We start from the raw sequence: 72,065 nt of genomic DNA on the forward strand, positions 1-72,065 counted from the left end.
ATTTTGAAAGTAATTATTTATTTCAGTACTGTTGTGAAGGATGGTTTTGAATAACTATTACCCCTAAATTGGATTCCCCCTGTGCAGACAGTGCTGGTGTCTTTGCCTGAAGTTTGAGTTTTATTAGTGACATGTTATCCATCTTCAAATCAAACCCGTCTTCCAGTATCTATGCAGTGGCATTGTAATGGCTGGAATGGAATAAATGGAACGGTATAAAACACATCAAACATATGGGAACCACATGTTTGACTCTGTTCCATTTATTCTATCCATTACAATGAGTTTGTACTCCTATAGCTCCTCCCACCAGCCTCCTCTGGTGTATTTATCTCTCCACAGAACAGTGATTTAGGAAGAGGTGAATGGCGTGTAGGGGACACAGTAATAGAGCACAGCTCCTTTGTGGTGTGTGTGGTGGCAGTAGGGTGATGATGCGTGTCAGGGTCTGGCTCAGGGAGGGATGTCATGAGGTTGGTGATCACGGTCAGGATGCAGCCCGGGGGCTTAGGAAGAGATGCATGATGGGTGGTGAAGGGCAGAAGAGCTGGAGCTGAAAGACAATGAAGATAAGAGTTGAGCACTCTCATTGCAGTACAAAATACAGGGAAAATTCTGTTGCTTTTTGTCAGCTAGCTAAGCATTTTTATTTTTTATTGTTTTACAAAGGATTAGTTAGTGATGTTGTCTGAAACTTTTTAATTGTGAGGTTGATTCACTTTTAAGATTACTTTATCGACTTTTTCCATTTAATTAATTGTGTCATTCACTTTTTGTCAGGTACTCACAGTGCTAGCAGATGGTATGCAAAGCCAATAAGACGACTTGATTTACTCAATGTTGGGACTTAGTGTCCATCAGAATATTTTCAAACTAAGAAAAGTTTCAGTTATATGTTTTGTATCATAGAACTATACTAACCTAAATACTGGTATGCAGACAAATATCTGGGTTTTAAGCTTAGAGTTGAAAAAAATAATATTTCATAGTATTGATTCTCTCAGGGGAAAACAACCCTGTTATTTTTGGCTTTTATTACTAAAATCTACACTTAATAGATTTTGGTCTTGCTTTCACTGAGAAGCTAAACTGCGGCATAAGTACCCCTGTGTGTAACGGCTTTCTTCCTGGGAAGGAGAGGCGGACCAAAACGCAGCGTTGTTAGGGTTAAACATCTTTAATAAAGAAGAATACCGAGAAAACACAACAAATATACAAAACAATAAATGTGAAACCAGTCCTGTGTGGTGAAACAAACACAGACACAGAAATAATCACCCACAAACCCCAACACAAAACAAGCTACCTAAATATGGTTCCCAATCAGAGACAATGACTAACACCTGCCTCTGATTGAGAACCATATCAGGCCAACCACAGAAACAGACAAACTAGACACACAACATAGAATGCCCATCCAGCTCACGTCCTGACGTCCTAAAACAAGGAAAACACACAAGAACTATGGTCAGAACGTGACACTGTGCTTATTCATACCAGTGATAAATACTTCTAGAATGAAAGAAAAAGGGGAGAATGTAAAAAGTAGAATAGGTCTCTCTCTCATACTGCAGCTGTTAGACCACTTCTGTCTCAAAGAAAAAACATTGTCAGATCTCTAGTTAGGGAGGCAGCCATGAGCCTGGAGGTAGAGAGAGACAGAGGCTAACTCACCATAGAGCTATCCTCTCTCCTTTCTCCATGCCTAAGGGTAGAGAGGCTAACTCACCATAGAGCTATCCTCTCTCCTTTCTCCATGCCTAAGGGTAGAGAGGCTAACACACCATAGAGCTATCCTCTCTCCTTTCTCCATGCCTAAGGGTAGAGAGGCTAACTCACCATAGAGCTATCCTCTCTCCTTTCTCCATGCCTAAGGGTAGAGAGGCTAACTCACCACAGAGCTATCCTCTCTCCTTTCTCCATGCATAAGGGTAGAGAGGCTAACACACCATAGAGCTATCCTCTCTCCTTTCTCCATGCCTAAGGGTAGAGAGGCTAACTCACCATAGAGCTATCCTCTCTCCTTTCTCCATGCCTAAGGGTAGAGAGGCTAACTCACCATAGAGCTATCCTCTCTCCTTTCTCCATGCCTAAGGGTAGAGAGGCTAACCCACCATAGAGCTATCCTCTCTCCTTTCTCCATGCCTAAGAGTAGAGAGGCTAACCTACCATAGAGCTATCCTCTCTCCTTTCTCCATGCCTAAGGGTAGAGAGGATAACCCACCATAGAGCTATCCTCTCTCCTCTTCCCCTCGGCTGGACAGCCCAGGTGGCCTTGAAGGGATTTTTGCTCTTATTAAATAAAGGCCTTGTGAATTTAGTGAAAGTTGTCCACTGCTGTTTAGATCACCAGGGACATGGAAGGACAAAGTGTGTGTACGCTAATGAATAACTCACATTGGTCTCTCCTTCCCAGGCAATAGCTTTTGGAAATGCACAAAACAAATCATTATCTATTTGGCATTGCATGCTAATTCATTATTAAGGAGGAAAACAGGATGTTTGGACACAAGGCTCTGTAAGAGTACTTTTGAAATAGTCACAAAACCTTGGAAAGCCATTGAAAGGGATTGGAAAGTTATTTTCAGGACATCATCCTCATGTCCTTCACTCTCAATGGACCAATATGCTCTACCATGTCTTTCTGCTAAGCACTCGTATGTGACTCAACTCGTCATAATCTTTTAAGGCGCTCCAAATTGCATTTTAACAAGGTCAAGAGAAAATTAATAAATAATAGGATTCTGATAATCATTTTTTCATCCCGCTCTGTTGTAACACAAAACAAATATATACTGTATTTGTTAATTTAGTTTTGATCAATCTCATTGGCTGGAGAAAAAATTGTTTTGGTCCCTAAACTCCCCACAGAAGGATTATCACTCCTGCGTTGTGCAAATATCAGATCAGAACCAAGTTGGAATGAGGCTGTGTGACCATCTCTTGTGAAGACCAGACGTACGGGAGAGAACAATGGCTAAACATGGCCTTAAACTTGCAATGCTTCACCCCCATGCCGCTTCACCCCCATGCCGCTTCACTCCCCCTTTTTTTTGACAGACCCCATTCAATTTGAACAAAACCTTACATACATATTTGTCCATTGTAGAAATGCTCAGAAAGGGACTTTTTAGACCTGAATGCCAAAACATTGAAAAGAGAAAGGTGCTCAGTGTTGACCTATTCTGCATTCTTCACCATACCTGAGACATCCATGTCGTCAATACTGGAAAACATTTAATGGTTGACATTTATATGGGGAGGCAGGGTAGCCTAGTGGTTAGAGCTTTGGACTAGTAACCGGAAGGTTGTGAGTTCAAACCCCTGAGCTGCCAAGGTACAAATCTGTCGTTCTACCCGTGAACAGGCAGTTAACCCACTGTTCCCAGGCCGTCATTGAAAATAAGGTTAAATAAAGGTAAAATTAAATTTTAAAATATCATTTAAAACCTACAAACAGGGTTGTCAAACTATTTTAGAATTTCTTGAAATAAATGTTTTTTTAGTAAAAATTGAAATATTTTAACCTTAACCTTTTTCATATTCTCATATGTTATAGCTTAGACCCTGTTCTTCTGAGGTTTTTGTGCTTTACCCGCCATCGGTTCAGACACAACATGCTCTTGAACATTACAACAAAATAAAAAACACCTTGGTACGTAATCTGTCCATGCGAACTACAAGGTTTAAATAGCTAGTTAACTTACACATGTAGGATCTTAATTTGATCCAGTTTGCTGCAGCAGGAAAATAATCCTGGTGCAACAGGAAATGTGAATTATTATGTGGATAATAACTCATTGACATTTTTATAGCCGTTGATACATTCAAGTCTGAAATTTCAAAGTGGAAATTACAAACTTCAGAAGCCTTTTTAAACATCAAATAGATTGACATTTCTTGCATCCTGCACCAAGGTGATCAAATTAAGATCCTACATCTGTACTTACCTAGCTAAAAAAAACTTTGGCTGACATACTAGGATAGTTGATCTACAGGAAATTGAATGACAGGTAATTAATAGCTCAAACTAAGGTGTTTCAGTGACTGACATAAGAAGAGGAAAACTGCACATGTACTACAAATGTAAAAATGTCAAATTGTGCAATCTACTATTATTTTCCCACCCACCCTATAGCCCAGTCGTTTTATTCATTGTGCAGAATAATAACCATTCTACCGAAGGTTTGTACACGTGATTTCAGCCTCTTGATAACAAATATTACAATATTGGAATCCTGCTAAGAGTTTCTCTTGTATAAAGTTTAATTATATTTAAAATGTTTCCTTCTCGTTGTCTCTTTGACAACGCTGAAGAACGCTCTGTAAACATGTAACAAGGTGAGCTTGTTCCCCCAGGAACAAAAGACACATAGTGACAGGAATTCTCTCAGATGAACTAAGGAATACAGCAGTTGTTATGGTTACAAGTTATAAATAGAGTGGCTGGGAGATGGTGCAGGGGGGACTGAGAGAGTTTCGGGATGAAAGGCTCTGCTCAGTTCCGTACCAGAATTCATTGCTGTAACTCACCAAACTTGATGGGAAGCATTCAGTCAGCCGTGGTTCTGACATCAGGCAAGTAAAATCACTCTCTTGCATTAATTAGATAGAATACTGTGTGTATAGTGGCCCACCTAGCAGCAGTCCTGAATATTAACTTGAATGGTCTGAAAAGCAATTTACGTAATCCAACCTTCAAGAATCTCCATGAGCTCTATAGCTATGAGATGCCCATTTTTTTTAATGAAGGTTGATCATGAGCACTAAAGATTATCTTGTGAATTTGATTGAAATGTAGCACTTTCTATATCTTCTGTGGTCACTGGTCGGTGTGCCCATCTTCATGGTGTTTGGCATTTGTGTCATGCACATTGTTCTCTACCCAGCCAGGCGCTTCCATCACACTGAGTAATTAGAAGCAGCTCGAGGATTTAATGAAGAGGCGCTCGCTTGATGGCAGCAGCGCTTGAGACATTGCCAGTGGCTCTGACTTCAAAGCGCAGGGAGATATGGCTCCAACAGCAAAGGCCGGGAAAAGCTGCAAGAAGATAACAAGTCGTGGCTTTTCTTTTGATTTGTGGCATGCCACGGCACTTACTGATACAGATGTAGGACCTTTATTTGACCTAGGTATATATATATATATATATATATAATATATAATATAATCCTGCAGCAACAGGATTTTAAGGTTTAGTCCATAACATAGTTTGATCGGTGGTTAGGCTATTATTAGCTAGCCAAAAGTTGGCTACATAAAAAGTGCAATTCTGTTATTTTTAACTGTGTGTTAGTGTAAGTTTTCAGTGAATTTATGTAAATCACGAAGCAACTACAGTGATCAAATTAAGATCCTGCATCTGGAGGTCCACAGGAAAGTAAAATCATGCCAGCCAGCAAGGGCATTCAAAAGGCTGATCAGTGTGGCATTGCGTTGCGCCCTTGGGTGGGTGTCATCAGAAATGGAGCCTCTGTAATGATGGTGAGGGTGGGTGGTGAGATAAGACGGGCCACATGATTTTCCAGTCAGAAGCCATACTACTCCCCTCACCCCTTCCTCCTCCGTTCTCTTGCTTTGAGTCTGCACTGCAGCCTTCCAGAAACAGGCTTGTTTGTGATCAGTGTGTTTCAAAGTGTTTTAGAAGTGTTTAAATCATGTATTAGATTGCTGTAAACCTGAAAACATGTCTTTACAGGATAAGTTATGCACTCCATATGCACCCATGCATAGAAGTCACATTTTACTTTTTTGTAGGTTACAATGTTCTTCCTTACATGCAGGTATGGACCATCACTAGAGTTGTTGGTTCTTAGAAGTACTTGTCTTGTGGGGTCACATAGAGGGGTCACTAACCCTAACCCTAACCCTAACCCTAACCCATAGCGATCAGTGTGCCAGGCTTTGCCCAGAGGTTATATGCTCCTTTGAGATAGCAAGCAATAATGTGTGCCTATGTGATGGTAGTGGAAATGTACCGTAAGCTCACACCACAGCTAGCTTGAAATGTCGCGGATGAAGCCATCCAATTGGTACCTTTTGGGTGGCTCAGCATGTTGGAACGTTGTCAAGGAGGGCGGTCAAATGTGTTGCAAAGCAGAGGATCACGGGTTCCAGCCTGGTATGGGTCAGTCGGACAGTGGAGGAAGCTTAGCTGTTAGCAGCACACTGATCACGTTACACCTATACACTGAATACCTGTCATGCAGAGTCACAGAGATAGCAATGTGCTGGGCTTTACTAAGAAGTTATCCTTTGTGAACTTGTCGTATGGGGCCATATACTGTATTGGATAGCGAGCTGAATGGAGTGTGTTGGGCTTTGATGATTAATGGGAAAGTCTGAGGTTTTCTGTTCTGTTCTGTGCTAGGCTGTAGTACTGAAGGGGTTCCACCCCCACACTCATTCCACATTAACTACATCTATATTCCTCTGGCTTTACCCCTGAGATAAGATTCTCCCTCTCTTCTGTTCACTTTGAGTTGCCCTCAAATTGTATTTAGCTGATATAATTAGTTGTATTACATAAGTTGTATAATAAGATCTCCTATCCGTGCTTGGGCTTTACTTTATGTAGTACTGCAGAATGGAAATAGTTATGTAGAAATATTGAGCTCATAAAACTGCATTTTTTTTATAACAAGATTTGGAAGACAATACTTTTTTTAACTGCATTGTTTAAAACAATATTTGGAAGACAATACTTTTTTTTTAGCTCTGTGGAAATGATCTATGAAACTAATTATAAGCCTTGTTTCTTAATCTGCAATTGAAAGCAGAAAGAAATGACAGTGTCTTATTCTCCTCTGAAGTATAGCTCAAGGAGTCCTGGAGATGCACTTTCAAGTTTCAAGTGATTCTTTTTCTCAGACCCTTATAACTGGGGACTAAAATGACCATTTTGTGTTTTCCACAAACTTTGAAGTATTTAGTTGTGTGAAATAGATTATACATTCTGAAAATCCTAATCGGCCTCGCAATATCTCCTAATAGGATTAGTTGAGGGATGTGAGGGATTCTCTCTCTCTCTCTGTGTTCTGCCCTGTTGTCACATCATATATTTTCCTTGGGTTTTATTATATCTACGAGAAGTGTAATTATTGTACTGTTACAATTCTGACCTTTTCTAAGCGAGTCACCTGTCAAATGACAAAACCTTCATCCATTCCTGACATTCAGAAGCACGCCACTGATCCTGTATAGAAAAAGTAGATGACATGGTACTACCAAGTGGGCAAAGCTGATGTCATGTAAAAAAAAAAACAGTTTAATACCGTTGTAATCAGATTATAATTACATAATTTCCACCAGTCTTGTCCACTGGGTAGCTACATGTATTCATGTGGCTTTTCCTAGTGATGTCACGTTGATGTAATTTACAATTCTGACTGTAGAAATAAGAGGCCCATAGAAAAGCGACAGTCTCAAACATCAGAGCCTGTGAATGGGTTATGAACGGGTTGTTAGCATCATAGGAGCAGCTAGCGATCGATCAGGGAATAAGGCTCACCTGGTAATGATGCCCTTCAGATGAAATAAACGGCACAGTTAGATCTGAGGCTTTAATATAGTACATTCTAAGAAATACACAGACCTAAGGATAAACTGATCATTATTTTAATATCATAGTGTTATTGGAGCACATTGTAGACACATTGTAGACACATTGTACACACATTGTAGGTATTTACTTCCACATAGCACAGCAGTAACTCCACAACCTGGTCACACACAGTATTTACAGCTGTGATTTACGGCTGTGATAGGCCTTTCTCTGCATTGAAGGCCCTATTAAAACCAAACTTGTTTTATGGCTGATACGTAGGGTTCTTTATTCACATGAATCTGCCTGTCTAACCTCGTTCTCTACATGTTCACCTTATGGTTATTTATGATCCAGCACCACTCTGCAGCCTTCGTGAGTAATCGTTCCAATTTCTTTGCTGTAAACAATACCTCTGATACTCTCAGCTCAACTTTTCAACCAATTGCTCTCAGTCATTAGAGTAAAAGGAGTGGGTGACCATCTTCCTTTATTTTAATCTTCTATCCTTTACTGGGTTTAATTGTTGTTTGTGTGAACATGAGGATGTCTGGTAAAGGGGCCCTTTAGAGTGAATATTTGTGTGAAATTAGAGGAGCAGGCCTGTGAAATACAGATGAAGGTGCTGGATGTCCTCCGGTTCACTAATTGGAATGATCTCCCTGTGTATTTGCAATGTTCATAAAACAATTGTGGGAGGGGGAGAGAAGGAACAAGAAAATGAGAGAGCGAGAGAGAGAGAGAGAGAGAGAGAGAGAGAGAGTGAGTGTGTGTGTGTGTGTGTGTGAGAGAGAGAGAGAGAGAGAGAGAGAGTGAGTGTGTGTGTGTGTGTGTGTGAGAGAGAGAGAGAGAGAGAGAGAGAGAGCGAGAGAGAGAGAGAGAGAGAGAGAGAGAGAGAGAGAGAGAAGAGAGAGAGAGAGAGAGAGAGAGAGAGAGAAAGAAACAACTATTCTAGAATAAATATGCACAATTTCCCACCAGTGTGTCTCCACCAAACGGACTTGTTGTGCATCTGTTGCAGATAAAAATCAGTGCGTGATAGTGCAGTGCACACTAAATGAACTTTTTCGCTTACAAGAGCATATTTCTTTCTGAGATTGCTGGTCTACATTTTTGGGGGGGGATTTAAAGCAATCGGTACTGAAACTTTCAGATGTTTGTGAGTTAATTAAACATGTTCAATAGCTTTCATGAGCTTATTTTCTCACTTCTATGAGTTTAAGACAAGGGTCTTGGAATCCAAAAAGAAATCCAATAACTTTATTTTCAAGAATGTAATTTCTTCTTTAACTATTTTCTTAGACAGAAACATAGGAAGAAACTTAAAGCTGCAATATGTTACTTTTTGGGCGACCCGACATAATTCACATAGAAATGTAGTTATAGACTAAGAAGCGGTATATCTGTTCTATGTGGGTAAATTCTATGCTTCCAGTGTTTAAGTTTAGTTTTTGTGTCTTTTACTTTCGGTTCTGTACACCAGCTGTACAGAAATTAGCCAAACTATTAGAATTTTAGCAACCAGGACATGGCGGAATGTATTGAGGAATAGCAACTTTTCGTAAGTTTCTTCTTAAGTATACAGTTAAGGAAAAAAGGGCACTTAAAATGAATTTCTTCTCAAGAAGGTTTTGTGAATCTGGGACCTGGAGTCCAGTCTGTCTGTCTGGCCCCCTGTGGGTTGGTCCATGGGGTAGATAGCAGACCAGACCAGTCTGCTGGAGATGCAAAGAGAAAGCCAAACTATTCAACTAGAGTAATCTGTTGGATGTTTCTGCTCCCAGACAAAGACAATGTTCCCCCTGCAGCCAAATACCAAGTGATAGAAGATGAGAGGCTCCTGAATTGGTAGTGCTGTAGCTACTTAGACTAACAACAAAATGTGTGATTTCTATAACTGTCACAAAACATAGGAAATAGCAGCAATCCTCTGTAATCGATTTAGATAAAATGACTCCATGCCAATAGAATTGTGGCTGACACAGTGGCAATGAAAGGCAATAGTGTACTGTCTTTATCTGCCTGAAGTATTAAATCTGAAGGTCTGTTGAAGGTGTGGTTGTTTGTAATGATAGATCTGTCTGAAGTATTAAATCTGAAGGTCTGTTGAAGGTGTGGTTGTTTGTAACGATAGATCTGTCTGAAGTATTAAATCTGAAGGTCTGTTGAAGGTGTGGTTGTTTGTAACGATAGATCTGCCTGAAGTATTAAATCTGAAGGTCTGTTGAAGGTGTGGTTGTTTGTAATGATAGATCTGTCTGAAGTATTAAATCTGAAGGTCGGTTGAAGGTGTGGTTGTTTGTAATGATAGATCTGTCTGAAGTATTAAATCTGAAGGTCGGTTGAAGGTGTGGTTGTTTGTAATGATAGATCTGTCTGAAGTATTAAATCTGAAGGTCTGTTGAAGGTGTGGTTGTTTGTAATGATAGATCTGTCTGAAGTATTAAATCTGAAGGTCGGTTGAAGGTGTGGTTGTTTGTAATGATAGATCTGTCTGAAGTATTAAATCTGAAGGTCGGTTGAAGGTGTGGTTGTTTGTAATGATAGATCTGTCTGAAGTATTAAATCTGAAGATCGGTTGAAGGTGTGGTTGTTTGTAATGATAGATCTGTCTGAAGTATTAAATCTGAAGGTCGGTTGAAGGTGTGGTTGTTTATAATGATAGATCTGTCTGAAGTATTAAATCTGAAGGTCAGTTGAAGGTGTGGTTGTTTGTAATGATAGATCTGTCTGAAGTATTAAATCTGAAGGTCGGTTGAAGGTGTGGTTGTTTGTAATGATAGATCTGTCTGAAGTATTAAATCTGAAGGTCGGTTGAAGGTGTGGGTGTTTGCAATGATAGATCTGTCTGAAGTATTAAATCTGAAGGTCGGTTGAAGGTGTGGGTGTTTGTAATGATAGATCTGTCTGAACACTCAGAATCCCTCCATCACAAGCGACCTCTGCTGAGAAGTAGTTGCATAATAATTGAAATGATTTAGCAGCTAAACTGAGTGGATTTAGCACAATCCATTTTTTTTAACTGACAAGGAATAAATCCAGATGAAATATGAGTGCTTGTCCCATAAACCAAATCCCCTCCGTAATAAACAGCTGTCCTGGGTTATGGATGTGGCTGTTGCTTAACCTGACGTTGCAAAGAGGGCTTTGATCAGGATTTCTGCTCTGTCCAGATTGCACTGACTATCCTGATCTTTTTCCAAACCATCTGCCATATTTGCACCACTTTGGCCGGGTTTTTCTTTTTTAATTACATGTGTGAGTCCAAACAGAGTATTAGAAAATGGACAAACATTTGGTCCCCTCATATTGCCTTTAGTCACTTTTCAGGGCATAAATTATACCCATTCTGGTCACCAGATGAGTAGATTAATTGGCTTAGCCTGTATTATATTCCTGGTACTTGTGATGCATACTAATGACTGTATGTGATTCAGAGTGTAATGGATGAAGGTCAAGGTCTTTTTGTAGCATTCCAATGAGTCACGCCATCACTAAAGACTTCAGAACAGCTTTGGAATGGATAGCGTTTACATTCTAGAATTGGAAGCATTCTTATACATGCAGTAGAGATTAATCAAACTTGACCAAAACAATGGAAACGCCATGGAAACGCCGCACATGCGTCCCCTTGTAGGGGATGGATAAAGAATCTCCTCATTGGGGTCAAAATCTGAGTATAATGCTGGTATGGATGTCAACCCCAATACATGTTCATATCATCGTCTTTTTCTATGCCCCCCATGGTCTCTTTAACACATGTAATGTAGTTTACGAAAGCTCAATTAGTAAGGCTGGTCTGAATGCTCACTTTAACTAAATAAAGGAATTCAATGTTCAAGTTGTGTGTCAGTGGACTACACACAATATCCCATCTTTTCAAAGGGTTTACATTTTTTTACAAATTAATAAAAAATGAAAAGCTGAAATGTCTTGAGTCAATCAATATTTAACCCCTTTGTTATGGGAAGCCTAAATACGTTCAGGAGTAAAAATGTGCTTAACAAGTCACATAATAAGTTGCATGGGCGCACTCTGTGTGCAATAATAGTGCTTAACATGATTTCTGAATGACTACCTCATCTGTGTACCCTACACATGTAATTATCTGTTAGGTCCCTCAGTCGAGCAGTAAATTTCAAACACAGATTCAACCACAAAGATCAGGGAGGTTTTCCAATGCACTGCAAAGAAGGGCACCTATTGGTAGATGGGTATAATAAAAAAAGAACGTGGTAAAGTTAATTACACTTTGGATGGTGTATCAACAACACTGTAGTTACTCCACAGCAATAAGCTAATTGCAAGAGTGAAAAGAAGGAAGCCTGTACAGAATATAAAATATTCCAAAACATGAATCCTGTTTGCAATAAGGCACTAGTGAAACTGCAAAAAATGTGGAAAATAAATCAACTTTATGTCCTGAATACAAAGCGTTACGTTTGGGGCAAATCCAAGACAAAACATCCCTGAGTACCACTGAATCAACCTTACCCGTGTTCTAAAAAGTTTCAGACAACTCAACCTCCCCACCAGCTATAATAACCTTATAAGGCCCGTAACTGGAACTCTTTTCTCCCAGCAGGAGGGTTTTGATGCCAGCCGCCCTGCATAGGGCTACCTGTCATCACACCATCTGGCTCAAAGGATCTTCCCTCGGAGACGAGGCCATTCCCCAAACTATTTCATAAAATGTCATATTGTATTCCGTCCCTGTGGTCCACTCATTGAATTGAGGATATTAGCTACTTAATTTAAATTGCGTCCCGTTAGGTTACTGAACCTGCTCTAGCAAGGTCAAATGTTTCATTATATTTGCGCCAACGGTATAGTTTGTTACATTCAGCAGGAAAGAATAACACATCATGGATAATACTGAAAGCCTGAATGAAATGACTGAAATGCTGAGAGAGAAATCAGAATAGGCCTATGTTGATATATCCCTATAAATCCTTGTTGTCTGTGTTGACTATACCCATCAATGAAAAGGTGTTATAATACTCTTAGCCACAAAACTGCGTCAGGATCTCCTCCTATAATTTTGTGCAGATTTTCTTAATTTTAGGCTCAAAAGAAGCGAGCTGTCCTTTTACATGCCAATGGCCCCTTTATATTCCGCTATGTTTCTTTTCCCGGCTTTTGTGTTTTGGAGTGTCGGTATCCCTGGTAATATTGTGCTGTCACAATGCATATAATGTATTCATTTGTGCATAGAGATACTATTAAATTAGTATTCCAATTCCTAATTCTATGCAGTTGTAGGCCAATTTGGAACCTGTAGAATCACTAAATTACCCATCATTCTGTTTGCTTCCATTTCATTATGTGATGTCATGTAAATGCCTCATAATGTATGCATCATAATGCTTTTGGTAAAAACCATAGAGATCCTATTAAATGACAAAATCTTAAGTCTATGCTAAAAACATTGATGACCAACGTGTATGGATCTGGAGGGGAAAGGTCTCCCCTCACATATGAACAACTACATATCTCATGGCCTGCTGGCCTGTTTTCCCCTACTTTTAAACCAACCCTCAAATCCTTTCAAATAAAGCAAGGTTCATAATGACTCAAATAAGCACTAGGTCTAAAACATAGGCAACAAATGTGAGCTGGTAGATTAGTCAACCCAGACTGGAGAGGATGAAATTGGATCTCAACAATTGAATTTCCAAGAGAATGCAAGTGCAATGATCCCACAGGAAATATGGAGTTAGCTGGCTGCTACACACTATAGTGGCCTGGCTCTCTGGGTGGATCCGTAAAAACAGGGGTGTTCAAGTACTATGATCAGTGACTGAACCAGGTAAGATTCCAGGTAATTTTCAAGACATATTTCCCAGAAACTTTCCAGGTAATTTACAAGGAATTTTTCTAATTGGCACAAATTAACTGCCAGATATCATACATTTAGTTCAAATAAAGTGGGAATTGAAGTGGGAATTGCATTGAATCAAATGATTAATTTACAATGATTTGCCACCCGTAAGGACAGGGTGCTGCTAGTAACTATTTGCTGTAGTGGAATTATATAAAGTCAATCCAAGCATCCTGGCACTCTCCTGCTAATGGCTTGGAGTGAAGATTGTCACTCTGAAATGGTACTGAAATGGCACTGTGAGTAGTCTCTTTACAAAATGACATCACTGCTGCCAAAACTATTGATCATGTTCAAGCAGCGGTCATTTTAAAGTGTTTATAACATTCTCACATTTATACACCTCATCCATCAAATGTTGAGTAGGGAGATGTTGATGTTTTACAAAAGGAACTGCACTGAATGTTAATTGATCCAGAATGAGCACAGGCAACACAGACAAATGATGACCCAGGATAAACAAAGTCAGTCGACGATCCTAGGGCTAGTTTCACGGACACAGATTAAGCCTAGTCCTGGACTGAGAATCTGCAATGAACATGCCTTTTAGTCAAAGGCTAAATATTTATCCAGGAAACTGGCCCTCAGTGTGCTACATTATGTACTGTAGCCTACAGTAGCGTTGCAGCTGTAGAGACCGCAGAGCAGGACAGTGCTGGTTTGGGCATTAATCAGCAGCAGTCTGTCTGATGCCAGATAGTTACCAAGACAGCCACTGTGCCCAGCCCCAGACTCTCCTAAGGAAGATGCAAGGTTATTTACGCTAGCTCCGAAGGTCCCCCTGCCTTCGACAAACCATGTTTATCTTGTCCAAGTCTCCAGAGCTAGCCCCCAGAGTGGGCATCCTGGCTCGCCTCGGCCTCTCACAGGAATATTAACAAGACGGAAACAAGCAGAACCGGCTCTGGGTGGAAAATCCATCTCCTAGCCTACCATCTGTGGAAGAGGGAGGAATTGGCACATGGTGTTTGTGCCAACAGTAGAGTGCCCTGGGGGCACCCCAGAGGACGGATGGAACGACATGGTTTAACTCAACGATGAACGTGTTGTTTAAAGCAAGGACAGCATTAAAGAAGAAGTTCACTGAATTTGGACCATATCTGTATTTTGGATGTAAACGGCATGTTATAGAAGAGTCCAGACACTTTTTTACTTGGTTTTGAGAAACTTACCCCAACCGATACACCTCCTCATGATCATTCTCCAGTGCCTGACCCATGTGTGTCTCAGTGCCAGGGCTCAGATAAAACATGAACTAAAGCTAGATAAAACACCAAAATACATCCTGTTAGAAATTGCAATGCTCTCAGTATAGTGATGCGGGTCTTTAGATGTTGTAAACATGAAATTGTGTCATTCTGAACTTTATCTGCAATGTTATATTCTATTTTGTGCGACTCGGGCCATACTTTTCTGTGTCTATGTACACATAGAAATATCACAGCTGGATAGGGGAAACCGCTCGAGTCGCACAAAATGGAATATAACACTGTTTTATCTAAGCCCTGGCACTGCAAAACGAGTATGGGGAAGTGTATTGCTGGTTGGGGTAAGTAATAAAAAAAGTGTCTTCTATCACATGCCATTTACATCCAAAATAAAGAAGTTCCCTTTATTTGAACCAAATCTGTGAGTTAAGTTTTGTTTTGTGAAGTTCAAGACTTTATTTTCCACCTCAGTCTTTTCCTTTGTGTGCATGTGTGTGTGTGAGCGTGTGTGTCTCTGTGAACATGCATGTACTGTATGTGTACATTTTGTGACATGTACATTGTGACAGGTGTGCATTATGGTGAACATGACCACAGGATGGCTGACACATGTATGTCTCAGTGGAACTATTCAAACAGCAGTAATAGGATGGATTCAGAGCGATATTAGTCTTCGCCAGAACAGCAATAGCTTTATTCATTACAAGAATGCAGTGAGAGGTTAAATGTAATAATTATTAGCCTCCTCGTCTGCATTAGGCATAACTAAATCAGGCAAACATCGCCTCAAATAGATCTCCTGCTGAGTTGCTTTAGTCAGAGCTTTCCTTTCAGTGTAATAAACTCGGAGTTTGCTAGTAAATGTTTTGACAAGTTTGCAAGCAGGTCGGGACTGCATTATGTTGATCAAACCAAGCGGAATGGCTCGAATCAGTGTTTTGGATCAGCCCTTTGATGTAGATGATAGGGTTCGTAGAGAACTTTAGTCTTATGATAAAACATGAGCATGGGCAATCACTCCAATAACACTAATGACTGTTGAACCTACCCTATTAGCTATGATTGTGTTTGTTTCTTTCACAAACATACTTGTTGAGTCTCATCAATTATGAATCATCTATGTCATTCTCTGTTGCCACTGTGAGGGGAGACAGCTATGGAGTTTTTCCCCATCGCCTTGGATACCGTTCATTCTGATGTTAATATAGAGCGGATAGAGCTGCAGAGCTGTTTGATCTGTCTCCTGGTATGATGATTAGAGGAACTTCTTAAAACAGCAGGTCTGGAAGAGGACAGAAGTGTTTGAACTGCTGTTTGGAAAACCATTTTGAGCTGACCAGCATTTGTCTGATCTCTGATGAGTTTTTGTTTGAAATGTCCGGATGCCGGCCAACTTTAGTTTGTGGTAAAAGTATTCTAGACACATTTTATTCTGATAAAAACACTGTGGGTTGATGCTAGTGAAGTTTGAGGCCAAATAAGGACCAGGCTATCTCATTGAAGGAGGCAGGTGTAGGCCTGATATTTATTTTATTTCACCTTTATTTAACCAGGTAGGCCAGTTGAGAACAGGTTCTCCTTTACGACTGCGACCTGGAAAAGAGAAAGCAAAGCAGTGAGACACAAACAACACAGAGTTACACATGGAATTAACAAACATTTATTTTATTTTTTTATTTCACCTTTATTTAACCAGGTAGGCAAGTTGAGAACAAGTTCTCATGTACAATTGCGACCTGGCCAAGATAAAGCAAAGCAGTTCGACACATACAACGACACAGAGTTACACATGGAGTAAAACAAACATACAGTCAATAATACAGTATAAACAAGTCTATAAACGATGTGAGCAAATGAGGTGAGATAAGGGAGGTAAAGGCAAAAAAAGGTCATGGTGGCAAAGTAAATACAATATAGCAAGTAAAACACTGGAATGGTAGATTTGCAATGGAAGAATGTGCAAAGTAGAAATAAAAATAATGGGGTGCAAAGGAGCAAAATTAATTAATTAATTAAATACAGTAGGGAAAGAGGTAGTTGTTTGGGCTAAATTATAGGTGGGCTATGTACAGGTACAGTAATCTGTGAGCTGCTCTGACAGTTGGTGCTTAAAGCTAGTGAGGGAGATAAGTGTTTCCAGTTTCAGAGATTTTTGTAGTTCGTTCCAGTCATTGGCAGCAGAGAACTGGAAGGAGAGGCGGCCAAAGAAAGAATTGGTTTTGGGGGTGACTAGAGAGATATACCTGCTGGAGCGTGTGCTACAGGTGGGAGATGCTATGGTGACCAGCGAGCTGAGATAAGGGGGGACTTTACCAAGCAGGGTCTTGTAGATGACATGGAGCCAGTGGGTTTGGCGACGAGTATGAAGCGAGGGCCAGCCAACGAGAGCGTACAGGTCACAATGGTGGGTAGTATATGGGGCTTTGGTGACAAAACGGATTGCACTGTGATAGACTGCATCCAATTTGTTGAGTAAGGTATTGGAGGCTATTTTGTAAATGACATCGCCAAAGTCGAGGATTGGTAGGATGGTCAGTTTTACAAGGGTATGTTTGGCAGCATGAGTGAAGGATGCTTTGTTGCGAAATAGGAAGCCAATTCTAGATTTAACTTTGGATTGGAGATGTTTGATATGGGTCTGGAAGGAGAGTTTGCAGTCTAACCAGACACCTAAGTATTTGTAGTTGTCCACGTATTCTAAGTCAGAGCCGTCCAGAGTAGTGATGTTGGACAGGCGGGCAGGTGCAGGTAGCGATCGGTTGAAGAGCATGCATTTAGTTTTACTTGTATTTAAGAGCAATTGGAGGCCACGGAAGGAGAGTTGTATGACATTGAAGCTTGCCTGGAGGGTTGTTAACACAGTGTCCAAAGAAGGGCCAGAAGTATGCAGAATGGTGTCGTCTGCGTAGAGGTGGATCAGAGACTCACCAGCAGCAAGAGCGACCTCATTGATGTATACAGAGAAGAGAGTCGGTCCAAGAATTGAACCCTGTGGCACCCCCATAGAGACTGCCAGAGGTCCGGACAGCAGACCCTCCGATTTGACACACTGAACTCTATCAGAGAAGTAGTTGGTGAACCAGGCGAGGCAATCATTTGAGAAACCAAGGCTGTCGAGTCTGCCGATGAAGATGTGGTGATTGACAGAGTCGAAAACCTTGGCCAGATCATACATCAGATCATCAACATACAGTCAATAACACAATAGAAAAGTCTATATACAGTGTGTGCAAAATATTTATATATATTATAGTAGTACAGTCAGAATTTATATAGTATAGTAAATATAAAACGGATAACAATTGTGTTCCATTTTGGGGTACAAATCATTATTCTCAAAACCCCCACTTATTTCTATCCTTTCTTCCACTGCATCTCCTTGAAAGCTTCTGATGCTGTGATCATCTGGAGATGTATTCACCTGAAGGTGTTGCAGCAGCCGCCACCCACTCAGCAGCATCTATATCCTGTTTCTCTCTCGCTGGCAGCTTTTTCTGTTTTAATTAAACTCATCTGTGTGGCTGAATTGTGTAAATAATCTGAGTTATGATAGCAGCGCCGCTCGCCACCCAACTCTCCGCATAATTGACTGCACCACATCTCCAGAGCGACGCCTCCCCTGGTTTGCTTTGGGAGGAGAGACTGAGTTTTCTGCCATTCTTATCTCTCATTTTTCCTTTCTCTCACTTTCTCCTCTCCCTCTCTCCTACTGTAGCTGTAGGCTGCTGGCTTTCTGTGTCACGCCCTGGCCATAGAGAGGCTTTTATTCTCTATTTTGGTTAGGCCAGGGTGTGATTAGGGTGGGCATTCTATGTTCATTTTAGATGTTTTGGATTTTTGTGTTGTTTGGCCGGGTGTGGTTCTCAATCAGAGGCAGCTGTCTATCGTTTTCTCTGATTGTGAACCATACTTAGGTAGCTTTTTCCCACCTGTGTGCTGTGGGTAGTTCATTTCTGTTTAGTGTGTTTTGCACCTGACGGAGCTGTTTCGGGTGTTTTTTTTTTGTTGTTGCTTGTTGTATAGTGTTCAGTTTAAATTTTTAAAAGATGAATACGTACCACGCTGCACCTTGGTCCTTACCTTCATCCACCAAAGGCCGTTACAGAACTACCCACCACCAAAGGACCAAGCAGCGTAGGTTAATGGACTCCTGGACATGGGAGGAGATCCAGGACGGGAAGGGACCCTGGAGGCAGGCTGGGGAGTATCGCCATCCACAGGAGGAACTGGAGGCAGCTAAGGCTGAGTGGCAACACTACAAGGAGTTGGCACAGCAGCGCAAGCACGAGAGGCAGCTGGGAGTGTGGCGGAGACCTGGGAGCACGGGGAGCGGTGACTGAGACACCCCCTATGCTACTTTGAGACCCCTCTTTTCAAAGTCACTGAGATGTCTTCTTCTAGCCATGTTAGCCAAACTACTGGGCATACTTATACATGACCCTAAGTATGATGGGATGTTTGTTCATGCTTAATTAACCACACCTCAAGAATCTGCTTTCAATATACTTTATATCCCTAATTTACTGAAGTGTTTCCTTTATTTTGGCAGTTACATTATCTGTAGTTGTTGGCTCAGGTTTAGTTACTGCCGAGACAATAGATTACCTGCTGTGAAAACGTTTACTCTTCTGTTTACATCAACTTGAATTTCAGCCAGTTGATTGGTGAATAATCACACTTTCAGTCTCAAGATAAAAACATAAATATAGATTGAGATTTTCAAGGTGGGAGGTTTGTGTTTTCATCTAATTTCTGAGAAGATCTTCTTCTTCTGTTCTGTATGTAAAGGGGTAGAGGATAATGTCCTACCAATGGGTTCATTGCTAAATCTGTAGTTGTGTGTGATCCTCACCTCAGTGCTTTTCTGTTGCAGCCTGTAACACTACTGCTACTCTCGTGGGGGAATGTGTCACACCTCCTACACCTGTATCTGTGGAACGTAAGGCACTTCTCCCTCACTACAGAATTGAATTTATGGTGAACATAATCTATAATTCATCTTTTACCACTTCAATGGGCCATTGGAAATGGTGATAGCTATGACCACTATTCCGTTTTGATGTCGCCTCGGCTTTCTTTACAAAGCGACATCCCAGCTAGTGTGTTTTATGTCTTTCTCCATTTTGTTTACTACAAGTTACAGCATTGCTTTCTTCTAGGACATCCTTCAAGCCACTGTAATGGTCCCAAGCCCTCAGGTTTTCAGTTCAAAGCTCTACAGTTCAACTGTATCATCAGAACATGCAGCTGGCAGTAGAGATAACATTTAGGATTCAGGGGAACTGGCACTGTATGCAGGGATCGGGGTGTCTTGACATTTTGGAGCCCAAGCTTTACTGTACTGTTTGTGCTACTGGCAGATCCAGTTCCTCTCTGCTGGTCCAGGACTGCTGGTCCAGGACTGCTACTGCTGGTGGTGAACAACATCAGTCTATTTTTGATTAAATGTTTTTCAGTAAATATGATGATTACAGTTTGGCCTGTAAACTGTTGTTGTAATGAGCTTCTCTTTATCTTCATTTAAGAAAAAAGTATGAGGGTAATTTTGCAATCTTGCACAAATGTGGTTCTATTTTATTATTTGACCCGCATGCCCACTGTCTTGATAATGATGATAAATGTTTTATATATTCAACGGAGGACACTACTCATCTCTGTACTATGGTCATCTAGGAGCTCCCAATGACAAGTCTATAGTGGATGATACATGGTGAATCAGCAATCACTGTATATGCTGTACCTCAGTTGTTTCCAACCAGGGGTACTAGGACCACAGGGGGTACTTGAAAGACTCATGAGACCATAGGCCTACTGGTAAAATGCACGAGGGGGTACTTCAGTGGTACTTCTGGCCCTTCTTTGGACTCTGTGTTAACAAACCTCCAGACGAGCTTCAATTCCATACAACACAGCTTTTAAATGCTAGTAAAACTAAATGCATGCTCTTCAACCGATTGCTGCCCGCACCCGCCCGCACCCGCCCGTGCTCGAGACCGCCAGTCTAGCATCACCACTCTGGATGGTTCTGACTTAATATGTGGACAACTACAAATACCTAGGTGTCTGGATAGACTGTAAACTCTCCTTCCAGACTCACATTAAGCATCTCCAATCCAAAATTAAAATCTAGAATCGGCTTCCGATTTCGCAACACAGCCTCCTTCACTTATGCTGCTAAACATACCCTCGTAAAACGGACAATTTTAACGATCCTTGACTTTGGCGGTGTCATTTACAAAATAGCCTCCAACACTACTCAGCAAATTGGATGTAGTCTATCACAGTGCCATCCATTTTGTCACCAAAGCCCCATATACTACCCACCACTGCCATCGCTTCATATTCGGCGCCAAACCCACTGACTCCAGGTCATCTATAAGTGCTTGCTAGGTAAAGCCCTGCCTTTTCTCAGCTCACTGGTCACCATAGCAACACCCACAAGTAGCACGCACTCCAGCAGGTATATTTCACTGGTCATCCCCAAAGCCAACTCCTCCTTTAGTTGCCTTTCCTTCTCTGCTGTCAATGACTGGAACGAATTGCAAAAATCACTGAAGCTAGAGACTTATATCTCCCTCACTAACTTTAAGCATCAGCTGTCAGAGCAGCTTACCGATCACTGCACCTGTCACAGCCCATCTGTAAATAGCCCACCCAACTACCTCATCCCCTTATTGTTATTTATTTTTTGCTCTTTTGCACCCCAGTATCTCTACTTGCACATCATCATCTGCACATCTATCACTCCAATGTTTAATTGTAATTATTTTGCCACTATGGCCTATTTATTGCCTTACTACCTCCCTAATGTTACTACATTTGCACACAATGTGTATAGATTGTTCTGTTGTGTTATTGACTGTACGCTTGTTTATGTGTAACTCTGTGTTGTTTTTGTTGCACTGCTTTGCTTTATCTTGGCCAGGTCGCAGTTGTAAATGAGAACTTGTTCTCAACTGGCCTACCTGGTTAAATGAAGGTGAAATAAAATAAATAAAGAGTAAAATTCAGTTGGTGGTACAGTAAAGGTTGGGATCCACTGCTCTACCCACAATCAGAATATTCTGGGGTTTTCATGTAGTTTAGCTACCTTTGGTATCAAGAAATACTCTCAGAGATCCATTGTTTCTCAGTTTTAGATTGGATACAGTACTGTACAGTCAAAGAGAGGCACACCTCCCCCTGCTGTCCATATTATAGTGGTGTCTTACTGTAGTTTTCCCCTGTTATTTTAGGAAACATGATGGATGCAGTGCTGTCCCTGATGTGATCTGCCCCTGGATTCAGTCATCATATAGCCCAACCCTAGAGTGTGATTGAAGCTGTAAGATATTTCATTATATATTTATTATGAGCTATTATTACATAAACACTATTAGTTTTATGTGACAAAGTGGCAGCTTTAATACCAGTTGAATGATGGGTCAACATTTAGATTTTTGCCAAAATAGACATACCCAAACATAATTATTTTACACGAGATGGCCATAAACAATAACTGGTAATGTTGCATAGTTTTAGAAATGTCTGGAACTCACCTTTATGGTAAAATAGTTGGCTGAGGTGTACTCACTTTTGAGAACATGAGCTCAAGTACAAATATTATGAAAATATGAAAATGTGATTTTATATTGAACAAAAATATAAACGCAACATGTAAGTGTTGGTCCAATATTTAATGAGCTGAAATAAAAGATCCCAGAAATGGCAGTTGTGGCATATGAAGAAGCTGATGAAACAGCATGATCATTACACAGATGCATTGGGAAAATAAAAGGCCACTCTACAATTTATAGTTCTGTCACACAACACGCAGGAATGCCCACCAGAGCTATTGCCAGATAATGTAATGTTAATTTCTTTATCATAAGCTACCTCCAACATAGTTTTAGAGAATTTGGTAATAAGTCCAACCGGCCTCAAAACCACAGACCACGTATAACCACACCAGCCCAGGACCTCCACATCCGGCTTCTTCACCTGCGGGATCATCTGTGACCAGTCACCCGGACAGCTGATGAAACTGTGGGTTTGCACATCCGAAGGATTTCTGCACAAATTGTCAGAAACCGTCTCAGGGAAGCTCATCTGCGTGCTCGCCGTCCTCACCAGGGTCTTGACCTGACTGCAGTTCGGCATCATAACCTACTGCAGTGGTTAAATGCTCACCTTCGATGGCCACTGGCACGATGGAGAAGTGTGCTCTTCATGGATGAATCTCAGTTTCAACTGTACCAGGCAGATGGCAGACAGCATGTATGGCATTGTGAGGGTGAGCGGTTTGCCGATGTCAACATTGTGAACAGTATCCCATCGTGGTGGTGGGGTTATGGCATGGGCAGGCGTAAGCTACAGACATCGAACACAATTGCATTTTATCAATGGCAATTTGAGTGCACAGAAATACCGTGACGAGATCCCGAGGCCAATTGTCGCGCCATCACCTCATGTTTCAGCATGATAATGTACAGCCCCATGTCGCAAGGATCTGTACACAATTCCTGGAAGCTGAAAATGTCCCAGTTCTTCCATGGCCTGCATTCTCACCAGACATGTCACCCATTGAGCATGTTTGGGATGCTCTGGATCAATGTGTACGACAGCGGGTTCCAGTTCCTGCCCATATCCAGCAACTTCGCACAGCCACTGAAGAGTGGGACAACATTCCACAGGCCACAATCAACAGCCTGACCAACTCTATGCGAAGGAGATGTGTCTCGCAGCATGAAGGAAATGTTGGTCCCACCAGATACTGACTGGTTTCTGATCCACGCTCCTACCTTTTTTAGGGTATCTGTGACCAACAGATACATATCTGTATTCCCAGTCATGTGAAATCCATATATTAGAGCCTGATTAATTAATTTAAATTGACTGATTTCCTTATATGAACAGTAGCTCTGTAAAATCTTTGAAATTGTTGGATGTTGTGTTTATATTTTTGTTCAGTGTATATGGTTTTATTTTTTTCCTATTTAACAAAAGTGGGGCAATAGGACTTGAAATTACTGAAATTATTTCTACATATGGTACCAATCAAAATATTTATTGGGTGAATACTAGATCCAGTCCAGGCTTTTTGGCATTATTTGTCAGTCGGAACTGGTCCAGAACCACTGAAAGACTAAACATCTAAGAGGGTATTAAAAAGACGATGGTGCTTGAAAGGGGAACTCTTGGAAAGCCTCTTTAACATACCCACTGGATTCTTCTTGAACGTTTGTCTTAGAGGTTGAAAGTTGAGCAGGTTTTAAATTTTGATACACAGAAGATGGATCCTTTAGAGTCTTATATCACTGAGTGGCTCTCCCATGAGTTTATTCATAAACATAGCACAGCTTGACTGTATTTGAACCTGAGGCAGGCTGCTGTGTGCATAGGGATACTGATGGAGATTTAAAGTGGCTGTTTGGAGCGCCCATGGTGACACAACATGAGCACCTTTGAAAGGCAAACCGCCTCCACTCAAAACTTTTATTCATTCTGATGTGCATGCTGGGAACAATTTATTGTCTGTTTAACATGGGTGGAAAAAGCACTCTATGAGGCTTTGCTGAAGTCATCATGGACCATCATGGCTCTCATTAAACCAGGTCATTAAATCAAATCAAATTTATTTATATAGCCCTTCGTACATCAGCTGATATCTCAAAGTGCTGTACAGAAACCCAGCCTAAAACCCAAAACAGCAAGCAATGTAGGTGTTCAAGTACGTTGGCTAGGAAAAACTCTCTAGAAAAGGCCAAAACCTAGAAAAAACCTAGAGAGGAACCAGGCTATGAGGGGTGGTCAGTTCTCTTCTGGCTGTGCCGGGTAGAGATTATAACAGAACATGGCCAAGATGTTCAAATGTTCATAAATGACCAGCATGGTCAAATAATAGGTCTGAGACAGGTAGCACATCCGGTGAACAGGTCAGGATTCCATAGCCGCAGGCAGAACAGTTGAAACTGGAGCAGCAGCACGGCCAGGTGGACTGGGGACAGCAAGGAGTCATCATGCCAGGTAGTCCTGAGGCATGGTCCTAGGGCTTAGGTCCTCTGAGATAGAGAGAAAGAGAGAATTAGAGAGAGCATACTTAAATTCACAAAGGACACCGGATAAGACAGGAGAAGTACTCCAGATATAACAAACTGACCCTAGCCCCCCGACACCTAAACTACTGCAGCATAAATACTGGAGGCTGAGACAGGAGGGGTCAGGAGACACTGTGTCCCCATCCGATGATACCCCCGGACAGCGCCAAACAGGAAGGATATAACCCCACCCACTTTGCCAAAGCACAGCCCCCACACCACTAGAGGGATATCTTCAACCACCAACTTACCATCCTGAGACAAGGCCGAGTATAGCCCACAAAGATCTCCACCACGGCACAACCCAAGGCGAGGTGCCAGCCCAGACAGGAAGATCACATCAGTGACTCAACCCACTCAAAACACATGCATACTTACAAATATGTCTAAATCAAGTGTCAACTCTCTTAATTCATATATGCTAGTGAGCAAATCAAATGGGCTATGCCTTTAATAGTGAATACTATATCCAGTCCACAAAACGTGCCTGGATGAGTCTTGTGTTTCAGAGGTCAAGTAGACAGAGATGCACCTTCTGGCTGACCGGGTTTGTCAGGAGCTGGTGAAGATTGGGATCCTGCGTGGGAGTGTGGAGTTCATGCTGAAGGTCCACATGGGCTCTGTCTTCATGTCCCATGGCCTGGGACACCTGCTGGGCATCGACGTGCATGAAGTGGGCAGCTACCCAGATGTCAGTACTTCCTGAACCATCCAGGGTGAGACACTGACTGTAGTCCAAACACTTAAAAGACACACCCTCGTCCACTTACCCTCGCCTTATGCCCTTGGGGGAATCCCCGTTGCCATCTTGGAGGGCGGTCCAAATGATTAGCCAAGCAAGGGAAGTTTGCAACGTAAACCCCTCTGCCCTTGTTTTTAGTTGGCTTTGCAAGTGTACAATTATGTTCACTCTGGGGCCTGAAACTCCACATACAGTGCCTTACGAAAGTATTCATCCCCCTTGGCATTTTTCTTATTTTGTTGCCTTACAACCTGGAATTAAAATGGATTTTGGGGGGTTTTGTATCGTTTGATTTACACAACATATCACTTTGAAGGTGCAAAATATTTTTTATTATGAAACAAACAAGAAATAAGACAAAAAAAACAGAAAACTTGAGTGTGCATAACTATTCACCCCCCCAAAGTCAATACTTTGTAGAGACACCTTTTGCAGCAATTACAGCTGCAAGTCTCTTGGTGTATGTCTCTATAAGCTTGGCACATCTAGCCACTGGGACTTTTGCCCATTCTTCAAGGCAAAACTGCTCCAGCTCCTTCAAGTTGGATAGGTTCTGCTGGTGTACAGCAATATTTAAGTCTTACCACAGATTCTCAATTTGATTGAGGTCTGGGCTTTGACTAGGCCATTCCAAGACATTTAAATGTTTCCCCTTAAACCACTCGAGTGTTGCTTTAGCAGTATGCTTAGGGTCATTGTCCTGCTGGAAGGTGAACCTCCGTCCCAGTCTCAAATCTCTGGAAGACTGAAACAGGTTTTCCTTAAGGATTTCCCTGTATTTAGCGGTACCCATCATTTCTTCAATTCTGACCAGTCTCTCAGTCCCTGCCTATGAAAAACATCCCCAGAGCATGATGCTGCCACCAGCATGCTTCCCTGTGTGGATGGTGTTCTCGGGGTGATGAGAGGTGTTGGGTTTGTGCCAGACATAGCGTTTTCCTTGATGGCCAAAAAGCTAAATTTGAGTCTCATCTGACCAGAGTACATTCTTTCATATGTTTGGGGAATCTCCCACATGACTTTTGGCGAACACCAAACGTGTTTGCTTATTTTTTTCTTTAAACAATGGCTTTTTTTCTGGCCACTCGTCCGTAAAGCCCAGCTCTGTGGAGTGTATGGCTTAGTGGTCCTATGGACAGATACTCCAATCTCCGCTGTGGAGCTTTGCAGCTCCTTCAGGGTTACCTTTGGTCTCTTTGTTGCCTCTCTGATTAATGCCCTCCTTGCCTGGTCCCTGAATTTTGGTGGGCAGCCCTCTCTTTGGTGGGAGGCCCTCTCTTTGTTGTGGTGCCATCTTCGTTCCATTTTTTTATAACAGATTTAATGGTGCTCCGTGGGATGTTCAAAGTTTCTGATATTTTTTTATAACCCAACCTTGATCTGTATTTCTCCACAACTTTGTCCCTGACCTGTTTGGAGAGCTCCTTGGTCTTCATAGTGCCGCTTGATTGGTGGTGCTGCTTGCTTAGTGGTGTTGCAGACTCTGGGACCTTTCAGAACAGGTGTATATATATATATATACTGAGATCCTGTGACACTTACATTGCACACAGGTGGACTTTATTTAACTAATTATGTGACTTCTGAAGGTAATTGGTTGCATCAGATCTTATTTAGGGGCTTTATAGCAAAGAGAGTGAATACATATGCACACACCACTTTTCTGTTTATTTTTTATAATTTTTTGAAACAAGTCATTTTAAAAATATTACTTCACCAAGTTGGACTATTTTGTGTATGTCCATTACATGACATTCAAATAAAAATCCATTTAAATTACAGGTTGTAATGCAACAAATTAGGAAAAACGCCATTGGGGATTAATACTTTTGCAAGGCACTGTAATTCAATTCGTAACTATTGTACATCTGCTAAGAAAAGTTAGAAATTGTGCTGCTAATGCCCTTGATGGCACAACTGCATCTCGTAAAAAGTAAATATGTTTTTGTTTGGTTATCTTTTGGAAATTGTAGAAATAAAACATTTTCCTTCTTCAGAAGTTCCAGCTAGGCAGGCTAACGTTAGTAAGCAAATTAATTTGTTAGCTATCATACAGTAGGCGTTTATTAATAATGATATATTTAATATAAGTAGACATGCACTCATAACTGACTGTAGAGCATATAAAGCTACCGGTGGCTGAAAACACAATCATCAGGGGATGAATGAGTGACAAATTTCCAGCCAAGGGTGGTTCATTTAAAAATCATTCCTTCCTCCCTCGCCCCTTGCCCTGCAAGTGTATACTCGTCAGACGTCATGACACGTCATCAGAAGTGTCCACTTAATTTGAGGGCTGAGGGGATAGGGTGTGTCTTAAGTGTTTGGACTGCAGGCACAGGTTAATTAGAGTCTCAATTAAAGGCGCAGTCTGTCATTTCTCTGTACTCTGTAGCATCCAGGCAGAGTACAAGCACCAGCAACTCATTGATATGTTAATTATATTTCTAAGTTATAGCATTAGTTCTAATGGTGTATGTCTGGTGTTGGTCAGGATGTGGAGCGGGGTCCTTGTCAGGAGAATAATCTATGCATTTACACTGGCTAGGAAGTACATGTTGTACGGAGTACAGTACTGAATTTAGCGGTGGAAAGTACAACTTTAATGCATGTACTTATCTACCTAGTACACATTAACATGGGTTATTGCATTATAATTACACTGTAATAAGGTCTCTGAAATGGGTTACATGAATCTGTGCAGTTGAAACAAATTCACCCCACTGCCCTCCTAATCCAAGTGGGGCATGTCCCTCATGGTCAATACTGTTAGGGCTAGGATGCATTTTCAATTTATGACAGTCAGGCAGCCCAATTCAGATCTTTTTGCCACTAATGGGTATTTTGCCAATCAGATCAGATCTTTTGGCAAAGATCAGAATTGGGCTGCCTGTGTAAATGCAGCTTGAGTCACACAGTATCTGCAAATGCTTTCTTGAACCTTGAACTAAGTATTGAAATAATTGCTGCTTCTGATAAAAAGAAAGGCCATAATAAGTTACATAACTTGTGTGGGATAACAGACTTCTGTAGAAGTTATCAGTGAGAAAATATGTCAAGAATATTCACAGAAGAGTGACAATGAAATTGAGAATGAAATAACACCTCAAAAGTTGGTTCATAATAAAAACTAAAATCTGAACACTAGGTATATATCCAACACAAACATTTAAATATTGTGTGACGTTTACTGATTTAAAAAAAAGTGGATTTGTAGCTGAAACAACTCCCTGGGGGTTTTCTGAAAGACAGTTATAAAGACCTTGCCATGCAATACAACCCTAACATATATTTCAAGTTAGTGGATCAAATAAATGGCCATACTATTTCAAGCATCATTCGGTTCGCCGCTTGATATTTCATACTGCCGACATACATTTTGTTCAGCACTCACTTCAGCCATAATCAGCTGATCGGTTTCACAAGCGAAAGCCACTGTCACATGACACCTCCAGTCTTGAGCAACATGGCTGCACGACAGGAGTGAGTATATTCTGTTTTGTATTATTTCTGTGATTTCTCTTTCTGTTAAGCGTACTTGGCCACTGATTCTAAATTAAACAAATTATAATGCACGAATTGTTCGCTATCTGCATAAACCTGATCAATTAAGGTAACTCTCGTTACCGGAGCTAGCTGTCAAGCACAAGAAAATAGCGGCGTAGTTTTTGCAGGCTGGCAGTCAGACATCAATGAGCAACGTTGCCATTAACTAACTATGCCTGTCTGACTTTACATTTATTCGCATAATAGGGAAAAACAGGTGGTTGCAGCTCCAGTTTGTGGATAATATTAGCTAGTATCTCTACAGACGGGTTGTTTCCGGAATAATTGCCAGGGACCTCACGATACGACGTCATCACGATTGGTAGTAGCACCTTTGATCACTTTTGCAGTCAAAAAACAAGCTGAGATCTACCACTCCGATAATTTTAAAAACATGTAAGCCTATTCAACATTAATAAAACAGTTCTGTAGGAATGAAGTTTGTGCAGTAGGCCAGAAACGTTATCGCATCATATTGGCTACATGAGATCATATTATATTTAAAAACTCGAGCTTTGATAACAAAATAGATCAGTTGTACCACTTGCGAGGTATAGCTGAGCATAAATTGAAGAACTTTCCTTTTTTATTTTACTGGACTGATGGTACCAGCTGAGGGTCCACCTCTCCCTGTTCTCTCCTTTCCTCCGGTGAGACTGGCCAGAGAGAGGACACCATCCTACCACTGATGGCAACTTGAGTCGCACCGCATTGTTTTTGCCTCATGCACAAATTCATGTTCCTACTGTATGACTAGAGAAAGTGAAATATTCCTCAACATTAAAATACACATGACGAGCTGCTAATAATAAAAACGCAGGTCTATCGATACACTTAGCTACTAATTCATTGCAGCTGTGGCACGAGAGGAAGTAGGGAGAAGCGCGTTTTGTAAAAGTGTTGACAGTGCTGCAATTTTTTTTAAACTAACTCACTCATAAAAACAGCAGGGCTTTTCTGTATTCTGACAGTTTATTCCTGGTCATGGTTTTAAAAGTTATGAAATCTCACGTAGGCTAGTATCAAACTTTGCTGTGGGGTTGTGGAAGCGTTACGCGGAATGGTGATAACATTTTGAGCTATCTAATTGGCCAGCGCACTTGATTTAACGACAGCTCTTCTGGTCCGCTGGGTAGGTGGAGTTTGAAATGGTTCAGAACAGTTTGCCTACCTGGCATGCAGGGCTTCTGAATTAAGTGCACCTTCCGCCAAAAGCGCAAATTCAAATAAATAAAGGAGCGCAAGCCTTTATCGTTGGCTTTTCTACAGATATGTTATGTTTGGTGATCAACTAGGAATGCCTAGAATATCGACTGGTTGGTGACCACTGCTCTACTGTATCGATTTCCCCCATCCCTACAATATGTCAATACTCCAATTGTTATTAATATAGAGGTGATATGATGCATTATACTCTGTCCTCCTATCATAGCTTGTGTTTCTTGTTTAAATGTACTACATCTCTAAAACAGGAAGTGCACATTGAAACCCACTCACATGATCACAGAAGTGTTTAGACATCTTATTGTCAAGTTGACAAAATCTGAGGCAGGTTGCTGATCAACAACTCCTAAGTTAAGTGACCTTTGATCATGTACATCGGTCTTTGTTGTTACTAAATCACACAAGGAAGGGAGCACTCTCCAGAGATCAAGTGTTATCTTTACCACACACTGGGGATCATTGAAACCATATCCATTTAGGGCAATACTGTTCTACAGTTTGTGCAAAATCATATTTTTTGTTGAGTGTAAAACTCTTTGAGTCCTAAAAATTGTCAACGTCTATGTCCTCACCACTTCTGCTAAAGTTTCACTAAAAATGTAACTTTCATAACTGTGCAGTATAATGATAAACAATGATTTGTTTTTTACATTGTATATTTACTAAAGGGTTTATAAGTATTTTTATTGTTTTAGATTGTTTCAGTTCGGCTGATTCTAAGGCAGGCAATTGGTTTAGCTAACTGAAAATAGAAAACTACTAGACAGTAATGTACAACATATTAACCCATTTCCCAATGCTGTCTTTCTGTAGACCTGTGTATTGGCTGGGTAAAGACACCCTGAGAGTGTCAGCAGCGCTTTTTGCTGAGAACCGGCGGCGGCTGTGCCAAGGCATGAAGGCCACGGATGGGGTGGCCCCCAAGTCTGTAGTCGTGCTGCAGGGAGGGGAGCAGAAGCAGAGATACTGCACCGATACAGACATGCTCTTCAGACAGGTACATGTAAGGATCGGTGTCCCGCTAGCGGGACAACTTCCGGTGAAAATGGAGGGCGCGCAAAATTCAAATAATCATAAATATTATGGATTCTAAACATTTATGTACATATAAGTGTCTTTATATTGGCTGAAAGCTTAAATTCTTGTTAATCTAACTGCATTGTCCGATTTACAGTAGCTATTACAGCGAAAACATGCCGTGCGATTGTTTGAGGACGGCGCCCCACAAAATGTTTTTCCACCGGCACAGGTTTCATAAATTCACATATAATGATTAAATATTCACATACGTTTTGAAAATCTTCCTCTGATTTGCAATCCAAAGGGTCCCAGCTATAACATGTATTGTCGTTTTGTTAGATAAAGTCCTTCTTTATACGCCAAAAAGTCTGTTGGGTTGGCGCCATCGATTTGAGTAATCCACTCGTTCAATTTGCAGAGAAATTCATCTGAAAATCTATCCCTAAACTTTGTTTCAACAAGTCAAAATACGTTTATATTTACTCCTCAGATACCCTAAAATGTAATCGAACTATAATATTTATTTTGGAAAGAAGTATGTTCAATAGGAAAGCGATTTTAGCAGGTGCGTAATGGCTTCATGACGCAGGCAAACATGAATTTCCAAGACTGTGTCCCTCTCCTAAAACTGTTATTTCTTATTCGTTTTTAAAGTTACACGCCTGAAACCTTGAACATAGACTGCTGTCACTCTGTGGAAGCCATGGGAATTGCATCCAGGGAGCTAATTTTCAATATGACCTTTCTCTTGTATTTCTAAGAGGATGGTCTCTCAAAAAAAAAAAAAATTCTGGTTGGTTTTTCTTTGGATTTTCTCCTACCATATCTGTTATATTCTCCTACATTATTTAATTTTTTTTACACAAACGTCAAAGTGTTTTCATTCCAATGGTACCAATTATATGCATATCCTGGCTTCAGGCTCTCAGCTACAGGCAGTTCGCTTTGGGCACGTCATTCAGGCAGGAAGTGGAGAAAAAAAGGGGCCTAGCCTTAACAGTCAGTCACAGATATGCCATTGTTTTATCCTAAAGTGACATACAGTAATACGTGCATACATTTTCATATTGATGACCCCAGCGAGAATTGAATCCACAATCCTAGCGTTTCTCTACCAGCTGAGCCACATAGGATCACACATAGATGAGATGGATGAAGGTGTGACTGAGCAGACCTTGGCTGACTCTTTTGACTCATGTGGTTCTGTAGGAGTCCTTCTTCCATTGGGCTTTTGGAGTGACTGAAGCCGACTGCTACGGAGCCATCGATGTGGACACAGGAAAATCCATCCTCTTTGTCCCCAAGCTGCCTGAGAGCTATGCAACCTGGATGGGAGAGTGAGTCAGTGACTGTAACTCAAACTATATGTGAATGTGATCAGCCTCAGGAGACAGCCTACCACTTTCAGCATCATGGACTCACAAAGACACTCTAAGAATACTCCTTAGGCCTTCTCATTAAAACCGATTGTGTCATTGTCTATTGACAGGATCCATCCGCGGGAATACTTCAAGGAGAAATACACCGTCGATGAGGTGCAATACACCTGTGATGTAAGTTAGTGTGTCACGTTTGCATGCACATACTGTACACCTTACCCATCTTTGTAGTGTTGTAGCTTAGCTTGTGATCTTGTAGCTTCACTCGTTTCCCTCTATTTGATAGTGTCAGTTCTCTGATCCCTCGACAATTCTGCCTTTCTGTCTGAACTCTTACAGATTGCTGATGTCTTCTCCAAGATGAAGCTTGGAGCTCTTCTCACTTTGGTATGTCCTTAATATATTCTGTTGATGCTATGATAGTAGTTTACAGTAGCAATTCATTAGATAAAGTATTATTTTAAGAGACTTGAAAGTGGGCCTGGTAATTGTATTATGTTTCTTCCAGCGTGGACAGAACACAGATAGTGGGAGTACCTGCCGCGAAGCCTCCTTTGAAGGAATCAGCCAGTACGTTTAATTGGCATCAATTGATGTCCATTTGAAACTTTGTATTTCTAATTTATTTGGTTGAATGTTATACCTTGATAAATATGATATGATATTTCAGATTCCAAGTGAACAACACTCTTCTGCATCCAGTCATTGTGGAATGGTAAGTACTGTATAATACTATATCCAGCTCGTAACCATTGGTTGCTGCTGCTTTTCTGTTATGTGGAACTATTTTTGTGAAACCTTATTAGTCTGTGCCTGTTTCACACTGAGTCATCTGAGGTGGTGACTGCATCTCTAATGTGAAGAGAATCATTAAGACATAAATGGTGGTAGAAACCATGACCAAGAATAGAATCAGAAAAACACCTCACTAACAATAAGGTAAAAAGCTGATTTCCCTGAAAGATAAATAGGGGAGTGTAAGGCTCCTCCAGCAGTGAGGAATAGATGAGTAATACAGGTATTATTTCTGCATTCATTATGAGCTACCAAATATAAAGCACACACATAAACACAGAGCTTTAGCTTTGATTATCAATCTTTTGTTTCTGGTTGGGTGCTATAAGCCAAGCCTAGTACGTGTTTGTGCATGATGGAATTAAGCAAAAACGCCTGAGGGGGTGCGGTATATGATCAATATACCACGGCTAAGGGCTGTTCTTATGCACGCCACAATGTGGAGTGCCTGAATACACCCCTCAGCTATGGTATATTGGCGTGGACAGAACACAGATAGTGTATATTATATTACCACAAACCCTGAGGTGCCTTATTACTATTATAAGCTGGTTACCAACGTTATTGAACAGTAAAAAGTAATGTTTTGTCATACCCATAGTATATGGTCTGACATACCACGGCTTTCAGCCAATCAGCATTCAGGGCTCAAACCACCCAATTTATAATATAGAGATATACACCTGGCCTATTGATCTAAGAGGCCCTTGACTCCTTGTTCCTTCTCTTCCTGCAGCCGGCTGACTAAGACTGACATGGAGCTGGAGGTTCTGCGATACACTAACCGGATTTCCAGTGAAGCCCATAAAGAGGTAAAAACCTGCAGGACAGACAGACATACCTGTCATAGGGGGAGAAGGAGCTCCAGATTCTGACTCATCTCATTTGATCTGTGCATTTTGGATTTTAGGGGACCGAAAGTATTGGGACAAATTCACTTATGTGTGTTAAAGTAGTCCAAAGTTTAGTATTTGATCCCATATTCCTAGCACACAATAACTACATCAAGCGTGTGACTCTTCAAACTTGTTGGATGCATTTGCTGTTTGTTTTGGTTGAGTTTCAGATGATTTTGTGCCCAATATAAAGTAATGGTAAATACTTTTATTGTAAATAAGAAAATGTTTCTACACACTTCTACATTCATGTGGATGTGACCATGATTATGAGTAGTCCTGAATCAATTGTGAATAAGATGAGTGAGAAAGTTGGATTCACAACTATCATACCTCCCAAAAAAGGCTAACTTCCCCTGTTATTTGAATATTGGGAGGTTAGCATGTCTTGGGGGTATGATATTTGTGTGTAACTTTCTTACACATCATTGTTCACAATTCATTCAGGACTATCCGTAGTCGTAGAATCCACATGAATGTAGACGTGTTTAATAACATATTCTCTTCTTATTTCCAATAAGTGACAGCAAATGCATCCAACGAGTTTCTAGAGTCACAAGCTTCATGTAATCATTGCATACTAGGAATATGAGACCAAATACTGAATTTTTGACTTCTTTAGAACACATGTACAGTATATATGAGTTAATTTGTCCCAATAAAATGGGGGGGGGGAGACTATGTACAAAAAGTACTGTAATTTCTAAACAGTTCACCTGGTATGGATGGAAATACCCTCAAATTAAAGCTGGGAGTCAGCACTTTAATCAAAGTGCTGGAGTACATAGCCAAAACAACCAAAAATGTGTCAATGTCCCAATACTTTCGGAGCTCACCATGTTGTTATATCATAATTCATATATGAGTATAATCAAAGCTAAAAGAATACATCTCCGAGGCATCATTTCCCACTTGCAGCCTTGTATATCACAGGTATAGCCAACCTGAAGTGCTGTTGTCTTTCTCCTCAGATCATGAAGCATGTGAGACCTGGACAGAAAGAATATGAAATGGAGAGGTGAGTGGAGCTTGTTATCATGAAGGGTATGCCAGCTATATTGAACTGTTTGTACCCTATAAAGGCATATTGTATGACGAGGTGGTGTACTATGTCCCGCCTGACCATAAAGGTGATGGTAAAACAGTATGATCCTTATCTATCAAGGTGTGTTCCTCTGGATAAACTACATTCACAGCACGTCTGATCTGATCACTACTGAAGTCCTAAGTATTTGGACAAATTCACATAGTGTTTTCAAGTAGTCAAAAGTGTAGTATTTGGTCCCATATTCCTTGCATGCAATGACGACATCAAGCTTGTGACTAAAAACGTGTTGGATGCATTTATTATAAGTAAGAATAGAAGATGCTTCTGAACACTTCTATATTCATGTGAATGCTACCAGGATAATCGACCTTCATGAATGAATGGTGAAAAAGGAAAAGGTTAGAGGCACAAATATCACTCCTTCCCCCCCATTTTTAACCTCGTTACTGGTAATGGTGAGGGGTTAGCATGTTGTTTTGTAGCCTCTGAACAGCATCTCACTGATCGTTATTCATGATTCATTCATGATTTTTCTTAATCATGGCGTTATGAGGATTTATTTAGAAGTGTTATTTATAAGAAATATCTAATCATTTTCTTTCTGTTACTATTGGGCAAAACATAATCCAAAATAAACTACAAATGCATCCAATGAATTTGCAGAGTCACAAGTTTGATGTAGTCATTGCGTGCAAGGAATATGGGACCACATACTAAACTTTTGACTACTTTGATACACTATAAGCACATTTGTCCAAATACTTATGACTTCTTCACATGGGGGGGACAATACATGAACTGCTTTCATTTCTAAATGGTTAAACAGATACAGTATGCATGAAAATACCCTCAAATAAAAGGTGACATTCTGTACTGTCACCTCGTGTGAAACATTTGATCTCAAACCTAAAATGCTGGAGTATAGAACCAAATGGAAAAAATGGCTTCACTGTCCAAATACATATGGAGGGGAGTGTATTTTACGATGAAGTAACAGCCACCCACTGAGCTGAATCAATTTCCTGTTTCTAGTTGGCAGCTTTTTGTGTTTTTAATTAAACCTTCATCTGGGTGGCTGAAGAATGTAAATAATCTGAGCTACTATAGCAGTGCCCCTCACCAGCTCACTATCTGACTAATTGACTGCAGCAAGAACGTGCAGCAGAGAATATGTCATCACTGACTCAAGTCTCCAGTGAATAGACCAATAACCAAGTGAAGATGAGTCCAAATGCTTTTATATTACTATCCTCCAGTTAAGTATCAGGCGATGGAAATCTTCAAGGTGGGAGGATTAGATGACTCCCTCCTTGTATTCTAGGCTAACCAATATCAAAAAGGAGGTTAACCCTTGATTACACTTCATTGTTAGAACTGTGGAGCTTCTTGTGTACGGTCACTCATGTCAGTGCTTTTCTGTTGCAGCCTGTTCCAGCACTACTGCTACTCTCATGGGGGAATGCGTCACACCTCCTACACCTGTATCTGTGGAACGTAAGGCACTTACTTCCCTTTGCTACACACAAATGGGTTCATTTAATGGAGAACATATCTGATGCGTGACATCATCTGTGTTACATTTTGACGTACAGAAATTAGATGCTATTGTTCTATCTGACGTGTGTTCAGTGCCTCTATAATGACCTACTCGTATGCTTAAATCTTCATCAGTGGAAACAACGGCTCAGTCCTGCACTACGGCCATGCAGGAGCTCCCAATGACAAGACCATCGATGACGGAGACATGTGGTAAGTCAGCGATCATTTCACATGATGTGAAGTTATTCCACTCCTCAATTGTCCTTTTGGGGTTGTTTGCTTGGTTTTATTATATTCTGTGTTAATTTTGTCTTGGATTTGTATATCAAAAACTGGAATGGAATACTGTACATCTCAGAGAGCTACACATCCCCTGCTGTCATTAGTATAGTAGTATAGCAGCTAGATCCACTGAGTGGCTCTCCCATGGGTTTACTCATAGACGGAGCATAGCTTGGACCGGCTTTGAACATAAGTCAGGCTGCTGTGTGCATAGGGCTACTGATGGAGATTTAAAGTGGCTGTGTGGAGCGCCCATGGTGACACAACATGAGCACCTTTGAAAGGCAAAAGTTGTATTCATTATGATGTACATGCTGTGAATAATTTCTCTGATTTATGTTTGGAAATAATGATGCCGGAATGGCTGTAGAGCCCTTTGGTTGAGCAGTAACACTGATCTAACTGTGACGTGTGTTTTTTTTCTTGCAGTCTGTTTGACATGGGTGGAGAATACTACTGCTACTCCTCTGACATCACCTGCTCCTTCCCAGCCAATGGAAAGTTCACTCCAGACCAGAAGGCCATCTATGAGGCTGTGCTCAAGTCATCACGGGCTGTCATGGCTGCCATTAAACCAGGTATGAGTCTACTGGACACAGGCAGGACAGAGGAAGCATTCACTAAACATACAGTACATACTTAGCTTGGGCACAAGGAAGGATTATACCTTTTAATATATTAATTTGTTCTATGGTTTGACTAATAGTGAGTTGTTGAAGACTGAAGACTACCACAGAACATGCCATATCCTCACCACCGGTCATTATCACCTGCATATTAGACTGCTTTGAAACTTTTAACCTCCGATTTAAAAACCTGACTGAAGGTGGTCTTGTGTTTCAGAGGTCAAGTGGACAGAGATGCACCGTCTGGCTGACCGGGTTCACCTAGAGGAGCTGGTGAAGATTGGGATCCTGCATGGGAGTGTGGAGGACATGCTGAAGGTCCACATGGGCTCTGTCTTCATGCCCCACGGCCTGGGACACCTGCTGGGCATCGACGTGCACGACGTGGGCGGATACCCAGAGGTCAGTACCAGAGAGATGGATACAGTATTCTATTCATCAATGATCAGTGCTACAGAAAGTTCTAAATACACTTCTAAAAAGACATGTCTCTCTCTAGACAAAGTTAACGTCCGTGTCATGCCGCTTGTTCTTGGTTACACAGGGTATTGAGCGGGTCAACGAGCCCGGTCTGAAGAGCTTGAGGATGGGCCGTCTGGTGCAGGAACGCATGGTCCTGACTGTGGAGCCTGGTATCTACTTCATCAACCACCTGCTGGACCAGGCCTTGGCCAACCCAGCCCAGAGCTGCTTCATCAACAATGAAGTGCTGACCCGCTTCCGCAGCTTTGGAGGGGTACGTTTACCTATCCACAGACAGTTTGTACTCATTAGTGTGCTGGTTTTACTGTCAATGTCAACCACCCAAAGCTTGCACATAGAAACCCCTTTGTCTCAATCTACTCCATGGCAGCAAATAATATACACATTATGCTGTTCTGTTAAGTCTTCTGCTATAACTGCTCCCCCCTGACAATTATCTACTGTTTATTATTAACCTTGGCTCTGACCCTCATGTGTCTTCCTGGATATTTCCTCCTCTCTCCAGGTGCGTATTGAGGACGACATTGCAGTGACTGCCAGCGGAATGGAGCTGCTCACCTGTGTCCCTCGTACAGTGGAGGAGATTGAGGCTTTCATGGCCGACCGTGGAAAATCCTTCTAAATAACGTCGCTCATATCCAAGCTGATCTAACCAAATGGTATTTTCACTCCTAATTGTGGAGAGAATATCTGTTTTCTGATGTAAGAGATGCAGTTTCTCTAATGATATCTTGCCAGTCTACATAATGCCATATATAATCAATAATGGATGCAGAACTTATCAATCTAGAAAGGTGTGTTTAATCTCAGTGAATGCAGTATCAGTAACATAACACACTAATAAACAAATGCAGGTTAAACTACCTATACTATTTGAAGCTCTTAGTGATAAAGATGATTATTGTGAAAATGCAGTGAATTAAATTGCTGTGGCCATCTTGCCACGTAAAAACAGTGTTGACAGTTGACAATATTTCAGTGCCTGGTTAATTGCTTTATGACTGTGCGTAATAGACTTTATTTTCTTGGACGTTTATACAATTCTCATAAAATACAGTGCAATTGAAGTAAATAAACCCCTCAACTTGCAGTTTTGCGTTCTGTGACATTTGTAGAGTGTGCTTCCAGTTGTAAATGCCAGTGATCATAGTGTCATGGAACAGTGGGTTGGTTTACTACAACTGTGTAGTAATACTGCCAGTCTTCACTAGATGGGGTCCTTAAGTCATTGTGAAGTTCATGTAGCTCTGGTAAGAAGAGTTGCCTTGTATCGATGCCCTTATTTGTTACAGATTTGATTCACACCACCAGTGAACTGGTGTTAAAATAAATGGAATGACTACAAATATGCACCAAATAAGTATAAACACATTTATTTCCAAAACAGTGTCAGTCAAACCTTTCCCATTTCAATTATGAAGTAGTGTACATTGCAGATGTTTGCATTAGAATCCCAAATACTAATGTATAGCATTTCAGTCATACACCATGTCTCTGATTTAAAAATATATTATTTTTTTTAAAGAGAGAAAGATGGTGTTAAATCATTCAACTTAAATACTTGTCAGTTGGCAAATTCAGTTAATTCCTTTTAACTCAGTTGCATTGAATACACTGTATTATGTTTTTAGCTATTGAGTCCATCCCAGACGTAGCATCTGATTACACATACAATACATACAGGATGAGAATCCTCAAAACCTTTTCTTACAGTGAATGTTACTAGGATGGATGCAATCAAAAGGGAACTCATTACTCTTAAGGTACAATAAAGGACAAACTAGTGGGGCATAATACTTTACTGGCATGGTCAATGGTCAATTTATCACCTTTGTTTAGATGTTTACCAGGCCTACATGAGTAACAGTTTCAATTTAATCAAATGTACTTTTTTACATTTTTATTATTTGTGAAAATTGTGGTACATTACTGCAGTTATAAAGTGTCATGAATAATCCAGTATCCTTTTAGTGAATTAATGTTTCAATTTTCCCATGAGCATAGAAATGTACAATGGTGTAATCTTTTTATCTCACACAAATGTAGTTCTTTTACCTTCTCTTTAAGAAGTATAGTGTTCTAGAATTTCTAACCATCTGCTTTAACCATCCAGTGGGCTCTGGAATGCCTACATCCCTTTCCTAGGCAGTGATTGGTGGAGAGGTAACAGACGTTTTAACCCTGCAGCCAAAAGGGGCCACTGGTGCCGATAAACCAGCGCCCTCCCTGGGGACCCCAATAAATAAATAGAGGGCTTTCTGCTCTGTTCAGTCACTGGGAGGACCTGCTGAATTTCCTTCAGTTCAGCAACTTCTTCACTCACTCACTCAATCATATATATATATTAGTATCAGTCAAATGTTTGTACACACCTACTCATTCCAGGGTTTTTATTTTTACTATGTTCTACATTGTTGAATAATAGTGAAGACATCAAAACAACACATATCAAATCATGCAGTAACCAAAAAAGTGTTAAACAAATCAAAATATATTTTTTATTTGAGATTCAACAAAGTAGCCACCCTTTGCCTTGACAGATTTGCACACATTTGGCATTCTCTCAACCAGCTTCATGAGGTAGTCACCTTGAATGCATTTCAATTAACAGGTGTGCCTTGTTAACTTGTGGAATGTCTTTCCTTCTTAATGCGTTTGAGCCAATCAGTTGTGTTGTGACAAGGTATATGTACAGTAGGGTTGGTATACAGAAGATGGCCCTATTTGGTAAAAGACCAGGTCCATATTATGGCAAGAATAGCTCAAATAAGGAAAGAGAAATGACAGTCCATTATTACTTTAAAACACGAAGGTCTGTCAAGAACTTTTAAAGATTCTTCAAGTGCATTCGCAAAAACCAGCAAGCGCTTTGATGAGACTTGACTCTCATGAGGACCGCCACAGGAAAGGAAGACCCAGTGTTACCTCTGCTGCAGAGGATAAGTTCATTAGAGTTACCAGCCTCAGAAATTGCAGCCCAAATAAATGCTTCACAGAGTTCAAGTAACAGATACATCTCAACATCAGAGGAGACTGTGTGAATAAGGCCTTCATGGTGTAATTGCTGCAAAGAAACCACTAAAAGACACCAATAGAAGAAATTTGCTTGGGCCAAGAGACACGAGCAATGGACATTAGACTGGTTGAAATCTGTGCTTTGATCTGATGAGTAATTTTGAAATGCGGAGTAGGTGAACGAATGATTACCACATGTGTGGTTCCCACCGTGAAGCATGGAGGAGGAGGTGTGGGGGTGCTTTGCTGGTGACACTGTGATTTATTTAGAATTCAAGGCACACTTAACCAGCATGGTTACCACAGCATTCTGCAGCGATACACTATCCCATCTGGTTTGCGCTTAGTGGAACTATCTTTTTTACAACAGGACAATGACCCAACACACCTCCAGGCTGTGTAAGGGCTATTTTACCAAGAAGGAGAGTGATGGAGTGCTGCATCAGATGACCTGGCCTCCACAAGCAACCCAATTAAGATAGTTTGGGATGAGTTGGACTGCAGAGTGAAGGAAAAGCAACCAACAAGTGCTCAGCATATGTGGGAACTCCTTCAAGAGTGTTGGAAAAGCATTCCAGGTGAAGCTGGTTGAGAGAATACCAAGAATGCAAAGCTGTCATCAAGGCAAAGTGTGGCTGTTTGAAGAATCTAAAATGTATTTTGATTTGTTTAACCTTTTTTTGGTTACTACATGATTCCTTGTGTTATTTCATAGTTTTGATGTCTTCCCTATTATTCTACAGTGTCGAAAATAGTAAAAATAAAAAACCCTTGAATGAGTAGGTGTGTCAACTTTTGACTGGTTCTGTATATACACAGTACATACACGCAGCAGTGATGCAAAATATATGATACACTACAACAACACATGAACATTTTAGAGCTTAATTTGTTAGAGTGTTGCTGTGTAAAACTGGTGAGCTGTCACTTAAACACTTTACAACTTAAGTTGTCTTAGCACCATAACTTGGGGCTTTATTCAATCCGTATCGCAGAAGTTAAGCGTTACAGCGCGTTTGAAATTTAAAGGCAATGTTCCATATTAGCGGAGACTGCATCACAGTAAACACTGCATATGTTGGCTCAATCAGAAAGGACCTTAACATTTATATTGCGCCATCTGTAACGCTTCTGTAACCGGTACAGATATAATAGAGCCATAGATCTGGACTGAGAAATTACTGTTTGACACGTCCTCCTGTGAAATAGTGAAATCTTTGGTCAACTAAACTGCTGTGTAGGAGAGTATTGAATAGAGCCCTCATGATACGTAATTGGGGATGATTTAAGCACAAGCTTGGGCAACTTAATACTACATGTAGTTAATTAGATCATCAATATTGTGGATTTTAGAGTGTAAAGAAGCTTATTAAAATGTGTACAGTCTATACATTATGCAAAAACAAACAATCTTGCTTTCCTTTCATACTGTAGCTTCCTCTCTTTTAATGTAATCCAAGAGAGCCATGGTAGTCGAGTCTCATCACAGATGCGGTAGCAGTTTATTCTGTCAACGTTTCGGCCAAAGACCTTTTTCAAGACCTTAATCCATTCAGGTGAATGGCAGCGGCAAACTGCTTCCCATGAAACACAATATAAACCCAGACAGGAACCTTTACTGGAGGGGATTCTGGTTACAGACCATAAAGTGGTTCCAGATTCTTCAGTTTGGTGTTCTGTCTATCATCTCTCCTCACCAGAGCTCCTCCACTCATAGCCCTGTTAAAACGTGTCCTTCAAAACCATCCTCCACGAACCATTCAGTTTCACGTATTGCCCATTGGCAATCTCCTCACATGCCAAAAACAAGTTGGGCTTTCACTTCCTTTCTTTGCAGTCTTTCAGTTTTTCAGTCTGTATTTTCAGCACTCATATTATAGTGTCCAGTCAGTGTCCACCCAGAGTCAGGTTCTAGGCTGTCCTCTCCACTGTGGGTCAGTGTGTTTGGCCCAGGGACTGAGGGCCTGCTCTGGGCGCTGTGTCAGGCCCCCTAGAGGTCTGAGGCCTGGGGAGAGGGGCTAGCTGAGTGCCCTGTGTTGTGACTGTCTGTGGGCCACTCGTGTGCAGGAGGCACAGCAGGTTGTCTTGTAGTAGTCGTACACACAGAGACGTGCCTGGACCACCACATTGCAGTTGAAATACTTGTCTCGACAGTTCTCGTCTGAAAAACAATCATAACATCGAAAGTCAGTGATGATCAGTGATTTTAAGTTTTAGAAAACTTTAAGTATTTTCACAAGTTTTCTGTATGGAATAAGATCTTCATAAATGTTGAACCATTTCAGACTAAATTCCCCTCTAACCCTCATTAAAACTGTCTGGCAGTAGTTAGGACCAGACCAGCCATCATTAACCAATCCAACTGTATGACATTCCAGCGGAGGAGCCTTGGCCCCAGATCCATGTTTACTACACAGTAGTAACTGACCTATGTGTGGGACGCAGGGCTCTGGGTTGCACTCCTCTCTCTCCAATGGTTTCAGCTCCTCCTCACAGCCCTCACTGGAAAGCATGTCATCAGACAGACAGCGCACCTCCCTCACACGGAAGCCCCCCTCACACGTCTTAGAACACTGCAGGGACAGAGAATACAGTGCAAACCTCACTCTCCCTTTCTTCAATTACACTTTCAAGAGAGTGTATTTCACAACTCCACATAAAAGCGTGTGTCTGTTTTTTCATGTGTGAGTGCACGCATGTGTGGGCATGTGCGTGTACAGTTACTCACAGCGCTCCAGTCTGTGTGGTACCACTTGGCCCCGCAGGACTTTAGGTGGCAGCTCTGCTGATTAAGAGGCTTGTCTAGAGAAGAACATTCGTAGGGCGGCATTACATTGAACCCCTCATCTGACTTCATCAGACACACCACTGCCCTCTGCTGGCTGCCCGAGCCACACTCCGTTGAGCACTGGGGGAAGGAGAAAATACCATAGGTAATACTACACATGGGCATGACATGAGGCATCTGAACTGTTTCAACATGTTTTGTTTTTTTATTTAAAAAAAGAAAAAGGCATCATTGGCTCAGTTGATTGGCCGACCTGAGTTATAGAAGGTACACCTTACTTACAGGGCTGGTTTCCCGGACAGAGATTAAGCCTAGTCTTGAACTAAAAAGCTATTTCAAATGGAAATAATGGAAAATGGATTTGTAACATCTGAGTGTTCCTCTTTACAACACTGACATGAGACATCAGCAAAAATGTAAGAAATGGATAGGAAACATCTGTAAAATCAGCAGCAAATCCTCATCCTAATCTTTTCCCAGAAGATGTGTCCCTACAAGCCCAGTTTGACCCCGTGTTGTCCTGTCTTACCTGACTCCATGGGGCTGTAAACCACTCGATGCGACTCTCACAGGGGCCGTGATTACAGACCTGAGAGTCAGTGGGACGCTCATGGCCACACCCCTCCAGAGGCAAGCTGCTGATGTGATTGGTCAGGCACAGTACGCCTCGGGTCCGCACGCCCATCCCACACTCAGCAGAACACTACAGAGAGCAAAGACATGGTAAGTGACAATACAAACAGTTGACCTATGCCGTGATTCAATCCGATCAGAGGCAGATCCGTGTATAGTGTACTTGACATTCAAAGGTCATTTCCAATTGAGCCGGCATATGCAGCGTTTACTGTGAATGTGGAACATTGCCTTTAAAAGGTGCAAAGCTGACAAAACGCCAACTGATTGAATCCCGGCCCTAGTATCACCCCCATTTTTAACACTAGCATCAAGTCAATTTGTATTCAATTATAATCTTGCATCTATAATACTGTAGTAGATGCAATCCAATCAAGTTCAACAATTACTACAGTATTTGGTTAGAAAAGTGTTAGACGGTGATCTTGAGAGTCCATGTCCTCAGTTCTACACATACATACCTTATTCCCCCACTCAGTGAAGAACCAACTTTTAGCACAGGGCCCCATGTCACAGTTCTCATTGTCACTGGGTCGCAGCTTCATGTTGCACTCCTCGTCCGACACAAAGTCTCCCACGTTGCTGACACAGTGCACCTCCCTGGTCCTCTGGCCCACGCCACAGGGAACAGAGCACTGGGGAAACACAGGAGGGACAGTAAAAATACTATAGGGGTAGTTTTCAGGTCATCTCACAGTGTAAATAATGGTCAGTTCTCTCTGATGAATGTAACCTGTTGTCTGGGAAAATGCTCCATAGAATACTTGCTTGGGTTTCATTTATGATAAGGAATGCTAGCAGCTTTAGAGGAATGATAACATTTATCTAATTGGGGTTCATATACTTTCTGATACATTCTTCTAATACAGTATGTTAAATCTTGTAGTACTTAGAACTTTTGATTGAGCCTGCCTCAGATGGGTGGGGTAGGTTTACACTTTTAAGACTATTCTAATAGTTCCATGTGCCGACCAAGCTCAAACAAGTGCAGCTAAAGTATTTGAAACAAATACTATTTGAAGCATATTGATTGACAGCTTTCACTCACGGCGCTCCACTCGGTTTGTATCTGCCACTCGCTGCAGATTTTCAGCTGGCAGGTGCTGGTGGTCTCGGGCTGCTCCAGGTGGCGGCAGCGGCTGGTGTGGACGTTGAGGGTCCGGTTGGCATACACCTGCCTGCACAAGACCTGGCGGTGCTGCATACCCAGGCCACATGTCTTACTGCACTCCGACCACTCACCAATGTCCCAGCTGCACAGTAGGACACACAAGGCCCCATGTTCAGAGGGACACAATAGCTATGTGGTACCAACATAGCTAATAAAACATGTGGTCAATTGTCCAATTAGATTCTAATTATGATCTAATTATTAGACTATAAAGAGGACGGGTCAGGAACTTTTCAAGAATATAGAAATCTGGGTCCTGAGTTCTGCTAAAGCTCTGTGTATGTATTGAACCAGTGTGTGTAATGTCTAAGAGCCCTGTATGTAATGTAAGTGTGGTTGAGACAGAGGGGTCTCTCACAAGGCAGGGCAGGACTGAAGGTTGCAGGGCTCTTCCTGTGAACTGGGCCTGGTGCTGCTGTCACACTGGTTCTCTGGTACCTGCTCATGGCTCAGTCTGTGGACACAGCGGAAGATGGTGTACCTGCTACCTGAAAACCAATACACAGGAGAGCATTAGATGTTCATGCCTCAATACTGCATCGTCACTACTCACTGTGGGAATCTGTTAAACCTAGTTGATCAACTAGTATCAATCATAGCATCAGAGGTTGAGACCTTTTGGGGCTTCAGTTCAGACAAAGATACATGCCATGTCTTACCTCTGCCACAGGAGGCGCTACATTCTGTTGCCCCAGACAGTTTCCAGTTGTATTCTCTCTGACGTCTGGGTGGCAGGACTGCTGGCACCTGGTTGTTGGGTACCTGGGGAGTGTACTTGCCCCCTCCTGCTGGATCGTACCCATCCTGGTTGGGGTTGCCCCGGTGATCATTCCCACTTTGCCCATACAGAGTGTTCCCTGGGAGATCGAACATGGTATTTCAGCCAACAAAACCAGGGGAAAACTCACAGTCATTGAGATGCTTGTCGACCCCCTCCCTTTGTGGACTAAGAGTTAATTTAGGCCATACAGTCCCAGTCAGATGCATCAGTAACTATGGGGAGCCTCACCTCCAGGTCTGTGGTCGGGGTGCTGTGGAGGGTTGTCAGAGGGAAGGATGAATTCATAGCTCACTCCTGGGTTGGGCTGCTGGTAGATCACCTGAGGACAAAATAATTCTTCAGTGAACAAGTTAATTACAACTTAATGTGCCAGTGTAAACTGCCAGAGAAATATGTGCCAATATGAGCTACATTTTACTGTACATACAAGTTGACTGATTACATACATAAACATCCAGGATCTCATTGGTTGGCCCCTCAGCCAGGAAGGACTCCCCGGCAGTGCTGGTGACCTCATTGGGTCGTCGGTAGGTGAACATGGTGCCCACCCCTTCATACTCCCCTGGCCGGTCAATCGCCCAGTTCCCATTGATGATGGAGCGACCTGAGCGGCTTTTCAGAGCTGCAGACAGACCATGAGTTGATGGTTGACCGTTAATAAAACTGCCCCCAAAAACAATATTTTGGTATTTGTTTCATTAGTCCATTGTTGACATAGTCCCAAAATGTTTTGCTTGCCAGCACTCAAGTTTTCAGGTATGTAACTTTTCTGTAATGGAATTCTCCAAACTGGCTGTAGAGTTGAGAGATTCAGCTACACAATTAACACAAAGCTTTGCCAGCTCTTTTACTAACAGGTTTGCTCATTTACAAAAGACAGCTTTTTTTCTGAGGATTTCTGTCTTTTGAAAGGAGTGAGCTATTTTTCTTTAAATGCTGAACATTAGACAAGTAACATTAAGACTACTGAATATAAGAGTGTTTGGACAACTTAAAGCACATATTAGGCATGCAGAAATAAACTAGAACAGAAGTCTGTTGAGGAGAGTGGGGCAAACATCAGGGGATAATGGTAACGATAAGTAGTTCCATGGAAGAATCCTCAGTCCTGTTTATCCCCAGGATGTTGCATCACAGCACGCTTTTACCCACTGATATATGAACTCTTCCAACAACGCCAAACGACGCAGGAACAGCAGTCACAGAAAGGAGCCATTGTTTACGCATACTCTACATTTCCTGCTTAGGTGTGGACTGAGGACTCATAAAAAAAGCAAGGCATAATTTGGCACCCCCAGTTAGTAGTTTTGACTTAGAAAGGTAGTTTCAAAGTAGGTTTCATCGCTGTGTTCAGTCAGTAGTGGTGGTTTTCTAGGTAGCAGTGAAATTCCTCACCTTAATTAAAAAGGATGGGAAGGCTAGAGGAAAAGGTCCTCTAATGAATGCTTGTTTATATACTTACCCCTGAGGGGAGCAGCCAGGCCAGGGGAAGTGAGTATGAGTGTGTGTGTGTGTATATATATATATATATATATCTCCAACAATAAAACACAATAGACCCACTTCTGTGTCACACTGTTATGCTCATATAAAGACAATATCTTATTTATCCAATTAATTAAATAAAAGATTGTAACCAGAAGTGCACTGTGTGGTTACTTACTACTGACAACATAGAAATGCTCACATCCAAAATTCCAGAAAAATCCCTCCTGCTCTGTATTTGAGCTGCCTTTTAATTAAATGAATCAAATCAATTTAAGAAGCAGCTGTTCCCTGCTGCCTGATACCAGGCTCACAGCACGGATGTAGCAAGACATGGCCTAAATTATATTTCAGAAATAGCTACTGCTGTCAGATGTTTTATAACCTGAAGCTTATCTTTAAATTGTGACTTTATTAGTACTGTTAATGTAATGTGAAACATAATCTAACGTGGTCAAAGGGAAAACCTAAAATTGTTATTGCATGTGTCATAGCTCATGGGTCTGATTCAGACAGAGATGTATGGAGCCTTAAGGGGCCGTGGATAAAGAGCTGGTAACTCTGTAGTTAAACAGAGGTGGTTTGGAACCATGCTTGTGTGTTGAGTAACCTTGCCTCAGACATGAAGACTCCCAAGCTACCCACTGATATCAACGTTGTTTCCTCATCATTTCAATGAAATTACATTGAACCAACGTGGAATAGACGTTGAATTGACATCTTTACCCAGTGGGTAATGTCTAGGCTTTAGCTCAGCAGGCTAACACATTCTGACCCGGTTTAAAACACTGGTCAGTCACAGTACTACTCACCCAGGTAATTCCTGCTCTTCACCGCCTCGGTGACGTTGATCTTGGTGGCTCCCTCTGGGATCTCCACTATCTTGTGGTAGCCCACCTTGTTCAGGCTGTGCTGCTGGAAGAGCCCTGACACCAGCTTACAGGCCATGTTGTCCCCGCCACACACCCCACACTTGTCCATCACCTTGCCTGAGCCCAGGTACTCATCGCAGCCCAGACTCTGTCAGAGAGGGAGAAGGAGGTCAAAGGAGGGGACAGAAGACATGTATTGCACCTCACTAATCAATACCAGTACATTACAAACAGTACAGTACGCTTTTTGTTGTAAGCAGAGGGACTGCAGGATTTTTGAGGTGAAGCAATGTTCAACTGTTGAGCTACTGAGACATCTGTTTTAACAGGCAACTGTTTTACCACTGAAGTGCATGGAAAAGTAAATAACATGAGCAACCTCATTAATCAAGTAAAGAGGGGAGAATGAGAGATAATAAACCAAAGCCTATCCAGCATATTCATAAACAAACCCATGTTATTTCACCTCTCTAATTCGATGACCTGCTGCACATAATTAACTACCATAACACAACAACCAATTAGCCTGAGCCGGCTTCATTCCAACAACAGGCATATTCTTGGCATGATGCTATAGTAATGGCTCCCAAAGCAAATCCTCAGGGGTGTTAGCTTTCTCTGTCACATTGGCACTCATAAATTACAGGAAGCCTGGATAAATTTAGTATAGAACACTCAAATCAGCAGTCGATAAATCCAGCCAATCCAGACATAAAAGTGGCTCGCTGTGTGAACATGTGCTGCAGGCAGGGGCCTGGTTGGGACTGATCCCAGCAGGCCACCGTATTTCTATAATTGCAGACCCTGGGCAGTAGAGAGTCACCACTCGAACCTCGAACCGAACGACCGAAGGGAGGGGTCAGCAGGGGACAATGATGACACAAAGCTCCTCTGTGATTGGACGGTTGCCAACGTTAGCCTCTAGTCAGTCAGTATCTCTCAGGGAACGTTACGAAACGTTACGTTCAGCAGTCCAGTCAATAATCCCCCCCATTCCTAGACAAAACCCTGTCACAAACAATTTCCGCCCAATCCCAAACCAGGACTAATGGGGATCTTGCCTTGCTAAACCGGCGTATTTTCTCAGACCAACTGTATATATTATGTCCCAACAATCATAAAAAATATTACACAACATTTTGTGTGTGGTCCTTAAGCACGGGACATAACATAGAATAATCACACAAACAAATGAACAGCAGTCTACAGTGGTAATTAAAAAGGGTTTTGCTGTAGATTCATGCTCTCTCAGCGGACTTAGTTCTTCCTGGAGCTGCAGTAAGACAGTCAGCTGCAGGCTGGATGCAGGCTGGGACATGGGAGATGGTAGCCAGGCCAGGGCTAGGGGTGGACTGAGGAGATTGGGGTAGGCTCAGGAGACAGAAGCCTGGCTCTCGCCCACCCATAGCAGCGAGGTCTGCATTGGGCCAACACTCCACCCAGGCCAAAACAAATACACACCACCTCCTTCTACACAGGAAATAAGCGATGAGAGAGGGAATAGCAAACTAAGAGCCCGGAGAAATGACCAAACAGGGTAAATGTTATATTAGCCTATGTGGAATTATGGATACATACTGTAGCCTATAGGCACTCAAATGTAAGAATGGTATATAATGAAAACCAGATTGTTCCATATGAGTTTACACATTTTATTTTCATATATACAGTATGCAAGGCTATCACAAAAAAATTGGGATACTAAAGTGAGTGCTATCGGTCTTCTCAATTTTCACCATAAAACACCCTGACTTTAAGCAACAACATTATCACAGATATCATTTCAATGTTTAGCCTTAATCCCAGGAGAAAGAAAACTGTTCCTTCCTTCCCCTCATAAACTACAGCTTGACAAGCTCGGCGAGTAATGGCTATCTGTGGCCGTTTGCCTGGGAAAAGCTCTGAATCACTGTGTGTTAACGTGTGAATGGAGAGTCACATCATTTATTACCCGTAATCTGAGTCATCCGTCAATGTATGAAATATCATGTGACTAAGAGGCGTCAGTAGTGTTTTTAGAAAAATTGTGCAATAAGGTTTTCCAAGCCTTTTAATATGGTAAAATGGCTTAGGGCATGGGGCCTATACAGGAAGCATTGAAGTGTGTGGGTATTATTTGATATCAAATAGTTTCACTGTTAATGTACAGTATATCTTTCAAATCATAAACTGTCAAAACAGACTTTGGAAAACAGATGATACCCCATGCAAAACAGTGAAGCCAGCAGTCATTTGTCTCCCAAACCTGAAAACAGTCATCCAGGCTGTCCTTGATATATCAAATATAAAAGGTCCTGCATCACGAATCCATCCAAACGAGGTGTCTCACTGAACCAAGTTTGGAGGGATCCTAGTTTTTCCCTTTCAAGGGGATCCACAGTATTTAAGTGCTCAATTTATTAAGAGACCACATCATTACTTTTTTCTAATCTGCTCTCTGTGGGTGGTTTATAATTATGCTTGGCACTGGACGACATCCCCTTTCAGTAGGACTATAATGGGCCTTTAAATGTCACTAAAATCCACCTCATCTGGAAATGGTTAGACGTGTCAGGACGGTAGTCAACTACCAGTCAAAGTGAGGAACTTCGGATGAAAACAACATTAGCCTTCCAATAAACCCCAGCAGTACTTTTCCAGATAAAACAGATGTAAGGTCTTATGCTTTTAGGAATTGGCTTGTCATGATAGGGATAATAATCCCTTGTTGAGTTTAATTGAATTGAATTTATGAAATTCTACACAACTGAAACACCAGACTATCGGTCTCTTTCCATCATACCAGTAACCACTTTATAACAAATGTTTGAGTTTGCATTTATAAGGTTATTAGATACCCTTAAACTACTGTCTCACTATGATGGTAAAGCTATCCCAATTTCAAGCATGTCCTCAGCTGTGCACAGAGGCGCCTCTTCTCAGAAATCAAGGTTTGGGAGCTTTAAAATAAGTGCCTAATGCACTTTAATTGAGTGGGTAAAGAAGGAATGAAAACCAACATTTATTTCATTACAAACATGCACAAACTGTCAATAAACAGTTGCAAAGACACTCCATGTCACTTGATCCTTTTCCCACAAGCTTGGCGCAGGTTACACTTGCCTTGAAATAATGTTGCTTTTAACTGTGTGGGGGGCCTTGGTTTGTGGTTTCCCACAAGGAATGAATATGAATATAAAAATGAGTGGTCACAGTGACTTTATGCTGGAGTCAACAGGAATGTTGGAAACATCTTACAGTCCTTAAGTCGACCAGCCCCCATCTTCTTTGACTGTAAAGACTTCGGGCTAGATTCTATTAGATCTGCGCTAGTCAACACCCGCATAGCGATTGTTTTGGCGGTGTTGTTGATAGAAACACGTTAGAGCTGTCAGATCCACAAGCGGCTCCTTGCGTTAGCTTATCGTGGCAACAAAATCACCCAATTTTATAATCCGACAAATCACATGCAGCCACATTACAAGTTCTAACACTCAAATGTGTGATGTTGTTTTGTCTACACCTCGATTAGACGGATAGACTATAAACCCCCCCCCCATTCAAATTAAAATGAAAACATGCATTAGAAGCCTACAGTTTCTATTGCCGTTTTGAACTTCTAATGCAGTGGGGATAATAAGGATGGGAGTGGTTTGTGACACAAGAGCAGCCACTCACCTATTTGTCAGCTCACACCACAGTTACACCTCCAACACCACCAAAACATCTGCTATGCGTATGTCTGCCAACGCCGGTTAACACTGACTTAATCGAGGCCTTCATCCAACCCATCTTCTGTAAAGGAAGTTATAGATGTGGTGGAAAAAGTCATCAGTGGACTGACTGCTAGGGTTTCTCACAGGCGTGGGACTGGGACCCTGTGTTAAAATGGAGACTGTTTGTGAGTGGATGTTTAGACAGAGAAATACACTAATGACAAGGAGATTTAAGCTAACGAGTGATTGACATTAACATGTGCAGACGGCTGTACCGTATAGGCCTATCAGGGAGCACTATGGTGCACAAATACATCCAGATTCATGCAGCTGTTTCAGGAGCCCCATCTACACAAATGATCCATTATCAACCACACACTCTGCATATCAGGGACTCCAGACACTTTTATTCAGTCATTGCTGTAACTGATCCTAGACCATAACTCTTCTGATCTCTGATCTCTGCCATGTCCATGGCTTGAGGTCAGAATGTACTTGGGTCTTGTCAGAGCTTAGACTAGAGGTTCCCATGATATTATACTCTGGGTGCCATGCCAGACCCACCAGCCGAGAAAGCACCAGGGAGTCAGGAAGGTAGATCGCTCAATGAGTCCCTGAGAGAGCACCAAGACTGCTCACTGTATACATGATCCTAAACTCAGCAACAAAAGAAACGTCCCTTTTTCAGGACCCTGTCTTTCAAAAGATAATTCGTAAAAATCAAAATAACTTCACAGATCTTCATTGTAAAGGGTTTAAACACCATTTCTTATGCTTGTTCAATGAACCATAAATAATTAATGAACCTGCACCCGTGGAATGGTCATTAAGACACTAACAGCTTACAGATGGTAGGCAAATAAGGTCACAGTTATGAAAGCTTAGGACACTAAATAGGCCTTTCTACTGACTCTGAAAAACACCAAAAGAAAGATGTCCAGGGTCCCTGCTCATCTGAGTGAACGTGCCTTAGGCCTGCTGCAAGGAGGCATGAGGACAGCAGATGTGGCCAGGGCAATGAATTGCTATGTCCGTTCTGTGAGATGCCTAAGACAGAGCTACAGGGAGACAAGTTGGACAGCTGATCGTCCTTGCAGTTGCAGACCACGTGTAACAACACCTGCACAGAATAGGTACATCTGAACGTCACACCTGGGGGACAGGTACAGGATGGCAACAACAACTGCCCGAGTTACACCAGGAACGCACAAACCTTCCATCAGTGCTCAGACAGTCCGCAATAGGCTGAGAGAGGCTGGACTGGGGGCTTGTAGGCCTGTTGTAAGGCAGGTCCACGACAGACATCACCGGCAACAACGTCTCCTATGGGCACAAACCCACCATCACTGGACCAGACAGGACTGGCAAAAAGTGTTCTTCACTGAGGAGTCACAGTTCTCTCTCACCAGCGGTGATGGTCGGATTTGTGTTTATCGTCGAAGGAATGAGCGTTACACCGAGGCCTGTACTCTGGAGCAGGATCGATTTGGAGGTGGAGGGTACGTCATGGTCTGGGGCGGTGTGTCACAGCATCATCGGTCTGAGCTTGTTGTCATTGCAGGCAATCTCATAGCTGTGCGTTACAGGGAAGACATCCTCCTCCCTCATGTGGTACCCTTCCTGCAGGCTCATCCTGACATGACCCTCCAGCATGACAATGCCACCAGCCATACTGCTCGTTCTGTACGTGATTTCCTGCAAGACACTGATGTCAGTGTTCTGCCATGGCCAGCGAAGAGCCCGGATCTCAATCCCATTGAGCACGTCTGGGACCTGTTGGATCGGAGGGTGAGGGCTAGGGCCATTCCCCACAGAAATGTCTGGGACCTGTTGGATCGGAGGGTGAGCGCTAGGGCCAGTCCCCACAGAAATGTCTGGGAAGTTGCAGGTGCCTTGGTGGACGAGTGGGGTAACATATCACAGCAAGAAGTGGCAAATCTGGTGCAGTCCATGAGGAGGAGATGCAGTGCAGTACTTAATGAAACTGGTGGCCACATCAGATATTGACTGTTACATTTGATTTTGACCCCCCCCTTTGTTCAGGGACACATTATTCCATTTCGTCACATGTCTGTGGAACTTGTTCAGTTTATGTTTCAGTTGTTGCAGGTCCTCTTGTTATGTTCATACAAATATTTGCACATGTTAAGTTTGCTGAAAATAAATGCAGTTAACAGTGAGAGGACGTTTATTTTTTTGCTGAGTTTATAAAGTTTGAATTTGAATATATTAACACACTTAACACGATTACAGGGACATAAACTTTGATATGCATCCAGCTGTATCTGGTCACCGATACTAAAAGTTTTTGTTTAATGTTCCAAGGTTGAAATGTTGCATATTATTTAACATGACATCTAATATTTTAACACCTAACATGTTGTCACAACATGTTTATCAAATGACAACAAACTAAATGAATGCTGCATTAATGGAATACATATTAATAACAATAACAGGCTCTAGAATTAAGAGTCAGCTCAATGGTTTGGCCTCGCTTCACCAATGACATTTGATTCAACTTAAATTCTAATGAGAATATCTTCAGATTAAAGGAATTCTCCCTTTATTTTCAAATGATAACACTCCACTGACATTTTTTAAAAACACACACACCCTGTCGACCAAATTTACGACCAAAGAGTAACAAACGTTGTTTTGTGAACATTATGAGAACATTTTTAACTCTTCACTTGCTGTACAGCCAGCAGAGAGTTCTGCTGGAGTGTTGCCATTGCTGTTATCAAGACTCGGCTTGCAATGATATGCCAGCTCATCTGGAAATGTTATATTTACATTACTGGGCTTCCAAGCTGAGAATTCTGAGGCAATGTCATACCAGATAATAATTCACAGCGGAGGTGACCTTACAGCAAGATGGCCACCGAATGGAAAGGACATTATGCTGAAATCTATAGAAAACTCAATGACTGACCACAATCTCAACATTAAAAAAAGATGAGTGGGGATCATTGTCTGTTTTATCAAAAATGTGACTCATTGCTCTGGAAGAAATTGTAGTAGTAAATAGTAAACTGGGTCATACTGTATATGTATTAGAAGTGCAGGCAATGAGAAATATGTGGGTTCTAAGCGTTTAAAATCAAACCGAATGCAAGAAATTATGTCTACATAATCCTACATCAGTTGGGCCAATTTAAACTCTTTCAGTTTGACTCCCCAATGCACAAAAGAATACTTACATTCAATAAACATAGTTAACTACTGCTGACTGGGTTGGAAAGACGAAGGTATAGATCTATAGAAATGCCAAAATAACATCCCCCCTGAGACTGATTATGGTTTTCTATCTACCTAAGCACTCACTGAGGATGCCTTCACTATCTGCCTGGTTTGAAATCACAGAGCACTTTGGCACTGTGGTCAAGGAAATGAACCAGACCTTCCTTTAACCTTCCTTGACTGTGATGTGAACGTGATGTGAGCTAGAAGTGCTCTCACCCTGACATCCTGTCAGTCTCCCAAGCTAGACTTGTGATAGTGGTACAGTATCATAAGGGTTTGGTGTAGACTTGAAGTTAGACATGCCATAGTGGTATCATCTGGGGTTGGTGTATGTATGGTACGCCAGCCAGCTACCGCTGAGTCTCCCAGGCAGGCAGCCCTGGGAGTTGGTGTCAGGATGTCAGGAAGCGGTGTGGCTTGGCTTTGGAGCGGGCAGCAAACCTCAGCTATGCGTCAGTCATTCCATTAATTTAATCTCCATCCATGTACGCTTTCTGTGATTCCTTCCTGTCTGTTTTAACACTACAGCACAACGAGGTGGAGGTGCTTTCTGCCACAGCAAGCAAGCAAGCAGGCAGGCAGGCAGGAATTCAAGACAGAGGCTCACTCTACTATGTTCATTAATGATGAGCTCAACTTCTGACTGAAGGCTAAAGGTGCTCTAATGGGAAAGGGGGATACCTAGTCTGTTGTACAATGCATTCAACTTAAATGTGTCTTCCGCATTTAACCAAACCCCTCTATGCTGCTGCTGTTGTTGAAAAGTATTCACAATACAGGTATAAAGTAAAGGTGATTATTTAGAAAATAACAAAATGCTAAATTCCATCAGCTTTTAAATTGTTACCAAGGCTAGGACAAATGCAAACCCTGTGAACACTGAATATTGGACCTGCTGATTTGAAACACTGGGCAGCTTTTAGAATAGGACCATACTGGCATCCTGTATATCATTAGAAAATACAGAGCCACATGTCCCATATAATAGTGTCTGTTTGTGTTTTACCACTGATTCCTATTTAATTTCTCACACAGAATCCAGTATAACGTCATAGTATGGCATGACAACCCACCCCCTCCGTTTGGTCGGTCGGTCCATGTGAAGTGCATGTGGCCGACCGTTGGCAGGGGCGTAGGCCACAAGCATCTGTCTCCCACATGGTGAGATGCTGTGTTCCTTTCTACCTTCCCTTTAGAGGCTCCTTTATCAGAACAGTGTTTAATGAGGGTGAGGTCGCTAACAACACACACTGCCTTCAACACAGTCAGCACTGGAAACACATCTGCAGCTGTGGTGGAGGTAGGCTACTGTAGTGCTGGGGACTGCTCAGTGATCACAAGGTGAAAGGTGATTTTCACTTGCGTACAGTATAATGAAGTCACTTTGTAAACTACATCCATCAGACATTGAAGGGCAGCTCCCATAGTAGTGCTAGACCTGCTGTGGTACTGTACAACTTCCAATACCAATTGACATTTCCATATCAGATTGCAGCATTAAAAGGAGATTAGGAAATATGGCCGTTCTGGCTGCTATGACAGAAGAGAGGGAAAATTGGCAGCCTTCAACAAAGAACTAGAAAATCTATTTATGTCCTATAACCTTTCCATGCGTGTGCACTTTTTAAAAAAATGTTGCTTCACAAAATTAAATAGACAAATGGACCATCACAATCTGTCTGTAAATGGAAGACATACTTTCAAGAATCACAGACTTTTCCTCCGATTTCATCCCTGGAACTTGTATCAATCAAATGTATTTATACATCAGCCGATGTCCCAAAGTGCCCTACAGAAACGCAGCCTAAAACCCCAAACAGCAAGCAATGCAGATTTTTTTTATTTGAACCTTTATTTAACTAGGCAAGTCAGTTAAGAACAAATGTTTATTTACAATGACGGCTTACCGGAGAACAGTGGGATAACTGCCTTGTTCAGGAGCAGAACAACAGATTTTTATCTTGTCAGCTCAGGGATTCGATCCAACAACCTTTCGGTTACTGGCCCAAAGCTCTAACCACTAGGCTGCCTGCCGCCCCAGATATAGAAGCACGGTGGCTAGGAAAAACTCCCTAGATAGACTGGAACCTAGGAAGAAACCTAGAGAACCAGGCTCTGAGGGATGTGTTGGGAATATCATGGATGTGTTGGGAAGTCAACCAAACCAAGGCAATAATCTGAGCTTGTAACTACTAAAAGAAGTGGTTACGTTTCCCAACATCAATCATTACATGTGTCAAACCCCAAGTGGGTATTCAAAACAACCAGGAATAATGACTGAACTGTGGGGATAACTCTTCCCACTGAGAGGAGTAGGGCTATTGGGCTCCTCCATCCATTTTAAAGACACCCTCTACTGTAGCACTTCACATCAGCACAGAATACAATACAGGATAAAGTGGCAATAACATGATAATAGTATGGCAACAAGCTATAGTAACTCAAATACTTTTTGAGGACCCCTCCTGGATAAGAGAGGGGTCCTCAACAGTGAAGAGTAGAGTGATATATACTGGTCATGACTGGGGGATGTTTTCTCACATACCCCACAAACTTCTCAAACCTCTCTCCCAGCCTCAGGCCTCAGGTCAAGGGCACAGCAGCCTCATAAATGCCCACTGCTTGTAAACGTCTCTGAAATAGCACAAACCGTGTTGATTCTACAGTCTTTAAAACACTAAGGGTTTCCTCTGTCATCAGTATCTGTTTGTAGAGGTTCTGTGTTGGGAACATAATGAATGGATATTAAAAAAAGTGCCTAAATACAGGGTGAGGGACAACTTAAGGACACACCTACATGTTTACATGTGGAAATGAAAGGTGCCCTATAGTGAGAGTATTATAGAGGGAACACGTAATCCTATACAATCATTCTCTAAGACACCAATCTCAACTCCTGCCAAATGACCAACTGCAGCTTCGCCTGACGTCACACATTTTAGATGTTTAGCAGAAGACAAAGCAAACCGGTTTCATGGACTCCATTCATGGACTCATGGACTCCATTCATATTTTGGTCACAATTACCTTCATTAAGGCATATGACCTTGATGAACAGATCAAAGCAGGATACTGTACACACTAGAATGAGATATTCCATTTCTATGACTGTACATCACCTGTCTGCAGCAGTATCACAATGATGTCACAGCCATGTAGTCAATCATCTACACACACAGACGGAGCTGTGCCAATCTATGCCCTATTACAAGCCAGACATCCCCCTTTAGAGTTTCCACAGTTATACTAAGTACAACTTTGAAGGACACTGTCCTTTATAACTATATAACAGCCTGCCTTATATGTGCTACAGAGTCAACAGCACAGACTGCCAAAGCTGCTTAACAGTGAAAACAGTCACACAGTAAATACCTAATCTGATCCCTACTTCCTCCTCATGATCTATAGTCTGCAGTCATAGCCAAGGCATGAACTAACTTAGTCTGATTCTAATAGATAGGTTTAATTCTATCAACTTACAGTTCAGCAGCTCGAAAATTACTTAAGAGCACCAGGCTAAACAGGCTAATTACATTCATAATACAGATTTATACAGGTCATAGTTTTAGAGGGAGTCCCTCTTATGTCTGTTTGGGACGTGTAAAGGTGCTGGGACTGGGAGCGATGAGTAGCCAGTCCCAGACGGTCAGTCTCAGCCCAACCTGTGGAAAAGCAGAGAGAGGGTCCATAGTAAGTCTTACCTGTGACCACGGGTTCCCCTGCGCAGTCACAAACATGTGGAGGAGGCAGACAAGCAGCAGAAGAGCCAGACCTGATAGCATTCTCTCATGTGGCCAAGAACTATTGACCAGCAGCTCTCAGTCATGCATTCAGACAGGTCCAGTAGAAAACGGTAGCTGCTCCTGGCTGTTTCGCCTTGCCCCTGTAGTGCAGTGAACGCCAAAACCACTACTCTGCTGATCTTTATGCACAGCCTTGTAAACTGAGCTGGAGGAGGCGCAGCTGGGGAGGCTGGGGCATTTAAGAGGAAAAGTTAGGGCCGGGAGGGGGGAGGGAGAGAGACAGAGAGAGAGAGAAAGGTATATCTGGGAAGAAAGAAGATTAGGGGAGAGATGTTTAAAAGAAAAAGGAAATATTTGGGAAGGGAAGAGGAAGAGTATTTATTGTTTATGAATGGTGGAACATGAAGCCTCCTACTGTGTAGTCAACAATGGACAGGTGTTGGTGAGACAACTCAACTGGATACCTTTGCTAATCATTATTTAGTAGGAATTGATGGAATACCATTGCAATGTAATCTAGACCACTGACAATGGAACACAGCAGACAGCCAAAGTAAAGTAACATAACAGCCCAAAACACTTTGTGTTCAAGTGGACATTCTAACACTGAAATAGACAGACTACGGACTGCATTTCATGTTCTTAAACATGGAGAAACCACAAACTCTGCAACAATACGATCCCTTTGCACTCTCTCTTATACAAGCATACTCAAACACTTAATTGCGAGCCACGTCGCAAGGAAGGCTGGAAGTAAAGAAACCGAAGCCAAAAAGACAACTCATCATATGGTTTTCCTATTTCTGCACCATTGTTTCCACAACATTAAACCCTAATTCATCAGGACACACTGTAGTTATGAGTGCGCTCTTCATCAGACTATGACAGTTGGTTTTCACATAAAATTATATGACCATAGTGGGTGCATCAGGGCATTGTGGCTGTATTTGATTTGTAGACAAAGAGCATTTTTGCAGCCATCCTCACTTAACACAATATTTTCAGATTTTAAAGCAGTACAGGGAGACCTAAACAGGCACATGCAGCAAACTACTGTATCCACTACAATTCTGTATTTCAGCTGGGCTGTGAGGAGTGAGTGAGTGAGTGAGTGAGTGAGTGAGTGAGTGAGTGAGTGAGTGAGTGAGTGAGTGAGTGAGTGAGTGAGTGAGTGAGTGAGTGAGTGAGTGAGTGAGTGAGTGAGTGAGTGAGTGAGTGAGTGAGTGAGTGAGTGAGTGAGTGAGTGAGTGAGTGAGTGAGTGAGTGAGTGAGTGAGTGAGTGAGTGAGTGAGTGAGTGAGTGAGTGAGTGAGTGAGTGAGTGAGTGAGTGAGTGAGAGAGAGAGAGAAAGAAAGAGAAAGAGAGAGAGAGAGTTCCAGCAGGCTGTTAGTGAACACACCCTCTTCTTTGGGCCACAGGTGCTTACACACCATTAAGAGGAAATAAGCTTTTTTAGCACAAAAAAATGGCCTGCCCCTGTTAAGCAAAGCCAGCAGTGAGTCACTGCATAATATGAATGAGAGTACTGAGAACACTGAACAGGATAACAAGTCATATCAGCACCTATTGAATGCATCTAATTCCATTACATCTCCAATTGTGTTTAAATCTTTCACAGTGGCAAGCAAAGGCATCATGGACAGACAAAACGCCAGAAAGTTTAGATCTCAACACCTGGACTTAGCTTGGCTTCTGCTGGCACTCTCTTGTCTTTCCCCACACGCTGGCACTCTCTCTCTCTCTCCCAGAGGCAGACTGACTGACAGCCAGTGAGTGAGCAGTGAGCAGCCTCTGCAGCAACACAGCTGCACACATGTTTACAGGGAACGTAGTGTATGGGGAAGAGAGCTTTCAACAGCGTATATATCTCTATTATCTCAGACACATCAGCTACTAATGCTCTCCTGATATACTGTATACTAATCTGGACTGATATTGAACAGTACCGCTTAACACCCTGAGACCGGCTGCTGGGACCTGCTGGATCAGACAGACTGAAAAGTTAAGCATGTCCTGGTTCTGGTTGGAGTTGTGTTTCCTTCAACATATGGGTCAGGTCAGCAGCCTTGGCTCACAATGTCTGATTCCTGAAGTCTCCTACCCAACACACATCCACACACACCAGAGACATGCACTAGCCTACAGCATCAGGTGGTCTTACCATTACTGTATGGTATTATGATGCATTACAAAAGGATTCATACAATGGGTGTATTCATGTTTGCTTTTTTCACACCCTGTCAATTTGAGCAGACATATTCAAAAACCATTTTCTAACCAAACACTACTCTGGATTTCAATTCAATCTGTCGTATATTTAAAAATTATTTCTCCATATTACTATACATTTCAACCCCGAAACCCAAACATGAACTGCTTGTACGTTAGAAAGACCTATTGGGTAGTAGAGCAGAAAGAGAGAAAAAAAATAGATTTTTGTGCATCTGGAATACATATTAGCTGCAGCAAGGCCAGGCATGTAGGTCCCTTGATTGTTTCCTTCAAGCAATGTCTTTGACTAAGGAAGGCAGAGAGAGTGGGTTGTTAATGAATAAAACAGGTGAGAGTGTTAGGATAATGAGGGGTGTGGTGGAGGTGAGGTTAGGGATCGGGGAACATAGCTGCATTTCACTATTTATTCTTTGGCCTCTTTGGCTCATAAAGCCAGCTGTCTGTGCATAACAGGGTCATCCTGTGGGGAGGACAGTGGTATGGAGATCCACGGTATGCTACATTATCACTGGAGGTTCATTGTGGGGCATGGGACTGTGCCTGACTGACTGACTGACTGATGTGCCCCAAATGGCACCCTATTCCCTTTATAGTGCACTACCTTTCACCAGAGACCATAGGGATATACAGTTGTGGCCAAAAGTTTTGAGAATGACACAAATATGAATTTTCACAAAGTCTGCATCCTCAGTTTGTATGATGCCAATTTGCATATACTCCAGAATGTTATGAAGAGTGATGATGAATTGATGAATTGCAATTAATCAGATGAATTGCAATTAATTGCAAAGTCCCTCTTTGCCATGCAAATGAACTGAATCCCCCCAAAACATTTCCACTGCATTTCAGCCCTGCCACAAAAGGACCAGCTGACATCATGTCAGTGATTCTCTCGTTAACACAGGTGTGAGTGTTTACGAGGACAAGGCTGGAGATCACTCTGTCATGCTGATTGAGTTCGAATAACAGACTGGAAGCTTCAAAAGGAGGGTGGTGCTTGGAATCATTGTTCTTCCTCTGTCAACCATGGTTACCTTCAAGGAAACATGTGCAGTCATCATTGCTTTGCACAAAAAGGGCTTCACAGGCAAGGATATTGCTGCCAGTAACATTGAACCTAAATCAACCATTTATCAGATCATCAAGAACTTCAAGGAGAGCGGTTCAATTGTTGTAAAGAAGGCTTCAGGGCGCCCAAGAAAGTCCAGCAAGTGCCAGGACTGTCTCCTAAAGTTTATTCGGCTGCGGGATCGGGGCACCACCAGTACAGAGCTTGCTCAGGAATGGCAGCAGGCAGGTGTGAGTGCATCTGCATGCACAGTGAGGCTGTGCAGACTTTTGGAGGATGGCCTGGAGTCAAGAAGGGCAGCAAAGAAGCCTCTTCTCTCCAGGAAAAACATCAGGGACAGACTGATATTCTGCAAAAGGTACAGAATTTAGACTGCTGAGGACAGGGGTAAGTCATTTTCTCTGTTGAATCCCCTTTCCAAGAAAAAGCTTGTCCGGAGAAGACAAGGTGTGCGCTACCATCAGTCCTGTGTCATGCCAACAGTAAAGCATCCTGAGACCATTCATGTGTGGGGTTGCTTCTCAGCCAAGGGAGTGGGCTCACTCACAATTTTACCTAAGAACACAGCCATGAATAAAGAATGGTACCAACACATCCTCCGAGAGCAACTTCTCCCAACCATCCAGTTTGGTGACAAACAATGCCTTTTCCAGCATGATGGAGCACCTTGCCATAAGGCAATAGTGATAACTAAGTGGCTCGGGGAACAAAACATAGATATTTTGGGTCCATGGCCAGGAAACTCCCCAGACCTTAATCGCATTGAGAACTTGTGGTCAATCCTCAAGAGAAGGGTGGACAAACAAAAACCCACAAATTCTGACAAACTCCAAGCATTGATTATGGAAGAATGGGCTGCCATCAGTCAGGATGTGGCCCAGAAGTTAATTGACAGCATGCCAGGGCGGATTGCAGAGGTCTTGAAAAAGAAGTGTCAACACTGTAAATATTGACTCTTTGCATCAACTTCATGTAATTGTCAATAAAAGCCTTTGACACTTGTGAAATGCTTGAAATTGTACTTCAGTATTGCAGAGTAACATCTGACAAAAATATCTAAAGACACTGAAGCAACAAACTTTGTGGAAATGTATATTTGTGTCATTTTCAAAACTTTTTGCCACGACTGTACAGTGCATTCTGAAAGTTTTCAGACCCCTTGCCTTTTTCCACATTTTGTTACGTTAACATTATAGAAAATGTATTAAAAATTAAAATCAGAAATAGCTTATTTACATATTTATTCAGACCCTTTGCTAGGAGACTCGAAATTGAGCTCAGGTGCATCCTGTTTCCATTGATCATCCTTGAGATGTTTCTACAACTTGATTGGAGTCCACCTGTGGTAAATTCAATTGATTGGACATGATTTGGAAAGGCACACACCTATCTATATAAGGTCCCACAGTTGACAGTGCATGTCAGAGCAAATACTAACCCATGAGGTCGAAGGAATTGTACGTAGAGCTCCAAGACAGGATTGTGTCGAGGCACAGATCTGGGGAAAGTTACCAAAAAAGGTATGCAGCATTGAAGGTCCCCAAGAACACAGTGGCCTCCATCATTCTTAAATGGAAGAATGGCCTGAATGCCAAGCGTCAAGTCTGGAATAAACCTGGCACCATCGCTATGGTGAAGAATGGTGGTGGCAGCATCATGCTGTGGGGATGTTGTTCAGCGGCAGGGACTGGGAGACTAGTCAGGATCTAGGGAAAGATGAACGGAGCAATGTACAGAGAGATCCTTGATGAAAACCTGCTCCAGAGCACTCAGGACAAGTCTCTGAATGTCCTTGAGTGGCCCAGCCAGAACCCAATCGAACATCTCCGGAGAGAGCTAAAAATAGCTGTGCAGCGACGCTCCCCATCCAAGCTGACAGAGCTTGAGAGGATCTGCAGAGAAGAATGGGAGAAACTTCCCAAATACATGGGTGTCAAGCTTGTAGCATCATATCCAAGAAGAGTCGAGGCTGTAATCACTGCCAAAGGTGCTTCAACAAAGTACTGAGTAAAGGGCCTGAATACTTGTGTAAATGTGATATTTAAGTTTTAAAACGTGTATACATTTGCAAAACAATCTAAAAAGCAGGTTTTGCTTTGTTATTATGGGGTGTAGATTAATATCGTGTGTAGATTGAAGAAAATATTAATCAAATTTAGAATACGGCTGTAACGTAACAACATGTGGAAAAGGGGAAGGGGTCTGAATACTTTCTGAGGGTACTGTATAGGGATAAGGTGCCATGTGGGATGTAGCTGAGAGATAGACAGGATATAAGCCCTGTGGGAAAACGGATCCTGTTTTTATGCTGGTGTTTTTTTCCTGCGTGACACACCTGCTAATAGCCTGATGGTAATGAAGTCGTTAGGAGACACAGATAAGGTGATTATTCATGACCAGGTTAACCTCTGGGGGCAGCCCACTTGCAGCACTGATGACACATTCACTTAGACACGACAAGTATGTACCAAGGCTATGGTATAGTGAACAACAATCACCACAGGATACCAAAAACCAATCACTAGAGGAGTTCATCAACCTTGGTCAGTCTCCCAGAAAACTAAAAAAGAGTGTTAGATTTTTTCTATTGACTCATAACAAAGACTGATGAGAGAGTATTAGTATATAACCTGCCGAGTACTGTACTGTAAAGATACTGTTCCAGTCGAAAGAGACAGTTTAGCACTCGTTTCAACCTGGCAGAGGAAGCAACAGCAGTCAGAGAGTCTTTAACACTCTAACACTCTGGCAGTATTCTGTTCTGCTCCCCTACCTGTCCCCAGAGGTGTGTACTATAGTTCAGGTCTATCTTGCACTCATGTATGGCTTGTTCAAGCTCAGTGGAGCTGACAGCTCCCATAGTACAAAGGAGACATATATTTCAGCTGAATACCAGGGGCAGGAAATGAACATGGAGGTCCGGGGGCTGTGAAGGTCGTAGAGACCAGGGGATGTTTCACACAGTGGAGGAGCCTGGACAGGCAGCCTGCGTCTCTTTTAGAAAGTCAAGCCAGAACATCAGCAGCTGTCACAGACAGTAAGCAGTCAGCAAATGGATGAGTCCAAATGGTTCAGCCCTTTGGCTGTACATGTAAATTACCGTATCATTTATTTCAAAATTGAATCATGATGGAAATATTAAATGCATCATTTTGTACAGTGTACTTACTGTATTTAGAGTAAATAGTCTATCTCACTTTATCTACCAGGCAAAGAATCAAACAGGGAAAACATCTCAGACTTCAGAGACACAGAGCTAAAAATGTATTTATTGCATTCAGAGGAAATGAGTCTTCCTAAATGTAAAAGCCAGGAGGTGGAGACCGGAACTAACAGAGTGTTGGAAATGGATCAAGTTTGAGTCCTATTGAAAGCAGACACTTTCTGTTCACAGCGTGAAGGATTTAACGTGCACCTACTCAGAGGGTCAAAGAGTCCCCTGTCTACAGACACATCCTTTATGAGCTCTGTGTTCAACCCCTGAGAATTGGTCAGCAGAAGTCTGACCCACAGATCCAGCCGGCACATTAAAGGGCAGTCACCCAGTACGAAACAGGTGGACCAGGGCTGAACGGGACCAGGGAGGCTGAGGTGACACACTTAGGGGAGAATCTTAACTTCTGCTTAAATCAAATGTTCACTTAGTCTCCCATTGACATTAATGCATGACTAAAATGTGATTTAAGTGTCTATCATCTCCTTCTCATCCGGCTGGCCTAAACCATATACTGTACAGTAACACCTCTACTTTAACATGCATACAGTGAAAGAACAAGCTACCTGCTGTATTTCACTGATGCACACATGTTGCCTGTGTGTCTGTATTGGAAGGGGGGGTGACTTCACCTCTTTTCTGAGTATATAACCAGCTTCTTAGTACAGCGAGATGTGCTCTTCACCTTTGCAAGGAAATGAGCAATTAGTACTTCCGTCTCCCCTGTTTTCTCAGCAGCAGCTGTAAGCGGCGTGTCAGAGGCGGACTCGTTGCCACACTAAGGCTGTCGTAACAAAAACGGTTCTGCAGAGTTGTTCTGAGAAAGGAAAGAGAGGGATCCACACCACTAGGCTCACTTGAGTATCTTACCTAGTTATTTTCAGATGATCTCCTTTTGCTCTTGCTTTGGCAACTATGTGTGTGTTTTATATACCTGTTTGCTCCTCTCCCTGTAGGCTTTACAGATGCTCCACACCCCTTGACAGCAACCCTTCTAATTTAGTGTATCCTGCACGCACAACCCATGTAGAATTCCTGGTCTTTGGCACCAGCTGTCACTCACCAGATACCCTTGGAGAGTTCCTCAATGAGCTTGACACCTTGATAAGCTAATTTCCCGAGGATGGTTCACTGCTCTTCATATCTGGTGACTTCAACCTCCCGATGTCTGCCTTTCAATTAATTTCTTTCCAACTCTCTTTTCCTCTCCTTGCCTCTTTTGAACTTACCTTTTTCCAGTCGCCTCCCACTCACAAGGCAGGGAATATGCTTGACCTCATCTTTACTAGAGGCTGTTCACCTACTAATCTCACTGCAACCCCCCTCCAGGTCTCTGATCACTACTTTCCTTTTCTGTCTCCCTCTCCTCCAACCCTAGCCACTCAGCCCCTATCCAAATGGTAATGTGCCCTCGCAATCTTCACTCTCTCTCTCCCACTATTCTCTCCTCTTCTATTCTATCATCACTCCCTTCAGCTAATTCCTTCTCCCTCCTGTCTCCTGATTCTGCATATTTGACCGTACTCTCCTCCCTTTCCACATCCTATGACTCGCACTGTCCCCTTTCCTCCCGGCCGGCTCGGTCCTACCCTCCTGCTCCGTGACTCATCGCCAGATTATAGAACAGGGCTGCGGGTAGCTGAGCGAAAATGGAGGACCTATCATCCTTTCACTTCCTCCTTTCTACCTTCTCTTCCTTTGTATCAGTTGCTAAAGACACTTTCTATTATTCTAAATTTCAAGCTTCTGCCTCTAACCCTAGGAAACTCTTTTCCACCTTCTCCTCGCTCCTTAATCCTCCACCACCTCCAGGTTGACAAAATCAGCTCCTCATTCTCTTAGCCTACTTAGTCCACTGGTCCCACACAGAACTAACCTACGCCTTGACATCTTTCTAATCTCTCTCTCCAGATTCAATCCTGCAACTAGTAAGGTCCGGCCGCCCAACAACTTTCCCGCTCGAAACGATCCCCTCCTCCTTTCTCCAGACCATCTCTGGAGGCTTTCTCCCATTCCTCACTTCCATCATCAACTCATCCCTAACAACTGGCTGCATCCTCTCTGACTTCAAAATGGCCCGAGTCGCTCCCGTCCTAAAGAAACCAACACTCGACTCCTCTGACATCAAAAACTACAGACCGGTATCCCTTTCTTTTCTTTCCAAAACACTTGGGTGTGCGGTCTCTGACCATCTCTCTCGCTCTCTCAGAACGATCTTCTTGACCCTAACCTGTCAGGCTTCAAGACGGGTCACTCAACTGAGACTGCTCTTCTCTGTGCCACGGAGGCTCTCCACACTGCCAAAGCAGGCTCTCTCTCCTCTGTTCTCATCCTCCTAGATCTATCTGCTGCCTTTGACACCGTGAACAATCAGATCCTCCTCTCCACCCTCTCAGGGCTGGGCGTCTCAGGCTCTGCACACTCTTGGATTGCATCCTACCTAAACAGGTCGTTCCTATCAGGTGACGTGGAGAGAATCTGAGTCTGCACCATGTATTCTCACTACTGGTGTCTCCCAGGGCTCGGTTCTAGACCCCTTTCTCTTCTCTCTGTACATCAAGTCACTTGACTCTGTCATATCCTGACATGGTCTCTCCTATCATTGCTATGTGGATGACACTCAATGACTTTTCTCCTTCCCCACTTCTGACACCCAGGTGGAGACACGCATCTCTGCGTGCCTGGCAGATATCTTAGCTTGGATGTCAGCACACCACCTCAAGCTCAACGAGACAGAGCTGCTCTTCCTCCCGGGGAAGGCCTGCCCACTCAAAGTCCTCTCCAATACAGTCGACAACGCCACGGTGTCCCCCTCCCAGAGCGCAAAGAACCTTGGCGTGACCCTGGATGACACTGTGTGTCGTTCTCTGCAAACATCAAAGCAGTGACTAGTACCTGCAGGTTCATGCTCTAAAACATCCGTAGAGTACGACCCTACCTCACACAGGAAGCAGCGCAGGTCCTAATCCAGGCCATCTGGACTACTGCAACTCGCTGTTGATTGGTCTCCCCACTTGTGCCATCAAACGCCTGCAACTCATCCAAAACGCTGCAGCCCGCCTTCCTAAATACTCCCATATTACCCCACTTATGGCTTCCAGTCAAAGCTCGCATCTACTACAAGACAATGGTACTTGCCTACGGAGCAGCAAGAGGAACTGCCTCTTCCTACCTTCAGGCTATGCTCAAACTCTACGACACAAGCAATCTGTTCTGCCACCTCTGGTCCCCTACGAGAGTGCAGTGCAGCTCCCCCTCAGCCCAGCGCAAGTTCTTCTCTGTCCTGGCACCCCAATGGTGGACACAGCTTCCCCCTGAAGCTAGGACAGCAGAGTCCCTACCCATCTTCCGAAAACATCTGAAACCCTACCTTTTCAAAGAGTATCTTAAAGAATTCCACAGTACCCCCCACTCGCACCCCTCCTCAATTTTTGTCAATAATATATATATATATATATATTTATACATTTAAAAAGCCTTTTGTGAACTAACACTCGCACTTGACTTTTTTCCACCCTTACTAGCTCTGACTTTGCTGATAGCTACTTTATTGAGGAAATATGTAGTTACTATGACTGAAATGTGGTTGTCCCACCTAGCTATCTTAAGACGAATGCACAAAGTGGATTAAAGCATCTGCTAAATGACTCAAATGTAAATGTAAGACCAGGCTCTTTTGACTAAAGTGCCTCTTCATACCCAGAAAATGGTGGATAACATGCTGGGGCCTGTAGCTGGGGCCTGTCGTGAGAGAGACAGGGTTGTGATCTCTTCACCAGTCTGTGCCAGCCGTATTTCAGAACCTCTCATCCCCATTTTAACAAGTCAGTCGCTCCCCGCTCGGGGAATGCCTAAAACAGATGTAGCTGTCTCTTGGTCGGTGGAGGAGTTTTGCAGGGAGCGACGGGAGACTTGGCTGTGTTAGGGTGAGCCTGGCAGAGAGGGATGCAGAGGTATGCAGGCCAGCCACAGCAGCACTGGGGAGGAGAGGAGAGGGAGCCACTGCAACGGCCAGGCAGCCAAGCTCTTTACCCAGGACTCAGGGCAGGGCGGACCCATAGACTCACACAGACACACAATCTGACCTCAAACACATAATGAAAGTGAGATATGGAACTGAGACAGAGCACTGGCAAAGACACCAGTGGAGGAGCTGACTTCGACCGCCAAGACAAGACTCTGGGGAAGAGACCGCTGAATTACAGTAGTAGGAGTCTATGGTTTTACCCTGTCAGAACTGGGACCTGTGTTAGCCTACATGTTGAAACCACACTATTTTCAGCCTTTAAGAGGTCATTTTACCCTTATACTCTTGTTGTTTGAAACCATACGAAACCATATGGTACTATTGAATACATTCACAGGGAAATGTTTCTTTAACTGGTGTGAAGAAAGTTTAAAGGAAGGAACAGGAGGGCCATCTGTTATGTAAAGGGTATGGGGATTAGGCTAGCACTCTATCCTCAGTGTTCAATAAAAACACAGCAAATGTGAAATAAAAAGAGAGGTATAATGCATGTGAAAGTCTTGACCAGAATGACCAACAGTGGATGTTGAAGATTATTTTTTTGGGGGGGGTTCATTAAGTTACTGTTACGGTAGATGTGGTAAAATACGGTGGATGTGGTAAAAGCTTTATCTCCTAATTATCCACAGAGCACTCAGAACACACCCTCCAGCTATTGAGGTGGATCTTCAGCCCCACCATCACCCGCCAGCAGAAAAGTGTGTGGTCAGAGATTGCCCTTCAAAAATACACACACCCTTCTCAAGTGCCTATCCTTGTCATGTAAAGAGAAAGCAGCTTTATTTCAGCATCCATCTGAAATGTGTAACCACATTCAACGTTTTCTATGGCTCAAATCTGGGTTTTCCTTCTTTCAGCGTAAAACCTGGATCGTGTACGAGGCGCACCGTATTCAGTGACAAGGTCCAAGCCTTTCACATTAAGCTCATGAATCATAGGTAGGGCTCAGTCTTTCCACTGTTAAGAGACAAAGGGGTATCCTAAAGAGACCTCGTTTAGCCTCTATGCATCGGTCAGACACAGTTTACAGTGCACACTACACTAATACTGTTGTACTCACTCTCATGATGAAGACTCTTTATGAAGACAAACATCTGTTAACAAGTAGAGATATCCTGACTATAATATAAGTAGGAAAATGTAACAGTCCTCTACAGAGGACAGGCTTTTCCTCTTTGTGTTATACAGAGGGGAGACACAGCACCTGAAACAACACATTTCTTGGTAGGTAGAGTCAGTAGCACATGACAAGGATCAGGACAAGTTCAAACAGTTCTGACCAAATTGTTCTGTTTCAAGGAAAATACAGGAAGCCGTAGAAGAAGCCATAGAAGAAGCCACAAAGTTTCCCAGCTGCCATCTTTAGTAGTAATGCTGATCAAAATAGCAGCTTCCAGCTCATTCTCTCTGTTCTTTGTTTACTCTTTGCTTCCTCATATCAAAGACCCCAAATAACACATTTGTCACTTTACAATACGTATAGAGATATCCTACACCCTATGTAAGATTTTCCTCTAGTGTACTGTAGAAATACCACATCAACTCAACCAGAGTAGATAGTAGCGTATGGGTACCATGTCCAGTAACAAAAAGCCATTAGACAAGAATGGTGGATTTGAGGATGTGTCCCATGGATCTGAGTGAGATGTGTGTGAGCCCTGTGGAATTTAAGGCATCCCATGGAAAGCATCAACTAAAGCACCCGTGTAGAGAGAAGAACTTAGCAGTGTTCTCAGTCTAAATTAATGTACTGTGGGCTCCAAAATTACTGGCACTCCTGACTGGCAATACACAAACAATACTTAA

The 72,065-nt window shown here is 42.3% G+C and overlaps 2 protein-coding genes across 2 annotated transcripts; one reads left to right on the forward strand and one right to left on the reverse strand.

Moving 5' to 3' along the window:
* Window positions 1-28,793: 28,793 nt before the first annotated feature.
* Window positions 28,794-39,379, forward strand: pepd (peptidase D). The gene is made up of 15 exons (XM_024440490.2): window positions 28,794-28,934; window positions 31,035-31,218; window positions 32,451-32,578; window positions 32,731-32,794; window positions 32,960-33,007; window positions 33,129-33,190; window positions 33,291-33,335; window positions 34,152-34,227; window positions 35,283-35,329; window positions 36,785-36,853; window positions 37,031-37,108; window positions 37,610-37,758; window positions 38,024-38,208; window positions 38,351-38,542; window positions 38,795-39,379. The coding sequence occupies exons 1-15, from the start codon at window positions 28,894-28,896 to the stop codon at window positions 38,909-38,911; spliced, it is 1,485 nt and encodes a 494-aa protein (XP_024296258.1). The 5' UTR covers window positions 28,794-28,893; the 3' UTR covers window positions 38,912-39,379.
* A 2,642-nt stretch (window positions 39,380-42,021) lies between these two features.
* Window positions 42,022-59,879, reverse strand: LOC112263851 (thrombospondin type-1 domain-containing protein 4). The gene is made up of 12 exons (XM_024440489.2): window positions 59,677-59,879; window positions 48,975-49,182; window positions 47,124-47,299; window positions 46,906-46,996; window positions 46,556-46,753; window positions 46,255-46,384; window positions 45,774-45,978; window positions 45,187-45,360; window positions 44,622-44,795; window positions 44,033-44,212; window positions 43,733-43,877; window positions 42,022-43,465 (listed from the first exon to the last, which is right to left on the reverse strand). Exons 1-12 carry the CDS (start codon window positions 59,755-59,757, stop codon window positions 43,323-43,325), a joined length of 1,905 nt encoding a protein of 634 aa, XP_024296257.1. The 5' UTR covers window positions 59,758-59,879; the 3' UTR covers window positions 42,022-43,322.
* Window positions 59,880-72,065: the final 12,186 nt, after the last annotated feature.

This window comes from Oncorhynchus tshawytscha, unplaced genomic scaffold (assembly GCF_018296145.1).
Source record: "Oncorhynchus tshawytscha isolate Ot180627B unplaced genomic scaffold, Otsh_v2.0 Un_contig_37_pilon_pilon, whole genome shotgun sequence".
NCBI lineage: Eukaryota > Metazoa > Chordata > Actinopteri > Salmoniformes > Salmonidae > Oncorhynchus > Oncorhynchus tshawytscha.

Coding starts and splice junctions, on each gene's coding strand:
- pepd (XM_024440490.2), top strand. CDS start 28,894: ATGACACCTCCAGTCTTGAGCAACATGGCTGCACGACAGGA. Junction 33,336..34,151: donor CATCCAGTCATTGTGGAATG/GTAAGTACTGTA, acceptor CTCTTCCTGCAG/CCGGCTGACTAAGACTGACA. Junction 34,228..35,282: donor CCAGTGAAGCCCATAAAGAG/GTAAAAACCTGC, acceptor CTTTCTCCTCAG/ATCATGAAGCATGTGAGACC.
- LOC112263851 (XM_024440489.2), bottom strand. CDS start 59,757: ATGCTATCAGGTCTGGCTCTTCTGCTGCTTGTCTGCCTCCTCCACATG. Junction 44,796..45,186: donor TCACTGAGTGGGGGAATAAG/GTATGTATGTGT, acceptor TGCTCTCTGTAG/TGTTCTGCTGAGTGTGGGAT. Junction 44,213..44,621: donor TTACAGCCCCATGGAGTCAG/GTAAGACAGGAC, acceptor TCCTTCCCCCAG/TGCTCAACGGAGTGTGGCTC.